This window comes from Arachis ipaensis, chromosome B3, assembly GCF_059453495.1.
Source record: "Arachis ipaensis isolate K30076 ecotype BB chromosome B3, ASM5945349v1, whole genome shotgun sequence".
Classification (NCBI taxonomy): domain Eukaryota; kingdom Viridiplantae; phylum Streptophyta; class Magnoliopsida; order Fabales; family Fabaceae; genus Arachis; species Arachis ipaensis.
The window spans coordinates 95888451-95960539 of record NC_142438.1 but is presented as its reverse complement, the minus strand read 5'-3'; the positions used below and the strand labels follow the sequence as shown (position 1 = coordinate 95960539).

The 72089-nt window shown below is 34.7% G+C and overlaps 5 protein-coding genes and 1 pseudogene across 5 annotated transcripts; 3 read left to right on the top strand and 3 right to left on the bottom strand.

Annotated features, from left to right (window-relative positions):
- Nucleotides 1–19188: 19188 nt before the first annotated feature.
- On the bottom strand, nucleotides 19189–23179 carry LOC148571664 (uncharacterized; annotated as a pseudogene).
- Nucleotides 23180–25880: 2701 nt separating this feature from the next.
- LOC107630668 (short-chain dehydrogenase TIC 32 A, chloroplastic) lies at nucleotides 25881–28399 on the top strand. The gene is made up of 8 exons (XM_016333871.2): nucleotides 25881–26442; nucleotides 26523–26754; nucleotides 26856–26935; nucleotides 27006–27165; nucleotides 27249–27330; nucleotides 27431–27518; nucleotides 27643–27689; nucleotides 27767–28399. Exons 1-8 carry the CDS (start codon nucleotides 26322–26324, stop codon nucleotides 27968–27970), a joined length of 1014 nt encoding a protein of 337 aa, XP_016189357.1. The 5' UTR covers nucleotides 25881–26321; the 3' UTR covers nucleotides 27971–28399.
- Nucleotides 28400–34816: 6417 nt separating this feature from the next.
- Nucleotides 34817–38904, bottom strand: LOC107630667 (uncharacterized). Its single transcript, XM_016333869.3, has 8 exons — nucleotides 38380–38904; nucleotides 36942–38246; nucleotides 36734–36824; nucleotides 36466–36623; nucleotides 36319–36370; nucleotides 36073–36152; nucleotides 35896–35989; nucleotides 34817–35768 (listed from the first exon to the last, which is right to left on the bottom strand). The coding sequence occupies exons 2-8, from the start codon at nucleotides 38112–38114 to the stop codon at nucleotides 35242–35244; spliced, it is 2175 nt and encodes a 724-aa protein (XP_016189355.1). The 5' UTR covers nucleotides 38115–38246; nucleotides 38380–38904; the 3' UTR covers nucleotides 34817–35241.
- Nucleotides 38905–49703: 10799 nt separating this feature from the next.
- On the top strand, nucleotides 49704–50835 carry LOC148571663 (uncharacterized). Its single transcript, XM_088508447.1, has 2 exons — nucleotides 49704–49732; nucleotides 50115–50835. Exons 1-2 carry the CDS (start codon nucleotides 49704–49706, stop codon nucleotides 50833–50835), a joined length of 750 nt encoding a protein of 249 aa, XP_088364573.1.
- A 3628-nt stretch (nucleotides 50836–54463) lies between these two features.
- On the bottom strand, nucleotides 54464–55519 carry LOC107634532 (miraculin-like). The gene has a single exon (XM_016337983.3). It carries the CDS (start codon nucleotides 55312–55314, stop codon nucleotides 54700–54702), a length of 615 nt encoding a protein of 204 aa, XP_016193469.1. The 5' UTR covers nucleotides 55315–55519; the 3' UTR covers nucleotides 54464–54699.
- Nucleotides 55520–67172: 11653 nt separating this feature from the next.
- On the top strand, nucleotides 67173–67421 carry LOC148571662 (DNA-directed RNA polymerases II, IV and V subunit 12-like). The gene is made up of 2 exons (XM_088510022.1): nucleotides 67173–67303; nucleotides 67397–67421. The coding sequence occupies exons 1-2, from the start codon at nucleotides 67173–67175 to the stop codon at nucleotides 67419–67421; spliced, it is 156 nt and encodes a 51-aa protein (XP_088366148.1).
- The last annotated feature ends 4668 nt before the right edge of the window (nucleotides 67422–72089 follow it).

Below are 72089 nucleotides of genomic sequence, written 5' to 3'. Positions count from 1 at the left end.
ATTCAATCATTGAATCCTACTCGGAATACCACAGACAAGGTTTAGACTTTTCGGATTCTCTTGAATGCCGCCATCATTCTAGCTTACACCACGAAGATTCCAATTAAGAGATCTAAGAGATATTCATTCTAGCTTGTTGCATGTAGAACGGAAGTGTTTGTCAGATACGTGTTCATAAGGGATAATGATGATGAGCGTCACATAATCATCACCTTCATCATGTTCTTGGGTACGAATGGATATCTTAGAAGCGAAATAAGATGAATTGAATAGGAAACAGTAGTACTTTGCATTAATCTTTGAGGAACAGCAGAGCTCCACACCTTAATCTATGGAGTGTAGAAACTCTACCGTTAAAAATACATAAGTGAAGGTCCAGGCATGGCCAAATGGCCAGCCCCTCTGATCTAAGAACCAGGCGTCCTAAGATTGTCAAAAAGACGTCTAATACAATAGTGAAAGGTCCTATTTATAATAAACTAGCTACTAGGGTTTACAGAAGTAAGTAATTGATGTATAAATCCACTTCCGGGGCCCACTTGGTGTGTGCTTGGGCTGAGCTTGAGTGTTGCACGTGTAGAGGTCTTTCTTGGAGTTGAACGCCAGCTTTTGTGCCAGTTTGGGCGTTCAACTCTGGTTTTAGCTCCTTTTCTGGCGCTGGACGCCAGATTTGGGCAGAAAGCTGGCGTTGAACGCCCGTTTACGTCATCTATTCTTGGCCAAAGTATGAACTATTATATATTGCTGGAAAGCCTGGATGTCTACTTTCCAACGCAATTGGAAGCGCGTCATTTTGAGTTCTGTAGCTCCAGAAAATTTACTTTGAGTACAGAGAGGTCAGAATCCAACAGCATCAGCAGTCCTTCTTCAACCTCTGAATCTGATTTCTGCTCAAGTCCCTCAATTTCAGCCAGAAAATACCTGAAATCACAGAAAAACACACAAACTCATAGTAAAGTCCGGAAATGTGAATTTAACATAAAAACTAATGAAAACATCCCTAAAAGTAACTAGATCCTACTAAAAGCATACTAAAAACAATGTCAAAAAGCGTATAAATTATCCGCTCATCAATGTCCGAATCACTTGGTCTTTGATTTTGGTGATGAATATATTTAATGTGTAAATATGCTTACGTTATAGCGCAGCTTCTTCTTCTTTGTGACCATTGTCTTCTTTATTTTTGCTGTAAGGACAAAAAAATTTGGTCAATACTTCACTCAATACACCGACAAGCACAAGTATGCATATTTTAATCAAGTGAATCAAAATGACCAAGCTCACTGAACTGAACTCCCTTGATGTTCTGAATAAAACGTGATAAACATGTAAGCATCTAGAAAAATATTTCTGCATGCAAAAGAATCCAACTGAACACATAACAATCAGGTGAATCAAAACGACCAACCCCACTGAACCGAACTCCCTTGATGTTCTGAATAAAATGTGATAAATATTTAAACAGCTAGAAAATTATTTCTGCAGGCAAAAAAACTCAACTGAACACATAACAATTAGATGAATCAAAATGACCAACCCCACTGAACTGAACTCCCTTGATGTTCTGAATAAAATGTGATAAACATGCAAACAGCTAGAAAAATATTTCTGCATGCAAAAAAATCCAACTGAACACATAACAATCAGGTGAATCAAAATGACTAACCCCACTGAACCAAACTCCCTTGATGTTTTGAATAAAATGTGATAAATATTTAAACAGCTAGAAAAATATTTCTGTAGGCAAAAAAACTCAACTGAACACATAACAATTAGGTGAATCAAAATGACCAATCTCACTGAACCGAACTTCCTTAATGTTCTGAATAAAACGTGATAAACATTCAAATAGCTAGAAAAACATTTCTGCATGCAAAAGAACTCAACTGAACACATAACAATCAAGTGAATCAAAATCATCAACTCCACTGAACCGAACCCTATTCATGATTTGAATAAAACGTGATAAACATTCAATCAACAAGATAAATATTTCTACATACAAAAGAACTCTGCTGAGCACACTAACAATCGAGAGAATCAAAATGGCCAACTGCACTGAACTAAACGCCATTCATGTTCTGAATAAAAATGTGATAAACATTCAATTATCAAGAAAAATATTTTTGCATGCAAAAGGACTCAACTGAACACACTAACAATCAAGTGAATGGAAATGGTGTAACACCCCGTTACCCTAAGCCTTACCTCTAGCCGTAAAGCAAAGGATAACAAAATGCCACGATAGTTCTAAAGCTTATAATATATAATATATGTCCAAGAATTTATATAACTAGAAGCCCGAGGAAGGAATAAAGCTCAAAGTCACGTAAAGCAGAATTACGAAACGCAAATCATTCACACACTATAACTAAACGCATAGGCACGGACAAAACAAGACATAATATATATAAAACTTTGTAGATAGCTCCAAGATACACAAGGTAGTACTTAAATTAAACAAGACATATATAAGTATGATATACAAAAAGAGGACTAATCACAGCCTGCGGAGTTTAGGCCTGCTAGTCAAACTGATTACAATAGAATTTTGAAGTTTAAAATAGCAAAAACCTATCTCTCAAAGTTTTTAGAAATAAAGCCTCTAAGACAACAAAGTTATATAAATACAAAGGATGAGAGAGTGACTATAAAACAAAGCAGAATAAAACAAAGATGAAACCATACTCCACTCTGTCACCATCTCGCAATTCACCGAGGTGGGTTACAATCTAAATATGAAAAACAACAACAACATATGGTATAAAAACCAGAGGTTCTTAGTATGGTAACAGTGCCCAGTATATAATATATAAGATTCCGGGACGCCAAATGCAATCCTAGAACTTTACACCGATACAGATATTCAAGCTTAAAACAAATGATTAACTTAAACCGTAAACAGGGTATTCTAACTTAAGGGATTTCTAACTAACATAGCACCGCTGTCTGATGAGCGGATATTTTATACACTTTTTAGTATTGTTTTCCTAGTGCTTTTGGTTATGTTTTGTTAAGTTTTATCAAGTTTTAGTAGGTTTTAGTGCAAAAATCACTTTTTGGATGCTACTTTGAGTTTTTGTATTTTTCCTATGTTTTTAGGTGATTTTTGGGTGATTCTGGCAAGTTTTGGAAAAGTCTGATTCAGAGACAAAGAAAGGACTGCAGGTGCTTTTAGATTCTGACCTCCGTGCATTCGGACGAGTATTTCTGAAGCTACAGAGGTCCAAATGATGCGCTCTCAATGGCGTTGGAAAGCTAACTTTTAGGGATTTCTAGCAATATATAATAATTTATACTTACCTTTGGAAATGATGGCCTAAAACGGGCGTTGAACGCCCTACTGACCCCCTGCCTAATGTTCGGATGCCCCAAGAGGACTAAGATGGCGTTTGGACGCCCAAAAGGGAGCAAGCCTAGCGTCCAACGCCCCAAGAGGAGTCTAAGCATGTGGATTCACCTAAAGTTCAGCCCAAACACTCACCTAGTGGGCCCAAGAAGTGGAATTTTAAGCCAAAAGTCCAGTCTATCTTATTTTTGTAATCTCTAGTTATTAGATTAACATTTAAAGGAGAAGATCACCCATGTTATCATCTTCTTCCACCCTATATTCGAATTCACCATTGTTTTCTGTAAACTATGAGCAACTAAACCTCCTAAGTTAGGGTTAGAAGCTCTGCTAATTCTCATGGATTAATAATATTACTGTTTCTATTTCAATATGTATGATTCTATTCTCTTATGTATTCTCGTTCTTCAATCTTCATGAATTGGGGGTGAACCGTGACATTCATCCTTATTCTACATGGGTTCCGTGTGAGTCTTGACCCGGACAGTATTGAACTAAAGCTAGAGAATGCATTGCGGATTCCAAGGGAGTTCTTGGAAAACTTTGGATATGTGACATGAAATCTCGTTGACTATGGGTTACTGAGGTCTTTGTGGCGCTAAGGCTAGACTCAGAAAAGCAGCACTTTCTGATCTGGAAGATCCAACCTTGTCTGTGCCATTTTGAGTAGGATCACGAAGGGGAGCAGATTGCTTAGAGCTTCATCTTCAGCTACAGTGAGAAGTCATGAGTCAACTTGATGAGAGGACATGAGTTACTCGGATATGGTGGACTGCTGTGGTTTAGAAGAGATTAACTTGATGAGAGGACATGAGTTAGTCACTTACGGCTGCCATTGAATGAATCATTCGTTATTGAAGTAGACAGTAAGAAAAGTTAATCCAGAAAGAAATAGCATTCCGAAGCCTTAAGTGAATCCTTATCACTATTTTTGCCATCAATCTAGTATTTCGTTCTTTACTATGTCGTTTATGCTTTCAAACAAACAACCATCTTTTCTAATTGCCTGACTAAGATTTACAAGATAGCCATTGCTTGCTCAATTCGACAATCTCTGTGGGATTCGACCATCACTCACCTGAGGTATTACTTGGATGACTCGGTGCACTTGCCGGTTCAGTTGTGCGGAGTTCAATTTCGCGCACCACTGTCCTACAGCGTTTGCCAGCTGACGGAGGAAAATGTCGGTAAAGAATTTTCACAAAAATATTGCGTTGCAAGTATAGATCTAAACCGACAATGAATCGTCGATCAACATTTAAATTGTTTGTCACTTAAGTAAACCCAATAAAATTAACCGAAGTATTTAAACCTCGGGTCATCTCTCAAGGAATTACAGGGAAGTGTGTTTATTATTGGTTATGAGATTGTATCTTTTTGGGTTTTGAGTTTAATAAGCAAGGAATGTAAATAACAAGGAAATGACTAAAAACTAAGAAAAGTCCTAGCAAGGGTTGAGAATTGGAATTCCTATCCTCATTATCATTGTCAATTGTGATGGTAATTGTAAATTCCTCTCACTTAGTTAACCTCTAACAATTTAAGGATAGTCAAGTGAGAAAATCAACTTGAGTTCACAAGTCCTAATCAAAGACTAGAGTTAGCGAAGCTCAAGCCAACTAGTAACTTTCAATCACCAACCAACAAGAGACTTTGACAATTCAAAAGTCTCCAAATTACTCAATCCAAGTGAAGAATACAAAAATCTAATTTAAAATCTAACCAAGTATTTTATCAAACACTTGGTAGGCACAAAATAAAAGCATAGTAAAATTGCAACAATAATAAAATCTAACAACTACCAATTGAAAGAAATTAACAATGACAACTGAAGAAAGCAATAATAACATGAACATATAAATTGCATTAACAAAGATCCAAAGTATCAAGAGTGCATAAACATAACGATAACAAAGTGAAGGAAATAACAAGTAGAATTGAAGAACAAAGGTGCGAGAACAATAAATTACAATAAAAACAGAAATTAAATCTAAATCTAAGAAGAAATTGGAGTAGAAACCCTAAAACATAGAGAGAGGAAAGAGCTTCTCTCTCTCTAAAATTCTACATCTAAAACCTAAAATTGTCTGAATAAAAGTGTGTCCCACCATTCTTCTCCACTTCCCAGCCTCTAATATGTATTTTTGGGCCTAAATCTGGGTCAAAAGTAGCCCAGAAATCACCCACAGCGTTTTCTGTTAATTGCAGCACGTGACGCTCGTCAAGCGTATGCGTCAGCCACGCATACGCGTCACTGAACGAATTCCTGGTCACGCATATGCGTCGCTTGCCTGCTGCACTGGTCACACGTACACGTCGCGGCCAGCTTCTCAAAACTTCAATTTCTTGTATTCCTTCCACTTTTGCATGCTTCTTTCCCATCCTCTAAGCCATTCCTGCCCTATAAAACCTGAAAATACTTAACACACATATCACAACATCGAATGGTAATAAGAGAGGATTAAAATTATCAAATTTAAGGCCGAAGAAGCATATTTTCAATCATAGCACAAAATTAGGAAGGAAAATGTAAAATATGCGATTTATATGAATAAGTATATGAATAATTGATAAAATCCACTAAATTCAATACAAAATAAACCGTAAAATAGTGGTTTATCAATCTTCCCACACTTAAACATTAGCATGAAGAGAAGCGATAAAGGAGATGAAGAGGAATGGTAGAATTTATGAAATGCAACCTATCTATATGAATGTAACTAAATGCAAAATGCTTTTACCTACTTGGTTAAAAGTAAATAAATCTGCCAAGAACAAATATGAATTGGATTCCACTAATTCAATTCTCAAAATAAAGTATGGATAGACTTGCAAAAAGAAAGCTCGTAAAAGCTGGGAACAAAGGATCGAGTATCGAACCCTCACCGGAAGTGTATACACTCTAATCGCTCAAGTGTTTAAGGTTCGATTCTCTCAATTCTCTACTAATATTGCTTTCTAAGACTTGCTCTTCTTCTACCAATCAACAAATATTTAATGCACAAATACACATATCAAGAGGTCTTTTCAATGGTTGGAATGGGATTAGGGTCAAGGTAGGAATGTATTTGGTTAAGTGGACTAAAATCTGAATCCTTGATTAACCTAAACTTCCCACCTAACTTAAGACAATCCATGTAATCAGAATATAAAATCCAACTACCCATTAACTATGTTTTGCCACATATTCATGCATCCCAATTTTGAGTGCAGTACATACGCATTGCTATCACGATTTACTTTGGGCATTTTGTCCCCTTTTATTATTTACTCTTTTTCTTTTTTTTTCTCTTTTTCTTCTTTTTTATTTTTCTTTTCTTTTATTTTTTCTCAATGCATATGATTAAGATACTGAATGCAAGAATATGTGCTCAACTATCTTTTTCACATTTTCACAAAAATAAATAACACCCAATTCTCAAACCAAATATTTCCAAATCCGATTTCTCCACACCTAATTCATGCACACAGTCACTAGTCTAAGCTAACCAAGGATTCAAATTAAGGACATTTTTTTTTCGCTTAGAGTTAGTGATGAGCTAAAGTAAAGAATAAATGGGGTAAAATAAGCTCAACATTGGTTTGCAAAGGATAATGAAAGGGTAAGGCCATATGCGTATGTGAGCTATAGTGAAACAAAGGCCTCAATCACATAAGTGCATCATACATCAAACAATAGAAATATAGAATCAAGCAAGACAAAGATCACAATTTTAGAGAGAACAACACACACCAAAATAAAATATTGGTTGATAAGATGCAACCAATCAAATAGGTTCAAAAAGCTCACAAGGCTTGTGTTTCTAGCTCTAAAACCATGTTCCAAATTAAATTTCTTCAAACAAGTTCAACAAAAGTTTTAATTCAAATTAGTGAAATGCTACAAAATAGTTTCTTGGAAAAGAAATTATTACTTCAACCAAGTAGAACCTAAATGCAAGCAACTAACTACAAAGAAGATTAAGAATTGGTGTTGGAAAAGGGGGTAGTTACCCACGAAAGTCGGTATCGACCTCCCCACACTTAAGGATTGTACTGTCCTCGGTGCATGCAAAGATGTGCAAGTGGACGGGTTGCTACAACTAATGCGTTTTCTCCAAAGATTGTGCAGCGGGACTTGTTTGTCGCCCCATTTAGAAGTCTTCTATTTTTCTTCTTAGTGGCCATCCTGAAAGAATAGAAAAAGGAAGAAGAATAACCCACAAACAAAGATATGCACACAAATAAAATATGGGTGGGCTAATGCCAAATAATAATGAGGTTCTCAACTACATGGTACCTACAACATGCAAGTGAGAAAATAATATAGGTAAATGGCATATCAATAGTGCAAGAATTGCAACAATAAGGGAGAGAGTGTGGGTCATGAAAGGCAATATAAGTTCATATCAATGCAAAAGAAATACAGGTGTCATAAAAGATTAGCATTGACCTATAAATAATATCACCCAACAATATAAAATAAGTCACTAAGCACTAAAACAATGCAGGAAATATTCAACATGTGGGTAAGAAAAATTAACACCAATGGAAAAATAGCAGACGTAGAAAAGAAAATAAAAAAAATGCACAAAGTTAAAATGCAATAAATAAAAGTATGTAAATGCAATAAGTAAAAGAAAAGAACGAAAAGAAAAATGAAAAGTGAACTTTTGAAAAGTGAGAGAAGAAGAATGTAAGAAAGGAAGAAGAAAGAAGAAGAAAATAGGGAGAAAGAAAAAGAAAGGAAAAGAAGAAATAGGGCATAAATAAGGCGCGAATGCAACGCGCACGCATGAGTCATGCGTACGCGTGAAAACAGAAACAGGCAAGTGACGCGTGAGCTTCGTCCACGCATGAGCATGGATGCCCCAAAATGAAAAGTGACACGTGAGTGTCGTCCACGCGTACACGTGGGTTCTCGTTGTGCCAGACACACGATTTGAACATAGTATCAGCACAACTCTCGGGTTTTCTGTACTAGAGGTAGCATTCAGGTACGACGCGTATGCATCGTTCACGCTTACGCGTGGGAGACCAAAATTGCAATTGATGCGTACGTGTCAGCGACGCGCACACGTGGGTTGGGTTGTGCGCCTGGCACCCCACCCGCACGGTACCGGCATAACTCTCGGGTTTTTGTACCAAAGACCAACATTCAATATGACGCGTGCGCACCAGCCACGCGCACGCATGAGCTTCTATTTTTTTATATTATATAAGAAACTAACAAGCTATCAAAGTAATACCAAACATTATTAAACAAGTAAAACTACAACTTAAACAAAATAAACCCAACTAAAATTGAAAATTCAACTTATTACCAATATAAATAAAAGATAAAATAGGAAGAATTTACCATGGGGGTGTCTCCCACCTTGCACTTTTAGTTAAAGTCCTTAAGTTGGACATTTGGTGAGCTCCTTGTCATGGTGGCTTGTGCTTGAACTCATCTTGAAACTTCCACCAACGCTTGGACTTCCAATAAGCTCCAACATTTCCAAGTGAATTCATCAAGCCTTGATGAAGTTCTTCACAAGTTTTGAGCTCCCAAAGTTGATCCTTTTGTATGCCGGGATCCCAAATCTTGTTTCTACACCCATCTTTAAGTTGATCATCATTGTTCCAATCGGGTGGCAAGCAATCCGAATTCTTAGTGAAGTATTAAACTCTTCTCTTAAATCCAACCAATTGATCACTAGTCCAACCCTTGCATCTAGCTCTTGAAATCTCAACCTTGATGAGTCTTGATTTGCAACTCCAACCATTAAACATCCTTCTCTTACGCTTAATTCCACAAAGCCTCCTAAGTTGGCCATCTGTTTCAAGCATACCATACTCAAGTGGGACAATAAAGCTAATAGAGATAATTTTTACCCACTCAAATGAGCAAGTAGATGGCAACCTAGGTAGAGAGGTCTCCAACGATCTTGACAAAGTATATTCAACTCCCGTACAACCTTGCCGAAGGACTTCCTCTTTTTGAAAAGATTCTTCACCTTCAAGCTCTTCCTCACCGAATTCATCCAACTCTTCTCCATCACTCAAATCATAAATATAAGGTTGAGAGAAATCTACCTCAACGTTACTTTTAATTTCATCGGGAGAAGGCTCTTCTAACTCAAGGATTTCACTTGTGGATGCAGATTTATGACTAGGTGGGCTTGATTCATGATCATCATTACCAAGGGAACTTACCTCTTGATCTATTCTATCCAATTCTTCATAGGGAACATGTCTTGGAGGTTGTGCACTACCCTCATCAACATTAATTTCAAGCTTCTTGGAAGAATACTCTACAACTCTAGATTCCCATAGAGGTTCAGCATATCCTAAGTCTTCGACCACTTCTTCCTCTTCAACAATTACGGCTTCCTCCAATTGTTCCAATACAAAGCCACATTCCTCATTTTCCACTGGAGTTTCTAATCTCTTCTTCATGCTACACTCCTCATTAGATTCTCCACATGCGGCTATAGGGATACTTTGAGTGTTGAAGCGTAGGGAAGCTAAATTATCTACTACCTCGGTCAAAGTAGCTATGAACTCTAGTGTCGTCCTTTGCATCTCTCTTTGCCCCTGAAGAAGAACACCAAGAGTGTCATCCATTGGAGATTGGAGTGGATATGAGGGTTCATTACTTGGGAGGAAAGGTTCATGATAGGAAGGTGGTTCATCTTGATAAGGATATGGAGATGGTGTATAGTGAGGTGGTTCTTGGGAGTAATTGTATTGGAATTGGGGTGGTTCTATGTATGGTTCATATGGCTCATAAGGTGGTTAGTATGGTGGATATGGGTTAGGGTCATATGGAAGTGTTTGATTGTAGGGGACTTGTGAGTATGGTGGTTCAAAACTATGTTGAAGAGGGGGTTCATAGGCATATAGTGGTGGTTGTTGGTAGTTACAAGGAAGTCCACCATATACATTATCTTGGTATGTATCATGGAATGGCTCTTGCTCGTAGTACATTTGAGAGGGTTGTTACTTTGGAGGTTGTCCATAAGCTTGAAGCTCCTCCCACCTTTGATTGTCCCAACCTTGATGCATGTTCTCATTGTAATCTCCAATTCCTGCAACATAGTTATAACTACACTCATAGCCAAAGGGTTGAGAATCCATAATAACAAGAGAAAATAAAAACAAAAACTAACAAGAAATAATGAAAATAAACTCCTAAAACTAGCAACAACTAACAAAGAAACGAAAAGGCAAATATATTCACAATATTCACAATAACTAATAATAAGGCACACATTTGCAATTCTCCGGCAACGGCGCCAAAAATTTGACCGAGGAAAAAATGTCGGTAAAGAATTTTCACAAAAATATCGCGTTGCAAGTATAGATCTAAACCGACAATGAATCCTCGGTCAATGTTTAAATTGTTTGTCACTTAAGCAAACCCAATAAAATTAACCGAAGTATTTAAATCTCGGGTCGTCTCTCAAGGAAATGCAGGGAAGTATGTTTATTATTGGTTATGAGATTGTATCTTTTTGAATTTTGAGTTTAAAAAGCAAGGAATGTAAATAACAAGGAAATGACTAACAACTAAGAAAAGTCCTAGCAAAGGTTGAGAATTGGAATTCATATCCTCATTATCATTGTCAATTGTGATGGTAATTGTAAATTGCTCTCACTTAGTTAACCTCTAACAATTGAAGGAAAGTTAAGTGAACAAATCAACTTGAGTTCACAAGTACTAATCAAAGACTAGAGTTAGTGAAGCTCAAGCTAACTAACAACTTTCAATCACCAACCAACAAGAGACTTTGACAATTCAAGAGTCTCTAAATTACTCAATCCAAGATAAGAATACAAAAATCTAATTTAAAATCCAACCAAGTATTTTATCAAATACCTGGTAGGCACAAAATAAAATCATGGTAAAATTGTAACAATAATAAAATCTAACAACTACCAATTGAAAGAAATTAACAATGACAATTGAAGAAAGTAATAATAACATGAACATATAAATTGCATTAACAAAGATCCAAAGTATCAAGAATGCATAAACATAACGATAACAAAGTAAAGGAAATAACAAGTAGAATTGAAGAACAAAGGTGCTAGAATAATAAATTGCAAGGAATTGTAAATAAAAACAGAAATTAAGTCTAAATCTAAGAAGAAATTGGAGTAGAAACCCTAAAACCTAGAGAGAGGAGAGAGAGGTAAAATTCTACATCTAAAACCTAAAATTGTGTGAATGAAAGTGTGTCCCCCCATTCTGCTCCACTCTCCAGCCTCTAATCTGTATTTTCGGGCTTGAAACTGGGTCAAAAGCAGCCCAGAAATCGCCCCCATCATTTTCTGTTAATTGCAGCACGTGACGCTCGTCACGCGTACGCGTCAGCCACGCATATGGGTCGCTGAACGAATCCCTGGTCACGCGTACACATCGCTTGCCTACTGCACTGGTCACGCGTACGTGTCGCCCATGCGTGCGGTTGCGGCCAGCTTCCCAAAACTTCAATTTCTTGTATTCCTTCCACTTTTGCATGCTTCTTTCCCATCCTCTAAGCCATTCCTGCCCTATAAAACCTGAAAACACTTAACACACATATCACGGTATCGAATGGTAATAAGAGAGGATTAAAATTAGCAAATTTAAGAACAAAGAAGCATGTTTTCAATTATAGTATAAAATTAGGAAGGAAAATGTAAAACATGCGATTTATATGAATAGGTGTATTAATAATTGATAAAATCCACTCAATTCAATATAAAATAAACCGCAAAATAGTGGTTTATCACCAGCCTAACCTCCATGCGATTCCATCGCCACCGCCTACCAAACCTCCTCTATCCCAGCAGAAAACACAAGTGATGCAGACAAGTAAAGCACAAGTAATATACATATACAGCAAGTAAACAAATATTAAGTAGACATGTGATTCATTTAGGCATAACTGAAGTTAAGCAAAGCAAACAAGCATATAGAAAATGCATATGATGAATGTCTGTCCTATTGGCTCGTGATATCACTTGTCGGTCTATAAATGCCAAGTCGACACATCCTCCCAGATGTAGCCTTCCTGTCACGCCAGGAATATAGGCCCTGCACACTCATAGAGCAGAGAAATCTGCCATGCCAGGGATATAGGCCCTGCACACTCATACAGCAGAGAATCTGCCATGCCAGGGATATAGGCCTTGCACATTCATGCAGCAGAGAAAGTTATGCGAGCGGGATACCACCCCAGCCCTCACATCTCAACGTATGCGGGATTAACCACTGTCCTTATGCTAGCGCTGCAACCTCGACAAACGGGAGACTGCCACAGCCCCTGCCTGAGGCTTATAGCGACTCAATAGTCTCAACATAAAATAATATATCAGTGGTTTTCATAAATTATTTTTAGTACTCAGTAAAGTCATCTTTCAACTCCGAGTCCTAAACTTGTCTCAACCACCATCAATCCGTAATTCCACAACTCATCACATTAATCATCATTACCGTACACCGCTATCTTACTCAACTAATCCATCCTCAGTACTCCAGAAACCTAAGTCTCTGTCTTCTAAATTTTTTACTAGAAAATATGTAGTTAAATTCACTTATAGCATTCTCTAAGTTTCGAAGCCTAAAAACAAGTAAAAACATCCTAGATAGGCGTTATGGAAGTTTACAAGCTTGCCGGGAAGGTAAAACGGTTAAAATAAAGTTTTCATTGGAAAACAGGGCATTGTGCATACGCATAGGATTGTGTGTACGTACACCCAGAAGAGTTTTCTTTAACATGTGCATACACATAGAGGTGTGCATACGCACACAAGGTAAAATTTCTCATTTTTGCGTGCACGCACGAATACATGCGGACGCCCTCAATAGAATGCACTTTCCAGCTTGTGCGTATGCATGATGTTGTGCATATGCACAATTTGTAAATTTTGTAGGCTGTGCGTGCGCACCAGAGTGTGCGAACGCTCTCAGTAGTAGGCATATCCCTATGTGTAGCATGTGCACCAGAGTGTGTTAACAAACTGGATTTTCTGCTAGTAAAGAAATTCACAAATAAATTCTCGTTGCAAGTATAGTTTCTAAACCAGCAAAGAATCCTTTCATACAAAAGTTTAGTTGTCACAAGTAACAAAACCCCTAAAAAGTAATAACCAAAGTATTTAAACCTCGGGTCGTCTCTCAAGGAATTACAGGGAGGTATGATTTATTATTGGTTATGGAAAAGTATCTTTTTGGGTTTTTGAAATAGGGAACAAGGAGATAAATTGGCAAGAAAGTAAATTAATTATCATGAAAACCATTGCAAGGTATAAGAACTGGAAATCCCATCCTAGATATCCTTATCAATTGTGATGAGAATTGTTTATTGCTCCCACTTAGTTAACCCTTCCTAAATAAAGGAAAGTCAAGTGGACTAATCAATAGAATTCCTCAAGTTCTAGTCAACTCCGAAGGAAAGACTAGCTTTAAAGTTATCCAAATCCACCAGCGAATTCCAATTTTCAATCAACAAATGAGTTTGATAACTCAAGTGTCACCAATTACTCAACCAAGGCTAGGAACGTAAAAAGCTAGATTAAAATCATAAATATGAAATACCTCAATTTGCATTAAATAAAGAAATCAAATTAAACATAAAAATTCATAAACCAATTTGGGAAAATAAGTAATTAACAAGTGAAATAGGTACACCAAAGTACTAGAATAAATAAAAGTAGAAGAGAACTAAATAAAAGGAACATTGAACCTGGAATGCAGGAGAAATCCTAAATCCTAAAACCTAAGAGAATGGAGAGAGCCTCCCTCTCTAGAAAACTACATCTAAAACCTAAAATTGTTGTGTTATGAGAAGTTGTCTCTATGAATGAATGGATTTTCCCACTTTATAGCCTCTAATCTGTATTTTCTGGGTCAAGAACTGGGTCAAAAATAGCCCAGAAATCGCTAGGGGCGAATTCAAATACGTACAAGTCGCTGGAATTTCTGCAGAACCACGCGTGCGCATGGATTCACGCGTTCGTGTCACTTATCTTCAGAGAAACTATGACAAAATTATATATCATTTCGAATCTCCGGATGTTAGCTTTCCAACGCAACTGGAACCGCCTCATTTGGACCTCTGTAGCTCAAGTTATGGTCAATTAAGTACGAAGAGGTCAGGCTGGACAGCTTAGCAATTTCTTCAACTTCTTGTATTCCTTCCACTTTTGCATGCTTCCTTTCCATCCTCTAAGCCATTCCTGCCTTATAAATCCTAAAATCAATTAATAAACATATCAAGGCATCGAATGGTAATTAGAGAGGATTAAAATTAGCAATTTAAAGGCCCAGGAAACATGTTTTCAATCATAGCACAAAATCAGGAAGGAAAATGTACAACATTCGATTTCTATGAATAAGTGTGAGAATAGTCGATAAAATCCACTCATTTAAGTACAAGATGTACCACAAAATAGTGGTGCATCAGTGTGCATACGCACGTTTTCTAAAAATTACAGGGTGTGCATGCGCACACAAGTGTGTGTACGCACAAGTGAAAACATAGCCTCTGCTCAGAGCACGTGCACAACTGTGTGTGTGGGCACGAAAACTAGAATTCATAATTTCTACAACATCACAGAATTCAGATTTTTGACACCAACTTCCAACGATCATATCTTTCTCTACAAAATTCTAATTTCTACAAAATCTATACCGTTTTAAAGCTCTTTAAATTGTATGAAGGTTGTAGAAGGCTTAGAGAAGGGAGGTTGAATCTATGCCTTTCTTTTAGATACTGAAATAGCCCCTTTTTCTTAACTTGTAATTCTGATCCTGTTAGAACTCAACAGTGAAAATTTATGAGACAATTTTATTTTATCTCATGAATATCAGAAAACAGAATAGAGCAGAGAAGAGAAAATCTAACACCATCATATATCCTGGTTTGGTTGCCTTGTGCTATGCAACCTACGTCCATTCTCCACCACAACATTGGTGAAATTTTCACTATAGTTAAAGTATTACATACACTAATTCCACAGAACTGACATAATTATTTCACACTCAAGTTCTAACCTAACTTGACATTTGCTATGCTAACACCTAACTCTTCACTCTTAGTACTCACCCAACTAAGAAAGGGGTACCTAACTGGTACAAGATACAAGACACAGACTTACCTAAAGAAATCTGAAAATAACTCTAGGCTTTTCTCTCAAGTGTATCTCTCAGCCTCTTTCCATTCTTTGGCTTTTACTTGAGCTTTCTTAATATGCCTTTTCACTCAAGAAATTACAGAAAGATAAACATTGAAAAGTAAATTACAATCTGTAAAACATGAAGAAGATTGACTCTTCAATAGCCTTTTTGCTATGTGATAAACCAGATTTGCATGTCTCTGATTCAATTCTTCATTTTGGTGGAATGCTTCTTTGAAAGAAAGCACTATCCAAGTAAATGAACTTCTTTAGAGAGCTTCTTCATAGAACAGAACCTCAATACTCTGGGTTATCTCTCCTTGTCTTTTGAATGAACAAAAATCTTCTTTTATCTCCTTGCATGTTGCTGGGTTGTTCTCCCTAGGTCAACTTCTTGAGCCTTGTGCATCACCAACCCACCATCTCACCTTTTTCCCATTAATCCTCAGAATAGAAACTTTGGTTCTGACCTTCTCTTGTTGACCAAAAATCATAAGAAAGTAGAAAACAGATATCCTCAATGGTAAACCCAGATCTTGGCCATTGAAAAACTACTTGGTCCCCAAGACACACTTGTGACCATAGATACATAGCAGTTTAGAATAGAGATCAACTTTCCTTTGTATCCCATTTTCGGACTAGCAGAGAGTTGGGAAGAAGAGAAGAAAATGATATGCATGTAGAAGGAAATAAAATCACCTTTAGCTTCTGACCTCTTCTTGATACAGATTGATGTCGGTGATTAGACTTCTACCATTTGCTTAACCTTCTCTTTCTTGCTTCTTTGGTGAATAGCTTAGGGAAGAATCTCTCTCTTTCTTTTTCTGAGTTTTGACCAAGAGGGAGAAAGTGTACGTTGCTTTTGGTGAAAGTACATGGGAGGGGTTTGCTTTGCAAACAGGTTTGGATTGGATCAATTCATTTGGCAACCCATTTTTATTTTTTAGCTTTGTTTCCTTTTGGGCTTCGCTTGTATTATCAACACACCAGCCTTGTTCTAATTTCATCCAATTGGGCTGCTGAATTGATTTGTGGTCTGCATTACTTAAACCAAAATAATCAAAACTCATTAGTTAATTTGTCCAATTAATTAATGTTTATCATTATTAATTAATTTAGTTAATTTCTTAACTCAATAATCTCTCCCTTGATGACAAACATAATTAAACATTAATCAAAAGGAATTGAATTTGAATAAAGTTTAGAAACTCCCTTTGAATGATGTTGCTTGCTTTTATGTTGCTCCCCCTTTCCTTTTCAAGAGTATCTCCCCCTGGATTTATGCTCTTCCTTTTTGTTCCTGTTTACATTATACTTACAAAGAGAGCTATACATAATGCAACTTGACTAAGGGATGCTACATAACCAGCAGCACAAATTCAGCCCAGTATTTATCATATCATATAAGCACCAAAAACAAAACATCAAGATTAATGAAGGGGAAACCAACAATGTATGAAAGCAAGTTCCAACTGTTATGTCATTACATACCCTGCAGCAGCACAGTTGCAAATCAAAATTCACAATTTAAAATTCAGAAAATTCAGTAGCAGCTAAAAATCAGCAATTCAGCTATTACTCCCCCTTTTGTCATCAAGGGTGGAGCCTAAGCAAGATTAATAAAAACAGCAACTTAATCCCTGCAAGAGAGTGTTAGAGCACACTCCAGAAAACCAAATAAACTAAAATAAGTGCAGCAGTGGTTAAGGTATTACAGTCATCCGAAAATAACAAACATAAGTTCCAAAGTATCAAAAGAGACAGTTTTTATGAGACAAAAAGGGGCAGACAGCAGCATCTTCATGAGACAATTTTAGATATCAGAACCATTCTCCTCCGAATCAGCTTCCTCATCAGCATCAGTGGCAGTGTCTTTATCCTTTTGAAGGTTGTCAATGAATGTCATGAACACAACCATTCTATCCTTTGATTTCCGGAGGAAATTCTCATGCTTGCTTGTTAGTCTCCTTTGTTCCTTGCTCATGGCAATCATGTGATTTGATTGCGAGACAAACTCTTAGACTACATCTTTGACAATATTCAGCAGAGCAGATTTTTGTCCAGTGGAGATGGAAGTACCCTCGGTAGAAAGAGGAGGAGATTCCTCAGGGACAAAGTCATCATCTTCATCATCCAAGACCACCCTCTCTGAACGAGTAGGTCCCTTTTGTGGTTTTACTGAACCACCTTTTTTTAGATATGAATGTCTATTTTCATAATCCTCATTTGACAGGTCAACACCAAAATGCTCAAAAACACAAGTTAGAAACATGCCATAAGGAAGGGCTTTGTCTTTCTCACTTCTAACAGAATCAAACATGTATCTAACCATCAAATAGGCAAAAGAAATTTTTGTTTTAGTGAGCAGGCCATATAAAACAAGAGTGTCAGTGTAAAAAACCCTTTGATATAAACCACTTTAAGGGAGAATGATGTGGTTGACAATACGGTGCAACTGAGCACGTTCATATCCTAGAACTTTGTGAGTGGATGTAATGCCATCAATCAAGGAAACATGTTCACAAATATGAGCCAAGACATCATTATAAGAAATACCAACTCCTTCATCCCACTTTACAGACGTATAAGCACTCGGCCCAACATTCGTATACTTTAAAGAATCACTGATTGTTTCATCATTTAAAACAATGTCTCTGCCCTTAACATAAGAATACACACTTCCTTCATGATATGTCATATTTGCATAAAATTCTTTGACCAACAGAGGATACACAGGCTTTTTTATTTTAAAAAGGTTATTCTAGTCTAAAAATTCCAAATTTTCAACAAAAGAAAAACTTCTCTTTTTCAAAGTTGACAAATCAGCAAAAAAAGAGGGACACAGGGTACGATACTTAATAACTCCTTCATAAAAGTCATTGTTCATGATAGATTTGAATCTATAGGAGTTATAGTTGGAGTGAGATGTCATGAAGTGAGATTTGTAAGCAAAAGGATCAATGTCTGGTTCTCTAACTGATTTAAGGGGTATACGAGGATTACCTCTCTGTGGACGCAAGGGAACAAACCTTGTCCTGGGTTGTGTGGGCTCAGAGGTAGGTTCATGCACTGCTGGTCGTTTCCCCTTTGATGAGCTAGGCTTTGATGAACCAGGCTTTGATTGAGGTTCCTTTGGAGGTGGCATTGGCTTGGCTAAAGACGGAACCCTGGAAGGATTCTTTGTGCGAGCCATAGGATCTGGACGAGAAGGTGAGGTCAGAGGAGAAGGTGAAGGAGTGAAGGTTCGATTTTGGAAGCGTGTTGAGGGTTTAGTAGGAAGCTTGTAAACTTTTTCACGTGGAGGTCTTTTAGCTATGGTTTTCTTCCTCATTTGGTTAGTTTCAAATTTTTTAGGGAAGAGAAGCAGTAAAGATAGTGGGGAGAAACCGAAAGGTTTGAGGAGGAGTTATGGAGGGAAGAGAAGGAGTGTTAGTAACCGTACCCAAAAGAAAGTTTCTCAAACCATGCAACTGCATCACCTTCAGATTTGACTTGAAGAGACTTGATATCACAAAAGAAATATTTGATTTAATTTTAAAATGAAAATCAATTTTAAGATTTAAACCCTTTTGGACTTAAAAGAAAATAACAAAACAACAATAAAGCAAACAGGCCAACAAAAATCAAAACAAAATAAATGTAACATTCATATTGGACCCAGAGGTAGTTTGGATTAAGGAAACACTTGGGACCACTCCTGTTCAGATTTTTTAGATTGGCCCAGATGAATTTGCACCTGCACCAAGTCCAGAATACGCTGATTGAAGGGAATGCTCTTCACTTGCCTGGAATTGTCTCATACCTGTTTATGAGACAAAAACTCTAACAAACACATTAGTAACTTTTAAATAAAGAATCATGGCTTAAAATTCCTAGACTAGTCCTAAGCATGCAGAATCTGTCCTCAGCAAGTAGTTTTGTGAAAATATCTACTAATTGCTCCTCTGATTTAACAAATTGAATGCTAATATCCCCCTTTTGGACATGTTCTCTTAATGAGTGAAATTTCACTTCAATGTGTTTAGTCCTAGAGTGCAAAACTGGGTTTTTAGAAATGTTAATGGCACTCATGTTGTCACACAATAAGGGAATATTTTCAGCATTTAATTTGTAATCAGCAAGTTGTGTTTTTAACCACATAAGCTGAGAACAACAAGAAGAAGCAGCTATATACTCAGCCTCTGCAGTGGATAAAGCCATTGTTGGCTGCTTCTTACTTGACCAAAAAATCAAGAACTTTCCAAGGAAGCAACATAAGCCTGATGTGCTTCTCCTATCAACTCTATCACCGGCAAAATCTGCATCACAATAACCAACTGCAAAAAAATCATCAATCTTAGGATACTAAAGACCAAAATTAGATGTGCCATGGACATATTTAATGATCATCTTAACTGCAGAAAGATGAGACTCTTTTGGTTTAGATTGGAATCTTGAACACATTCCAACACTTTGCACAATATCGGGTCTAGAGGAAGTTAAGTACATAAGAGAACCAATCATTCCTCTATACCTAGTCTCATCAACATCTTTCTTGGAGAACACATCTTTCTTAGTTTCTCCCTTATTTAATTTTGAATTAGGGTGCATGGGAGTTCCCATGGGTTTGGCATTTTCCATACCAAATTTCTTAACTAGTTCCTTGGCATACTTCTCTTGATGAATGAAAATACCTTTTTCAGTTTGTTTAATTTGTAGCCCAAGGAAAAAATTAAGTTCACCCATCATACTCATGTCAAATTCACTTGTCATGTGTTTTCCAAATTCAGTACAAAAGGATTCATTGGCTGATCCAAAAATAATGTCATCAACATATATTTGGACTAGAATGAAAGAATCATTAGAATTCTTGATAAATAGAGTAGTGTCTGTGGTGCCTCTTTGAAAATTATTTTTCAAAAGAAAAGAGCTAAGTCTCTCATACCAAGCTCTAGGAGCTTGTCTTAAACCATAGAGAGCTTTTGATAATTTGAAAAAATGGTTAGAAAGCACTTTATTTTCAAAACCAGGTGACTGCTCTACATACACTTCTCTATCTATCACACCATTCAAAAATACACATTTCACATCCATTTGATATAATTTAAAACCATAAAACGCAGCATAAGCTAAGAGAAGTCTTATGGCTTCAATTCGGGCAACAGGGGCAAAGGATTCATCAAAGTCTATTCCTTCTTCTTGGTCATATCCTTGTGCCACTAGCCTTGCCTTGTTTCTTGCAATGCTACCATCCTCTCCTAGCTTGTTCCAAAAAATCCACTTGGTTCTGGTCACTTTCTTTCTATTTGGCCTAGGAACCAATGTCCAAACTTGGTTTTTCTCAAACTCTTGAAGCTCATCTTCCATTGCCTTCACCCAAGAAGGGTCACCAAGAGCTTCCTTGACATTTTGAGGCTCCATTTGAGAGAGAAGGACAATGTTTGTTCCTTCATTTGCCTTTCTAGTTGAAGACCGAGTTCTAACCTCATGAGAGATGTCCCTAATGACAAATTCCTCAGGATAATTCTTCAAGAATCTCCATTCATGAGGTCTGGTGAACTTGGAGGCAAATTCAGTTGCCAAGGGATTTAGGGAGTTGCTGGCTTCAGGATTTCCTTCAGATTCATGAGACAAAATGGAATTGTCTCTTGAATTTTCAGCAACTGCAGTTTCTGGTTCAGGTTGTCCAGAATTTCTATTTTCATGATTTTGCACAGTTTCATCATCCTTTTGAGCTTGATTCCCTGCATCACAGTCTTTTAAAATGCTTTAAACCAAATTAGTATCACAAAATATAATATGTATGGACTCCTCAATTATTCTAGCATCTTGATGGTAAACCCTATATGCTTTACTAGATGTGGAATATCCTACAAACAAGCACTCATACGCCTTTAGATCAAATTTCCCCAAATTTTCTTCGTTATTAAGAACAAAGCATTTGCATCCAAAGATGTGCAAGTAGTCTAAGTTTGGTGGGTAACCTTTCCAAAGTTCATAAGGAGTTTTATTCAAAAATTTTCTTATGATGGTTCTATTCAAAATGCGGCAAGCCGTGTTAACCGCTTCAGCCCAAAAGAACTTTGGAACATTGTTCTCACAAAGCATAGCTCTTGTCATCTCTTGTATGCTTCTATTTCTTCTTTTCAAAACACCATTTTGTTGTGGTGTTCTTAGACAAGAGAAGTTGTGAGATATTCCAAATTCCTCACAAAAGGATTCAAATAAATTGTTTTCAAATTCGGTTCCATGATCACTTCTTATAGAAGATATCTTTAAATCCTTTTCATTTTGAATTTTCTTGCAAAAAGGTTCAAAGGCCAAAAAGGCTTCATTTTTATGTGCAAGAAATAACACACAACCAAACCTAGTATAGTCATCCACAATCACTAAACCATAATGTTTACCACCTAAGCTTTGAGTTCTTATTGGACCAAATAAATCAATGTGTAGCAACTCAAGTGGCCTTTTAGTAGAGATGTCTTCCTTTGGTTTAAAAGAACTTTTTGTTTGTTTTCCCATTTGGCAAGCATCACAAATGATGTCTTTGTCAAACCTTATCAAAGGAAGACCTCTTACTAACCCTTTCTTTACAAGTTTGTTTATTTGAAACATACTTGCATGGCCCAATCTCTTATGCCATAGCCACTTTTCAGATTCTTTAGAATGAAAACAGGCTACATTTTGATCTTTTAGTTCATCAAGGGTAAGTCCATACACATTATTACAACGCTTGGTAACAAAAAGCACTTCATTAGTTTTTTCATTTACAACACAGCATTCAAGTCTTTTGAAAGTCACTAAATATCCTAAGTCACATAGCTGACTTATACTCAAAACATTGTGCTTCAATCCACATACCAAAAAAACATCATCAATGAAAGTAGAGTGTTCATTACCTACTTTTCCAACAGCAATTATTTTACCTTTACCATCATCTCCAAAGGTCACAAAACCTCCATCATACTTTTTTAATTTGAAGAAGTAAGTTGACCTTCCAATCATGTGCTTTGAGCATCCACTATCCAAGTACCACATATCCTTTTTGTTCTTGGATGCTAGGCAAATCTCATCAAGATTATTGTTTCCAGCCATGAAGCAGTCTTTATCTTCTCCTTCAGAATCTTCTTCCTCATTGGAGTCGTTCTCAAGATCCTCCCAAGCTACCATGAACACTCTCTTTTTTTCTTTCTTTCCTTTATCCTCCTTCTTGAGCTTCGGACAGTTTAGCTTGAAATGTCCTGCCTCTTTGCAATGATGACACGTCACTTTGCTCAAGTCCATCTTTTGTTCCTTTGAGCTTGAACCCTTGTACTTGCCCTTGTTCTTCAGCATCCTTCTAAATTTCCTAGCAAAAAACATAAGCTTATCATCTGAAATACCATCACTAGACTCACTCTCTTTTGATTCTATTTTTGACTTGAGGGCTATTCCCTTTTTCTTTGAGTCCGGGTTTATGTGTGTGGTTTCATAGGCAAGGAGTTTTCCTCTCAGCTCATCATAGGTTATAGGGCTTAGGTTATTGCTCTCGGTTAGGACAGTGGCAGTGGTTTTCCATTCTTTTGTGAGGCTTCTAAGGAGTTTTCTCACTAGGGTTTGTACTGAGTAGTTTTTACCCATAGCATCAAGGTTGTTGATTATGATTGTGAATCTCTCAAACACTTCATCAATGCTTTCTCCATCCTTCATGTTGAACATCTAGTACTCTTTTCGCAGCATATCAATCCTCGTTTCTTTGACCTGTTTAGTGCCTTCGCGTGTAACCTGGAGTTTTTCCCAAATTTCTTTGGCTGTCTTGCATCTAGACACCTTTCGGTACTCTTCAAAGCTGATAACACAGTGAAGAAGGTTGATGGCTTTAGCATTCATCTCTATTTTCTTCTTATCATCTTCATTCCACTCCCTTCTTTCTTCTTAGCAGCACCCCTTTTCTTATCTGTGGATGGAAATGAGCTGAATTGGCTCTTAAGTGAGGTATATATATGTTGGGCTTGAGCCCAACTTGGACCCGGTCCAATCCGTTAGTATTTTAGGTCCATTTGGCACTTTGGGCCAAAACCTTTAAAATTAGTGCCCGGTTTTCAATTCTAAATTATTTTTCTCCTTTCAAAACAACAAATTCTATTTTCAAAATCTTAATTTTCTCAATACGTGGTACCAGTCAGACTAGAACCGATACTACCAGCCTTAAGTGCCGAAATGCATTTTTACAAAAATTTTCCATAAAAGATACATTTTCCCACTAAGAAAAATTCATTGAATTCAAATTTCACCTTTTTATTTTCAAAATATCATTTCTATATTTTCAAACCAATTTCGAATGTTAAAAATTATTATTTTATTAAAGCGATTATTCTGGTTCTTACAAATGGCCAACTACACTGAACTGAACACCATTCATGTTCTGAATAAAATATGATAAATATTCAATCATCAAGAAAAATATTTCTACATGCAAAAGGACTCCACTGAACACATTAACAATCAAGTGAATGAAAATTACCAAGCTCATTGAACATAACACCATTCATGTCTGAATAAAATGTGATACACATCCAATCATCAAGAAAAATATTTCTTCATACAAAAGGACTCAATTGAACACTTAACAATCAAATGAATGAAAATGACCAACTCCACTGAACTGAACACCATTCATATTCTGAATAAAACATGATAAATATTCAATTATTAAGAAAAATATTTCTGCATGTAAAAGGACTCAACTAAACACACTAACAATCAAGTGAATAAAAGTCACCAAGCCCACTGAACAGAACACCATTCATGTTGTGAATAAAATGTGATAAACATTCAATCAACAACAAAAGTATTTCTGCATGAAAAAAGACTCAATTGAACTCACTAACAATCAAGTGAATCAAAATGATCAACTCCACTGAACTGAATGAAAATAAGAACACATTTCCATTCATATGCCCTAGTTATGCAAAAAAAATTGATTCAGAATAAGTCGATCTGCTAAACGAAGCAACTCAATCTAGTAAAACTAAAATGCAACTAGGAGAAACGCGAGATTGCGAGATTTTAAATGAACAGTAGTTTTTATCATAACTTTCGCAGTCTCTATTGTTGTTTTCGTTTATTTTTTCTTCTTTCTTTCGAAATCTTCTCGTGATTCTTGAGTAGATTTTGAGAGATTCGAAATTCTCCCATAGCGGTTTCAAAGTTAAAGAATGAACATTTTTTCATAATGAAGCGCGAATGAATGTTAAACGTTTTCGGGGTTTGAGCGTGTGTAATATATACTCATTTAATGAGATTAGATTTTTTTGGTGTTAGACCACCTCGGATGAACTTGAATGAAAATTTATATAAATGTATAGCATGACTCTATCTAGTAAAATATAGAATGATATATATTAAGAGTAATGCTATAAGACTGATATAATTTAATATTTTTTGTCGATCATTAATTATTAATATTTAAAAATATCAATTAAAAATATAATATTAAATTATTGAATTAAAATATTAGATTATTGATAAAAAATAATTATCAATATAAATTAAAATTATTGATCCTTAAACTTTTCTCATATACTAATATGTGGTAATAGTATAGCCAGGAAAAAGAGCTGTAAAAATTAGGAATGAACAAAAAAGTCGGTCACAAAATACATCTAGATTTAGATTTTTTTTTTTTTAAGGTGTGTTTAGCTTGTAATTTTTTTGTTTTAATTTTTAACTTTTTTTTTTTGTAAAATTTGTGGGAAAAAAAAAAAGCAATAAATTTTTATTATGTTATTTTTTCTTCATAAAATCTTTAAAATAAAAAATATTAAAAATAAAAATAAAAAATAAAAATACAAACTAAATACATCGTAAATTTGTTAATAAATTTATCAGATTTGTCTAAATCATTTAAGATATAAATAAATATATAAACAATTTTTTGTATAATCAAAAGTTTATTATGAAACTTTAGTATTTTAAATTTGTTATATTTTATTATAAATAATTTTTATATTTTAAAAGATTTTGAAAATTTAGATATTATTGAGGATTTTGCATTTGATATATTATTATAAAAAATATTATGTGTATATAAAAAAATAATTATTATATATTTGTGTATAAATATATATATATATATATATATATATTTAATTTATTTTTAATATATATTATATTTTTAATGTGTATTATGTACATGTATATGAATTTTGATAATTAATCTTTTTATAGATGTAATATAGTTGTGTGTGTGTGTATATATATATATATATATAATAATTGCCAAATCTTTTAGCAGACTTTAGGCTAAATTTATTAGTTGCAAAATAAGATTAACAGATTAAAAATCAAACTCATGCAAGGTTGCAAAGTTGGCGTGATGAAGCCTGTCACGCCCCTTAGTACTATCCTATATATGTGTATGTAAGCTTTCATGGGCTTATTTAGTAGGCGTCTGTTGATTCTTTTCTCTATGCACAATATTAATCAATCCACACTCCCCACCCCCACTGATGACAGCACTATTCAGCTAACTCATCCAATTCAAGAGAGGACCATTCATGCTTCTCTCTCTCTCTCTCTCTCTCTCTCTGATCACTTGTCACTTTTATCCTTCTTTCCCTCTTTTATCCTCCTTTCGCTATTCCTCTTTCGCTCTCTCTTCTTATCTGCATGTACGCTAGACAAATAGAGAGAGAGAGATATCAATGCACAGAAGCCTACCTAACTAGCATCTGCAAAATCAATTCAAAAGACATACACCTTTCCGATTCCAACTTTAATTAATCACTCTCTCTCACCACACCACACCACACACCACTACAAGAACAAGGAAGACATTAAACAGTTTCTATCTACCAACCAAACCACAAGAGTTAAAGTTAAGATGCTGGAAACAGTTAAATACCTGATAGGGTCGCCGGGTCCAAGCGGGTTCGGGTCCAAGTCCAACGCCGAACAAGTCACGGAAAACTCCGATCTGCGCTCACTCACGGCCATTATTACCGGTATATATTTCTATGTAATGTAATTCTTATTTAAGCCATGTATGTGTGCTTAGGCTCTCTCTCTCTCTATACATTATTAGGTGCCACGTCAGGAATAGGAGCTGAAACGGCAAGGGTTCTGGCGAAACGAGGAGCGAGGCTGGTTCTGCCAGCGCGGAGCCTGAAAGCCGCGGAAGATACAAAGGCTCGCATAGTATCGGAGTTTCCAGATGCTGACGTCATGGTTATGCCGCTCGACCTCAGTTCTCTCACTTCTGTTAGGAACTTCGTGGCTCACTTCCACTCTCTCCGTTTGCCCCTCAATCTCCTCATGTTTGTAACATGCAGACAAACTTCCCCATTTTATTTTCTCTATATTCCTTATCTCAAAAAAAGGAACGAGTCTTTCTCATCCGTGATTTTAATTTGAATAGAAACAACGCTGGCAAGTTTGCACATGAGCATGCCATCTCGGAGGATGGCCTTGAAATGACCTTCGCCACTAATTATCTAGGTAACTAATGACTAACTAACTAACAGTATAATTAATTGGAATTGGAATTATATTAATTATGGATGGGCAGGTCATTTTTTGTTAACAAAGCTTTTATTGAAGACGATGATCGAGACGGCAGAGAAGACAGGGGTGCAAGGGAGGATAGTGAACGTGTCGTCGAGCATCCACGCTTGGTTTTCCGGTGATGTCATCTCATATTTAGCCTCTATTAGCCGCAACAACAAAAGGTATAATATATACGTGGGTGTTTAATTTGGTTTGAATTGAAGTTGAAGAAGCTTAGCTTGTCCTATATGTGTTCCCCATCCAGCCATTACGACGCCACACGTGCTTATGCTCTTTCCAAGCTCGCCAACGTCTTCCACACCAACCAACTTGCTCGCAAGCTCCAGGTCTTACTCATTTAATTTAATAATGTATCGGATCTATCCATCTCAAACGTCACATTATTTGTTTGTCTTTAATTAATTAGTTTTAGAATCGAATTTGCAGCAAATGGGGGCGAACGTGACAGTGAACTGTGTGCACCCGGGGATCGTGAGAACCAGACTCACTAGAGAGCGTGAGGGATTACTCACAGGTAATTAGTTGGATACAACCAAAACATTAATCATCTCCTTCACTACAGTTTCCCCCTTTTTAATATGATTTTTACTACTCCTCAGTCCTCACTCATCCTTGGGATTCTCTTTTCCCTTTTTTAGATATAGTTTTCTTTTTGGCTTCCAAGCTCTTAAAGACCATTCCACAGGTAAAAAAATTAGTAATAATGCCTTTCTAATTACCTTTGGTATTTTCCACTGTAATTCTTGGTAATTATGAATGTAGGCAGCAGCAACAACATGCTATGTGGCGACCCACCCAAGGTTGCATAACGTGAGTGGCAAGTACTTTGCAGATTGTAACGAGGCTGTAACATCAAAGTTGGGATCCAACTCAACCCAAGCTTCAAGGTTATGGGCCGTTTCTGAATTCATGCTCACCAGGGGTCCTAAAGCTGCCTTTGACCTACTCAATCACCTTCACTTTTGATACTCTTGCTGGGGCCAATGGAAAAAGACACAGCTATAGAATTAGGATTTTATGGTAAACAAAAAGATAAATAGGTGTAGTACAGTGTAGTTGGAGATTGAAGCCACTTTGCAACCTAAAAAAAAGGGAAGGATTTTGTGCTCTCTTGATTTGATTAGACTCTACTGCAAGTCAAGATAACAGGAAAGAATTACCGTTGTGACTTGTAACTATATTTTTGTTCTGATTACTTACGGTAAACGATAGGCATACTTGTTGGTTTTATTTAGTTAAAATTTTAAGATGTATTTGCTATAGGTAGTACTAGTTAGATTGAGTAACTATGATGATTCAATGATTATATAGCTAGCTTGGATTATATATATTAACATGGTGGACCTTAGACTATAAGGGAAAGTACTTGGAAATACATTCGATTTTTTCTGTCAATATGATGTATGTATATGGGGATGTTAGTGAATTAGTTGTGCTTTAATTTGTGTATCTGGGTTTGCATAGTAGTACAAACATATAAACGAGAAAGTTCCTTTGGAGTTGTTATAAATTTATAATTAAATTAAGTGGACAATAAGAACATGGGGTCGGGTATCCCCCATGTGGTGGTGGTGGTTGTTCGTGGAAGAGTATCTTTGATCTTTCTCATTTCTGCATGGGACCTACTAACATGCGCCCCGTGGAGAAGATGACAGCGTGCTTCTAAACAAATAAAATAAAATTTATCAACTTCAAATCAATTGACCAGTGTGGTACTAGTCATACTATTCGACAAATTAAGACAATAACAAATTCATAATTAATCTCTTTGTTAATAATATTTTATGTGAATCACATATGTTGAAAGTTGAAACAAATGATATACCACAGGAGTATAATAATGGCAATAGATAATGTAACAAAATACATAATTGGTTTGTTATTGAGATAGAAAACAAAATCAAGCTTACTGATTGTTTTATTTTTCTCCACTGTCAAGATAGTTTTACTCAATGGAGTGGCAGTTGTTTTTGTTTTTGTTTTTTTTTTAGGTAGTACTAGTTTGTTATTGGTAGTACTAGTTTGATAATCTAACTAGTACTAGTACTCTTCCAATAGATAATGTTTCCCCCCCTTGTAATTACCCAAAAAAAAAAAATGCTTCCCCCCTTTAGTGGCAGTTGTTTAAGCACTTAAAGAAAATTTTCCATAAATTATAAACCGGGCTTTATCCGTGGACTTGTACCAGTTTAGCCTTCCAAGGGAATAGGCCCATATGAATGGTCACAGTCAGGTCCAGTTACCAATGGATATTTTGATAAATGTAACATAAAAAATCCCTGTACCGACCCGAAGAAAAAATAATTGAAAACATGTTAGCACAATTATTTGTACTTAAATAAAAACTTTAACTTATCACCAAAAAAAAAAAAACTTTAATTTAATATTTCTATAGTATTTTGAAAATAAAAAGCAAAATAATAAAATAAATTTATTGTAAGTGTTATTTTGGGCGTTTCCCAAATTTAATTTTTTAATTGTCTAAAGTTTTAAACTCTTAAAAATAGTATACTTCTTAACAAAAATACTTTACCAGCTTTTCTAAGAATACTCATTAATAAGATGGTTGATTTATTTAAAGACGTAGTCAACACAGACGTTTTTATAGACTTAATCATCCAATGATCTTACACTTAGTTGTCTTGGTCTTTGTGCCAAGGTATAGTCGATGATGGAATGATTAGTCGTGAACTATTCATTGTCTTAGAATTTGTTTACATCCCATTAAATTATTCAAAAAAACATATCTTTCTAAGAAAACAATTTTTTTAGTGTATTTAATAAATTTTTAATAAAAAAATAAAAATACTAAAAAAATTTAGAAGTTATAATTTATATATTTTTTTAAAAAAATTATTTAAAAAATATTTTAACATAATAAATAAACAAAAAATTATTTTTATATTGTTATATTTAAATCTAATTGATAAATAAAAAATAGAGTAATACTCCAAATAGTCCTCAAAGAATTTATTGTCGGACAGATTTGTCCCCAACAAAATTTAACTAAAATTTTGTCCCTGACATTTTTAGTTATACACCAGATACGTCCCCATGGCAGTTTGACCCGGTCAGGACGTCTTACGTGGAGGTTAACGGGCTGACGTGTTAGGTTAACTGCCACGTGTCACCTCCAGGACAATTTGGTCCCCCATCCAAACTGGACAAAACGACGTCGTATTGGATCATGAGGCGAACGATGTCGTTTCGTGGAGGACAAATTCGTCCCCACCATAGAAGGCAGAGTTGCGAAACGGTAACGTTTTAAATGGGGGACTTATCTATCTGTTCGAGGGAACTTATCTGCCTGATGATTATGTTTTTATAGGGACTTATTTGTTTGATAACCTAATGTTTGGGACCTATCTGACCTATATTTGGTGACATTACCCTCAAATATATTCATTGTCTTTTTTTGGTTTCATTAAAAACACAAGCTGATATATCTGGACCTGGTAGCTTGCAAAATTCTAATCCTCCCTCTCATGACACTCAAAGTGATCAGTTTCTAAACAAAATTAACCTACCAGAACATCTTTCAAAAACATTATCAACCGAGAGTCACTACATCTGCACCGCACAACGCCCATCCGCGACACAATCAGAGAAAAAGAGTGGCAGAATGGTGCTTTAATAAAAGTATGAGATGGACAGGAAGGATAAATGACATCTATTTGGCACGTAAGGAGAAGTATGGCCGGATCCATCTGTTTGCTTTCATCAGATATACTACAAAAGGAGGGGCATTAAAGGCCATCAAGGAGATGAATGGAATGCGATTAAGGAGCAAAGAGATCTTTGTGGGTGAGGCTAAGTACAGGAGGAGGATTGATGTCCGGGAAAAAATCACTACGCACGATGAAGATGTCAGGCAGTCTCTTGATAGAAAACAAGAAAAAATTAAAGAAAAGGATATTGAGATGAACGAGAAAGAGAGAGTTGTCTTGGAACACCATAGAAGTGAAGAATTAAAAATTCAGAGGGAACCGTTGGAGTTGGGATGGGATGCGGTGGTAATGATGCCACAGGGGCTACGGGAGGCAAAGCATGACAAGGATAAAAAGGTATTTGCTATTGAGGATTTGGATGAGTGGCATGAGGATTTTTTGAAAACGCGAACGGATAATCCTTTGGTGTATCTGGCAGTTACGGTGAATGCGGAATCTATGGATCTCAAACAATCAGTAACGAAGCAATCTTTGTAGTTGTGTTTTGTATGTATATGGTGATTGTTTAGGCAAGTTTTAAACTGTGTTGATTATCAAATTGTTAGATTGAAATGTCTCATTATATTTAGATGGATATGTATGAAATCAATTGTGGTGAAATAGTATAAAAGAAACACATTGCTTTTGGTTTGAACAATCTAGATGCCACTGGTTACAGCTGCCATGGTCTCAGCACTAACACTCTTCTGAGCCTTGGGCCTGATTACTGTTTGCCTTGGATGTCTAAAAGGTTGCTGAGCCTGGAATAAACAAAATTATTATGAGGATGTTTCATACAGATTTCAACATACGCATTAAGTCATTCAAAATTAGCATACTTGGGGATTGCATGAGACATTTTGTTGTGACATGTGAAGGAAAATCTTCAATTTGATTGTCATGAGAGGGAGGATTAGAATTTTGTAAGCTACCAGGTCCAGATACATTAGCTTGTATTTTCAATGAAACCAAAAAAAGACAATGAATGAATTTAGTCCCTACAGAAGTATAATCTTCAGGCAGATAAGTCCTCTCGAATAGGTCAGATAAGTCCCCCATTTAAAACGTTGCTGTTTCACAACTCTGCCTTCCATAGTGGGGATGAATTTGTCCTCCACGAAACGACGTCGTTCGCCTCATGATCCAATATGACGTCGTTTTGTCCATCTTGGATGGGGACCAAATTGTCCTGGGTGACATGTGGCAGTTAACCTGACACGTCAGCGCGTTAACCTCCACGTAGGACGTCCTGACCGGATCAAACTACCATGGGGACGTATCTGATGTATAACTAAAACTGTCAGGGACAAAATTTTAGTTAAATTTTATTGGGATAAATATGTTCGATTGTGAATTTTTTGGGGACCTATTTGGAGTATTATTCTAAAAAATATTTTGTCATGAGATATATATCTAAATATCACGTTACTTTTGTTTTTTTATTTTTTTTTAAAACAACACTAGAAAAAATATTTTTAAAATTCTCCAAACAAACCCTAGAAAATTATTTGATATTACAGCAAATATTAAAAGGGAATTATGTCATATTTTAGAAAATTTAAAGGAATGTTATATAATGAATGTGTTTACTTTTATAGTTTTAAGAATAAAACCTCACTCGTCCCTTAATTATTTGGATAAGTGACAATTTATCTTTCAATAAAATTAAAATGTCATGTCAATTCTTAAAAATTCATTTCATTAAATATAGATCTTCTGTTGACATCTCAGTCAATGCTCAATTTGTTTAGGATAGGTAGTTCTTGCGTAATCAGTTTTCTCCTAAATTAATACAAGTTCTTCAATTTTTGTTCATGAATTAGAAACTCTAACAAAGAATCATGAACTGCACAAATCAATTCTTAGCTTCAAATTACCGTTCATAGAGGTAGAGTGAGAGGACGATGGTCTTTGGAAGAGACACTTAAATCCTTATTTATTTTAATAAGAGATACTTAAACCCCTATTTATTTTAAGAAGAGACACTTAAATTTCTGTTAGCCCAACAAAATAAAATGGATAAAGACCGACTTAATTGGTATTTTGATTTCGTTACAGGACGGATTCACTTGTCAAAATAATTAGAGGACGCGGTGAGATTTTTCTCTAGTTTTAAAGTGTCACATGCGATGTTATCTAATCTAACTACAATAAAATTTAGCCTAAATATTAGAGTTATTAACGGAACCAAATCGATCATCAAGCGTGGAACCTGGAAATCTGGACAATTTGTTGTTGGTAAGTCATGACGCCATGCCTCTCTCAGAGGTGGCAATAACTTGTGACGATGCAGTCTTTGTTTCGAAGAATCCCACCATAGTATTAGTAATGCTCGCTTTATTTAATTCCCTTTAAATTGATGCAGATTCTTCTTTTCTTGTCTTCAGACAAAGGAACAACTACTGTCTTGCAAATGAATAATACAGTACACTTTGGAGTTCTTTACTTAATTATTGTGTCTATCTATTTATTTTATAATAGCTTATATTTTCCCTCACATGTAAGCAACAGTATTTTGATAATACCTCAATTTCATGTCATAATACTTATAATACGATAGCTAGTTTTAGTGTAAAATTAAGCTTTGCATGACATGATAATTATATTTATTTGTAAAAGATTTTATATTATAAGATCTTATATATTCAAATCAATTTTTCATTTGTATATTATGTCATATACTAGGATTTTTTATTTGAATAAATATTTTATCTACTGAAATAAATAATTATAAAAATTATTACGAAAATACATTTTTCAGCCTTATCTCGTTTACAGTGTAAACGAGATATGTGTATTTATAAATATAAAAATATAATTTTTAAAAATAATAAAAAATATTAATAATTTAAATTGAATCAAACTCTTAAAAATAGAATGTTTCAAATAATAAGAAAGATGGACGATTTTAAATAACATAATAGAAAAAATAGATGGTTTTAAAATACTATATGTGATTTGAACGATTAATAATAGTATCACGTAATTTAAATGGACATTTATAACTGAGAATCGTATTTTCGTAATAATTTTTATAATTATTTATTTCAGTAAATAAAATATTTATTTAAATAAAAAATTCCTATATTAGATGTTAATTTTAAAACAAAGTAATTTCACTAATTTGCCCTTTGTGGGCAGTTGGGAGTTGGGAGTTGGGACCACTAAAATGGTATAACGATGAAATCTATGATCATTTGATTATTTAAAAACTACACACGTATCATGGAGTTCATACAGCGTGACAATTGATAATTATTAGGCACTATATCATGTGTAATAATTAGATCTTTCAAATCCATTGTACTCTGCATAATTATTTTACAATAATGTCTACTCAAACATATGTATCATTTAAAAGGATAAATTATTTGTCACCAAAGAAAAAAACGGATAAATTATATTTCTAGCTTTTTATTTTGGAGGGTAGGGGGGACTGGAAAACTATTTTAATAGTTTGATACTGATTAGACAACATTATGTTGTTTCAAAAATTAAATTCTTTTAAGATTTTCTATAATCGTTGTTTTCCTCTTTGGCAAGATTGGTGACAGGGAGATTCAGAACTATAATTTCATGTAAAAGACTTCAATTTCTACAACTAATTTACTCTTAGCATTGTTCACTCTTTTTGTGCTAGTATCACCTCTTTTTAAATGTTTGCCTGCTACATTAGTAATTTTGACAATAGGTCAATAGCCTGGTTCATTTATGTATTCTTTATTTCTAATTTCTTACCTTTGAATTTGAGGGAAAAAAATTTCTCTGTTATATATATCTATATTTCTCATGTTAGGAAGTTTTGTTCAATTAGTTACCTACTTTGGCCTTACATAATAATATAATAGAATATATAATAATTAAAGATGAATAATCTTCGTCACCTTGATAGTTAGGCAGAGCGACCTTCCCTAAGCACGTGGCACGAACGTTCCTTCACATTCGTCATTCATTACACATCGGAATTGGACGGAAAAAAAGCATCTTTTCTTCTAATCAAATCAATTCATGAAAAGATTAGGGTGGCCTTTCTCAAATTAGTTCATAAAAGTTTAGGCAACAAACAAGTACCGAGCATGCCGTGCCCTTTCCCACATTTAGGATGTGCAAACAAAAATTTCTTGTATAATTTAAAACCGAGTGTAATCTTTGTGTTTCTGTATACACTATACACCTCATGATGGTGAATTACATTTGAATTATCGACCAGGACCATCGGCAAAAGAAAAATGAAACTACTTCACATCTTTTCAGTTGAGGGCCCTTAAAAATTAAAAGAATCATATAACCAACACTTATGACTCAGTATAAAGAATATTTTATGTGAGGGCAACAACCATAGTCACACCTATGCATGTGGCATTCATACAGAAGAATTGCCCTGGCAGCTATTATTACACTTGCAAACGATTGAGCTTTGCAATGCACCAAATTCCTTTGAATCCGAGAACCGTTTTGTAGCAAAGCAGAAGCTTACCAACTTTAGAATGCACCATGACCATGAACCAAAGCATTGGTTCTTTTTTGGCTTCAAACACGAATTGGTAGGCCATAGTTCTGGTACACCCTTATGTGTCCATCCCATCCTGCTGTTACAATTACTTGGCCCCACATGTGAGAATTCGACATTCCCTTGCAAGCACTTCTCAAGAACTTGTACTCGGATTTGTACATCTTAGGCGACACTATGGTTTGGCACGGATCCGCGAGTGCCTCCTCGGGCCAAGTTGGAGAAACCTTTGGGACTAACTCTGACAAAAATCCACGGCCCAAGAAGAAGCAATCCGGGGAAGAGAGGAATGACTTGTGATTGAAATCGTCCCTCAATGACGGGGACAAGAGTGTTCCTGGCATTTGTTCCATGCCGCACCAAGGTATGGCAATTGCTGCGTTGTGGGACAGAAAACACTCGGAAGACCAAACCTTCTTCGCCTTGGAAGTATTCCTGTCATGGCCATTGTAATTCCAGACACACACATTTGAATCCTCACTTACTGAAACAATGTGTTTCCCGTCCAATGTGAAGGAAGCATGCATCTGACCAGCACTTTTTAGGCCTGAAAAGTGAAAGAGGAGATTGGTATGAACAATGATGTACTTTTGTCAAACTCTTATCCTACAGAGGGCCTTTTATGGGATGTGCTTGAGGAGATTTTCAGAGAAAGAATGGATACGAGGACCTACCCTTAAATTTGTAGATGACATCAACTCCGGAAAGTATACAGACGTGTGAATCAGCAGAAGCAACCAACAATTGGCTTGTGTCGATTGGCGAAAACTGAAATGATAAGATTATAATCACTATTTGACAAAGGAAGGATGATTACAAATCAGAAAAAGGGAATGGCAGAGACAACTAACCTGAAAGCCAGTAATCCTCTTTCCTGCTGTCTTCTTTTTGCCCCATAAGTTTAATTGAGCATTCAATTGCATATGATCATCTAAACAAGTAAAGCAAAAAGGATAAAAATGAGAGTTAGAAACTAAAAAGTTAAGGGAGCAAATGATGGGTGTTAAGGGAAAAATTAAAAGCAGCAAAACTAATCCATTATTTGAAAAACACATGCATTTCTACTTCCTATTCCTCCCGGCAGAATATATGCATACCTATTATATCATAGAAACGGCAATTGCCTGCCATAGTACCCATAATTGTGCCCTGCAAAAATAAGCAAACAAATTTTAGGTCTTAGGAACAAAGAAAAAAAAAATTCACCAAGCATGTTTTACTGCTAAAATTATAACATAACAGACCTTTCCATCAGGGCGGAAGCACACAGCAGTGACTATCTCTCTGATATCAATGTAATCAATAACCCGGCAACGAAGAACTTCCCAGATACGCACTTTACCATCAATCGAACCACTGATGAAGATGTTGTCATTTATGGGATTGAAATGCACACATGTAACTGCATCAAAGACAACAAGTACAACAGTATTGTTTAGCAAAACAACACACTGTAAGGAAGAATATTATCCAAAATTGTTCATATGTTTACATAAGGCAGAAGAGGCTCACCATAATTATTGTGGGAAAAAACACCGAGGCAGCTGTCTGTTCCAACTTGCCATAGGCGGACTGTCTTATCAACAGAGGATGACAGTAGCAACTGCAGCAAATAAAATACAAGTATAAATAACAGAAAGTTCCAAATCATAAGCAAATATAGGGATAATGCACGGTATATGAGACATATAAGAGTAATTGGATTCTTTAGGAAACTAACCCCTCTCTTCGACCATGCAAGGTCTAAAATGTCACCACTGTGGCCATGGAACTCGTGCAGAGGTTTCCCTGATATTCGGAAGGTCTTTGGTGGGATAATCACACAGGTTGAATCAGATGATCTCCTCAACTTCTCTGTTGTAACTAATTTTTCTTTATCTACATCAAGGGGAGTTACAAATGAATAAGTGTTCATTTTGAAGTATATACTTGAGGGATCATTGTCCAAAATGTGCAGTTCACTCGATCTTTCATCCTCAACCACCTTCCACACACGTACAACGCCATCTTCACCACCGCTAGCCAAATATTTTCCATCAAGGCTGAACTTCATTGTCAAAATAATACCCTTATGTGCTTTAAACTCCTGCTCAGTGTAAACAGAGGAGAGCTCCTTAAATCGCTTCCCGTGTGTATGAACTCGAACTCTTTGGATCCCAGTTACATCTGAGGAATCAAAGTCTTTGTTCTTCATTTCATGAAGCCCGTGATCATGAACAACACAAGCCACAACACCCAACTTCCTTAGCCAACCCCTCTTCGCTCTCTTTTTTCTAGCAGCCAAAAATCTTGAGTTCTCAGCCTCCCTCTGCAAATATCTCCGAACCAAAGGTGACTGCCCAATATTTCTGTGAAACTCTTCCAAGCTAATCAATTGGTTAGACCCGACAACACGCAGTGTATTAGGTGTTCCATCTTGATCCAATTTATCCATAATGTACTGTGTCCCATCATCCAAATTCTTTATCATACATGCCAAATTCTCATCACCCCCGGAATTTTCTAGTGAGCTCAAATTCGCACTGGACAAAGAATCCAATACAATCTGGTTTGAGGTAGAGGCAAGAGCACTCTCTGCAAAACCAGAAGTTCTTAGCACAGCCCCACTGGTGGCCGTGACTCGGTCAACTCCACGAGAGGATGGATCAGCCAAGTCGTCCTTTCCCATGACTGAATTCACATCACAATCAGATTCTAAACCCACCCATCTTAGGAAATTGAGCCGTCTCTGGTGAACACTTTCAAGGTGGTGGTTGTTTGTCCAATCCGGGAACCTAGTAAAATGTCCATCCCAAGAACTAGATTCATCTGATTCTGATAAACTAGAACAACCATCAGAACCAGAACATAAATCCTCACGGGTATCATAGAATTGGTCTTCATCCCCTTCCATAACAACCCCCTCTTTTTCCCTTTCCCCAATTCCAACCGTATAATCCCAATCAGACAGAGATTCCTTTCTTTGAAACCAGAAAACAGAAAATTACACTTCACTTTATTTTGGGGAAAAGGGAATCCAAAACAGCTGCGAGAATGAAAAACCATGAATCAGGAACAAACACACTAACGAGTCCAGAACCCCAAAAAACAGGTGGGGGAAATTGGAACATGAAGAGTGTAAAAGAGAGAAAAGAGAAAAAGAAAGTGTATTGGCTGACCTGTGTGAGCGTCAAGTTTGAAGATTGAAGGAGAAATCGGAGCAAAATCATAGGGATCTTCGCTTCATGTTTCCGTGTTGTGTTGCGAAAGTCTGCACTGTTCATCCACAGGGATACCTAACCACACCCACTTCTGGTACGGCAGAGAGAGAGAGAAGCCTCAAAAATAAGCCACGAAATGAAAAAAAAAAAAAAAAAGAGTTTGTTATTGAGGGAATAATGAATAAAATAATAATATTGCGGAAAACATTGCCTCGTAATGAGGGTGTGTATGATGAAGTGCGAGTTGAACGAAGTTGGTCCAACGCCAACAATAACAACTACAACAGTAAATGTTGGATCTTCTTTTTGTGCATTTAGGACCAAGTCCTCTCTCTCTCTCTCATATATTAAGATGTTGTTACCACTCTGACCAAAAAAAAAAAGGATGTTACCACACAACACTCACTCTTCAACGAATCACATTCCTTGCTTTATTCCACCCTCTCTCTCTCTTCACTTTTATCGGTTCCTAATGCTTCATCTATTTTTCATAAAACAGCCTTATTCTTTTTTATAGTAGTATTGCCTTCAATTTGAATTAATTGATCAAATTTTATTAATTATCCAATTTTAATTGTAGGCAATCTATTTTTTAAGTATTCATAGAAATAAAATCAAGTTGAAGATTTATCTCTAACAAAAAATAAATATCTTTTTAAGCTATTTATGAAATTGTCAATGTTGTTCCAACGTATTTTTGTATCTATATAGTTTCAACTAAATTAATTTCAGTAAAGAGGGACGCGGTTTGCTTTGTAAATAAAGAAAATAATTTTAAAAAAATGTGGGCATAATTGTTTTGAAAGGTAGATCAACTTTGAATACGAATTTAACAAAATTGCAGTTATATTTGGTACTAAAAATGTACACATCGTTACATTTATCAGTGGTTGATAGGAGTGTACATGGTCCCGACCCGATTTGAACACTTTAAGAGCTAATTTAGTGTGATTTTATTGGGTCTAAGAGTCGGATAAGGATTTCAAAAATAGACCCGGTCATTATTTCGGAATGGGTCTGGGTCATAACTCAGGTCACTCGAATTCGGCCCGGTCATCATATACAATTAATATTTTGTGTTATTAGTAATGGATGATGACTATTTTTATGTGAAATTTAAGTATTCTAAACTTTAATACTTTGTATTATTAGTCATTATAAGACTATAAGTTAATGTTTTATGTTTAAAATACATAAGACTTTAGACTAATGGCATAATATTGTGTTATTTGTTTTTTATTTAAAAATTTGGTGTTATTAGACAACATTAGTATTGATTATGGTTATGCTTTAATTTTAGAGAATGGTTAGTTCTTATTATATTTTTCTAAATCAATTTTATCATGTCAAATAATGGTTGGAGTCTTAGAAATTTGGATATTTTCACATGTTAGCTTATAAGAAGGTATCAAGGTAATGTAATGTTAACGACCCGGTTTTCACCCGGTATAATCGTGGCCCGAAGGTGTATAGGTTTAATCGGGTTTAGGGATGAGTTCAGGTCTAATAAATAGATCCGGTATATATATCGGGTTGGATATGGATCACATCGAACCCAGTTTCACCCGGCCCATAAACTACCCTAGTGGATGAGCTGGATCTTCTTTTTCTTTTTTAAATAAAGACTCATATATAGTTATTTAACAAGTGTAATAGCCCATGCCATACACGTGATAAGATTGAAATTATAATTTTAAATTCTTTTGTTAAGATTAATTTGAATTATAATAATTTGATTAATAAAAATATAACATATCATATATTGTTTATTTTTTCTTAATCTAGTATTAAATGTATTAACTCTAAAATAGTTATTAATTAATTTTAGTAATTTACTTTTTTCAATAAGTCAAACGTATATACTCAATGTGACCATAAATAACCTAGTAATATTTAGACCCACCAACAATTTTTTATATGTTGTTTTACTGTCAAGTAAGAACATATCAAAATCAGCTAAAAATAAATAGTAAATTATTAGAGAATTCTAATGCACAAAATTCTCTGATAAACAATAAATAATTTAAACCCACTAAAAAATAACTCAACACTTTTCTTTGATACCTGCAAAACATATACCTGAAATAATATTATATCAATGTTAGTATACAGTTTTACAATCATCGACCGTATTTACTATACGTGACACCTTCTTAAAAGTTATTCTACATACGTGTGCAATTGAAAGATAAATTACTGGACTTTATTTTATTTTTCTAAATTACTATAATTATGCATTATTTATTAAATGCTACTTGTAATATTTTAATATAATTATTAATAAAGATATTTTTCTAAAATAAATTTAGAAGAGAAAATAGTGCTTTCATTTTGGAGGAAAAATGAATTCATGAGGAATTAACACCTCACTTTTATTAGTTGATAATGTATTAAATATTGATTTTATATAATTAAAATAAAGATATTTTCCTAAATTAGTATAATCATGCATTATTCGTTAAATATTAATTGTAATATAATTATAATAAAGATATTTTTCTAAAATAAATTTAGAAGAGAAAATAGTGATTTCATTTTAGAGAAAAAATGAATTCATGAGAAATTGGCACCTCACTTTTATTAGTTGGAGGAAAAATCCAGTTTTAGTATATTTCTCGTTATTATATATTTTTCTCTAATCATATATCCACTGTTTTCTTTCCTTCGTTTCAGCATTTTGAATATGGGTTTAACTTGTCGTAGTTCTCACTTCTCAATCATTCTATTAGATGTAGTATTAGATGTAGTTGATAACTATTGAAATTCTTTTATTAACATAGGAGAAAAATATATTATTATATGATAGAATTAATATGAGTATATTTTGTTATTAAATACACAAAGTTAATGTAAAATAAAATTACACATATAAAAAAGCAAAGAAAATAAAATTAAAATAGCAAAAACGATAAAAGAATTATTTTTATAATTTTATTTTGTCATTTTTATGTATAGAAGATTAGAAAATAATAAAACTTTTGACTAAATTAATTTTGTATTTGTTATATTCAAATTAAATAAGTAATAAGTTATATTATTTTAATTTATTCCTTAAATTTATATATCATAAAAATCAAATCAATATACATAATTTTAAATTGTGTGATACTTAAATATCTAATCAAATCAATTAGTTGATATAATTAATGCATCATAATGAATTGTATTTAATGAGTTAAACAAAATAAATTAAGAAACACTCTCAGAAACATGCTACGTTGACTCTATCATTAAATGTAAAAAATCAATTTTTATATAATAGAATCGATAATATAATAGACTGCGAGAAAGAGAAAGATAAACATTTTAGATCTTAAGTTGTTTCATTTGGATGTTGTAATGTGGGTATCACATTATTTTACTTATTCTACCATATGGACCTTTTTGCAACTTTATTTTAGTATCAATAGAATTTTACTACCTTTTAGTAATAAATTAAAATCCAAAATAAAATTGAAAAAAAAAGTAAAGAATATAAAATTATTGATTGAAATTTTATTTTATTTTTTTATTATAACAGGTATTTTTATTTAATATACCAACACCGTACAAAATTAATCGTAAAAAAAGTATAAAATATAAATAAATATACTGAATTAAGAGATAAAATTATATTTGTTATCTCATTTTTATTTTTAGCAGCATAATAGAATATCATGTACTCAACATAATTTAAGATGCAAATTATAATTAATTATACTTTTTATTTTAAAATATTTAAAATTAATTTTAATATAAATAAAAATAATTTAATATATTAAATAAATTAATAGAATAATATAAGTTAACTATTTTTTATTAATTTTGTTGTTTTTTTCTGACTATCTTTAAAATTACGACTTTTTTTTTTTAAATTTGACCGTGAAATAAAATTAGAGTTGTTGGTCTACACCATTAAAAAAAATAATACTATGCAATTACATTTGTACATATAACATGTTCCTAAATTTTTATATGCTAAACTTAAAATTTTGTATTTTTTTATTTATGCCATAAATAAGTATTATTTACAATGATTCGTATTGATTTAAAAGTTTAAAATTTTTTGTACGTATTAATTTTATATTTAATATTAAAACATAAAAATTTATTATGTTATTTTACTATTAATGTATGTAGTATTACATTATAAAATATAAAAATTAAAATAATTATTATATAATTTAAATGGATTGAACTAAATATAAAAATATAAAACAAAATTGTATTATTAAATTTTAGTAATTTTAATTAGTTAATAATATAAAATAAGATAGAAGTGACTATTTATAATTGAATAGTTTTGGTTGATTAGACTAAAAAAATCAAAAAATACTTTAAATAAAAAGCTAAATTAATTTTAATATTGAATTCATTAATACGATTTTAATTTTATATAATAGTTAGATAATAAATTAGTAAAAGCAAATGGAAGGATGGCTTTAATTAGTATTTGATAAAATATTCATTTAGAATAATTGAAAAAAGTAAAAATATGATATTATTAAAAATAATACATTTTTATGTTTAAAATATATTTAAATAAAATATTTATAAAATATAAAATTTAGAATAACATAGCTTCATGAATATTAATCATTAATCAATTATGAACTAACATAAAATTATAATACAATTTATTGACGAAAAATAATCAACAATTAATATTAATAAATATAAAAATCATCCAAACACTTTGATTAAAAGTATAAGTGGTTAATTATCATTTATTATTAATAATATTTTGTTCATAACTAAAACTAAAAATATAATTATTCAGATTTAGATTTTAGAAGAATAAACGTATAAGTAACAAATGATTTATTTTATCATGCATATTATAAATTAATAAATTAAACTAACTGATATAATGAATTATAATTAATTAATTAATTATTATAAATTATAATAAATTATATGATATTTAAAAAAAATAAAATGAATAAGAAGAAAATAAAAAGAAATAGAAGAGATAAAAGACTACAATAAAATAAATTAAGTGTGAGAGTTGTATTTTTTTTTTACAAATTTTATATCACATCCGTTTCAATAATAATAAATAAAAATACATCAACTTGATATCTAAGAGAAAATGATGAGATAAAATCATAACACAGTTTTAAAACAAAAGCTTAAATTAAACCATAATATCATTGCACAACACAAATTGAAAGTAATTTCACATTATAATATACCACACAAACAGGTAAATGACTTAAGCTTAATTACGAAATTTTTCTTATTTATGCATACATGATAACGCCATGGTCTATAAATGTTTCATGGATAACATATCATATATTGCTCTGAATGATGAGCACGGGAGTTGAAGAGTGTGTGGTGGTTTGTGTCACGATAGTTGACTTCTTGCGATGACGTCTCATAGGAAGAAAAAGAATTGTTGTAAAAGCTACATAATGAAAGAGCAATTGGTAAATGAATGATATTTTCTTCTAGCATATATAGTCTTTTATAGTGGTAAAATAAAAATGGAAGTAATAAAATTTTATATTTTTATATTTAGAATAGAATTTGATATTTATTATAATAAAATTAAATAACTAATCAGTTATAATTCATGTATTTAAATAAATAAAATAAATTAAATAAAAATATTTTTAAGAACTAATCAAATCAGTTAGTTGATACAAATAATTAGTATAATTGATTTTATTTGATTTATTGAATTCAAAAAAATAAATTAGGAAATAATTGATTAAATTAATTAGTTGATATAATTAATTTATTATAATTAATTGGATTTAATAAATTGAAAAAATAAATAGAAAAACATATGAGACAATGATTTTTTAAACTAAATTAATCTGTATTTATTGTATTTAATCATTATAAGTAACAAATCATCTATGCTATTATGTATCTTATAAATTAATGAATTAAAATAATTGATATAATAAATTATAATTATTTGATTGATATGAATTATAATAAATCATGTGATATTTAAATATATAATCAAATCAATTAGTTGATATAATTAATTCACTATAATAAATTGTATTCAATGAATTATAAAAAATAAATTAAGAAACACGCTCAAAAGTAGTGATGGATCCAAAAATTTTAAATAGTGGGGGTAAATATATAGCATATAAAGATAATAAAAAATATTTATAAATATATCAAAATATATAAAAAATAGATAATATAAAAATATTAAATATTAAATAATTTGTATGTAATCATTATCAATATTAATATATTGATAAATAATAATATGGTTATTAATTTATCTTTCTATAAATTAAATTTAATAATAATAATAATAATAATAATAATAATAATAATAATAATAATAATAATAATAATAATAATAATAATAATAATAATAATAATAATAATAATAATAAATGAAATTAGTCAAAATATAAATAGGTTATCTTCTAATCAATAATAAAAGTGAAATATATTTTTTTTATGAATTATATATAATAAATGATATTTTAAATAAATGATATTTTTTATGTTATATTTTTTTTAATAAATGATATCACGGGTAATTATCATTATCATATATTATTATTATTATTATTATTATTATTATTATTATTATTAAAATAATTAAAAGTATTTTTAATTGATAATTGATAAGTAGTTTAATAATGCATTAAATATTGATTTGATATAATTATAATAAAGATATGTTTCTAAATTAGTATATTATGTATTATTCATTAAATATTAATTATAATAGAGATAATTTTTATAAAATAATTTAGAATAGATAATAAGAAAGTTCATTTTGGAGGAAAAATAGAGTCACGAGAGATCGACACCTCACCTTCATTAGTTGGGAGAAAACTCAATTTTAGTATATTAAGTAGATTATTTTTAAATATTAATTTTATATAAAAATAATTATATGTAAATTTTTAAATTTTTTTTTCTTTGTATTTGATTTAGGGAAGCTTTTCCCTTTTCAAATTAAAAAATATTATATATATAAAATGTCAAATATTTTTAATATAAAAATAAAAATAATATTTTAATTAAATATTGATATTTAAAATATATTACAAGTATCATAGATATACAGAAAATACTAATATAACATAGAGATGTGTTATTATAGCTTAACACGTGTATTTTTTGTCTATTAAAATATTGCCATATGTTTATTACGTCTCTATGTTTTAATTAAGATGTTATCACGTGGACAACACACTTTTATTTATTGATTATTAATTTACAAAATTCATCCACATATAATTATACTAAATTATATTTTCAATAAAAACACTAATATTTTTTTTATATAAAAAAAATTAGCCACGCGATGCACTAACAATTTTTTTTTTAGTCCTTCGATCATGTTAACTTTGCAAGAAAACAAGATAGTGGTATGTTTTTGCATTAATCTCAAACGGATTCGTTTTGAAAAAGGAAACAAGTATTTTATACATTTTTTATGGGTCATCGTGAATATAATTTTTTACTCGAGTCTAGAATAATAATAATAATAATAATAATATCGGAAGCTATGGTGGTTAAGTGTGTACAGATAAACTTTTCTTAACTTTATTAACACGTATTATCTTTCCTGAGGTGTTTTTCAGCGCAATTGCAATCTACTTACTTTATAAATTAGTAAGTTACAATTGTATTAGATATGTATTAAAATTGATTATTAAAATATAAAATATATATTAAAAATAAATTAAATTATATATATTTAATATATTTGGTAGTGATATATATTTAATATATAAATATATATAAATTGATTTTAGTGATTAATTTAATATGTAAATAATATCTTTTATGAATGATGAGAGTTGAATTGCAAAATGCAAATTATTAAAGTCAACCTTCAAAGTCTACCCCTGGAAAGATGATAACGCCAGCCATGACCCAACACTGTTTATCCTTTGGGACCGTTGGACTGTTCAACAATATTTTGTTAGTACTGTTTTACCAACACAAAAGGAAAAAATAAAATAAAAATATTGTTAAAACACGGTGTTAGGCAAAAAATTATTATCACTTAAAAAAAAATAATTTATTTTAAGTAAATAAATATAAGATAATATTATTATTAACTTATGAAGTCAGATTCAATATATTAGGAGAAGTTTCTAATTCATTAGTAAAGAAGCAGTTTTTATACAAAATTTGAATTAAGCATGAATTATAGGACGTGCTATATGCAGGAGCAGTTATCAACATGGAGCATTAAAATTGAATAAAACAGCTATTTATTTAACTTTTGAAATTCACAAGAGATGCGGGAACAATTACAAGAAATTCAAAATTTTCGCAAGTGGTGTACAAATGGTAACTGTTAGCTGACATTAGGTTAGTCTATAAAAAGAACTTTAGGAAAATATTGTAATCAGTTCAATTATTCTTGGAAAACACTTGGAGACTCAAAAACGCTCTCAGCCTCCCTGGCATCACAGAGTAAAACTGGAAATCTTAAGTAATTCCTTTGAAGTCTAAACTCAAACTTGTACTTTATTTTCTATTTTTAATCAAAGTTTTTTACTTTTTATTTGTTCTTCTTCATCTTCTTCTTTCTTTCTCTTTTAATTTCTGCAGTTTACTTTGCCACCGGTACTTTGCATTTATATGTTTATTTGTTACTTTTATTCCTTTTAATTTTATTTGACGTTAAAATTGCGACATTGAGATACCCACATTTTTATTTTAAACATTAACAAAAATTTGAGTAAAACAAATTGGCACGCCCGGTAGGACATTGTCAATAGATTGTAGTTTATAAAAAAAAAAGCAAGAGTTTTTGAATTTGCATGTGGTTGCGCAGTGGTAAGTTCGTGTATCCAGAGCCAAGGGAATCAGCGTCAATTGACATGTCAAATACTTCTGCAGCATCTTCTTCTACTTCTAGTGATGAGATTAGAGGAAATGAACCCGGAAATTCTTCTGTGGTTTCAAACGCAGAGCCTACCTTGATGTCAGTGAGGCATGATAGCGTTGGCCATGCCCATACAGGATTAAATGCAACTCACATAAATACCGTGGGGTGGCCGCCATATGGCTTGCCACCGGGGTATGTCCCCTCCATGGTGACACAAGGATTGCCTGTGCTTCTCTACTCAACTTTTCAAAATTCTATTTATCAAAATCCATATGGCATGTCAAATGTACCTGTTTCTGGGGCGTCAGGTTCACACGTATCACAACAAAATTTTTCACATTCTATTAATACAGGAAATAATAGTGCATCTAATTCTACTACATCTACTGTCACTAGGGTAGAAAATTCCAGACCTGTATTTCCTGACATGTCAAGAGCAATGCCTGTTAATCAACCTAGTCAAACTGTGGGATCTTTAACAAATATTAGGCAACAGATGGATGAAAGCCACCATGATCTAGTAAACATGTTAACTCATCAAATGGTGACAGTTTTAAATCCTCTTTTAGAAAACACAAACACTAGAATTGAACAATTAAATAGGTAAGTCAATAGGATTGCTACTGTGGTAAATTTAGAAGAAAATGACAACGTGGGTTTAAGATTTGATAATGTCAATCAGAACGGTGGAGCAATTCCTAATTATGATATTCATATGCCTAGACATGGTCAAAATGCTGACGATATGTTAGAAAGACTGAGGCAAAACAACTTAGGGGGCATTATAATCTAGCAAAAATGTTGAACAAGTTTTAAACCGTATGGGATTTAATGTTGGTTGCTTAAATAGGCTATATTTTGTGTCTGCTTTTCCTGAATGTGTCCAACAAGCAGAGCTCCCAAGGGGTTGGAAAATTCCAAAATCCCTTACAAAATTTTCTGGAGAAGAAAATGAGTCTACAGTAGAGCATATTGCTCGATATACTGTTGAAATTGGGGAAGCAGTTTCTAATGAATATCTCAAGATGAGATACTTTCCTTCTTCTTTAACAAAAAATGCATTTACATGGTTCTCCAACTTGAGACCAAATTCTATTCATTCTTGGGCGCAGTTAGAAAGAAATTTTCATGATTAGTTTTTCCGAGGTGAATTGAAAGTTAGTCTTATGGATTTATTCTTTGTCAAACGTGCAGAAGGAGAATCCATTGATACTTATTTGGCGCGATTTAGAAACATGAGAAATAAGTGTTTTACTCCGATTCCGGAAACTGAAATTGTCAAAATGGCTACTAATGGGTTAGAATTTGGAGTTAGGAAGAAACTTGTCAATCAACATACTTTAGATCTTTCCCAGTTAGCTGAAAGAGTAAGACATATAGAACAAATTAAGAAAGAAAAAGAAAATTTTAAAAAGGGTTCAAAAAAGGTTGCATATGTTGATTGTTTTTCTGATAGTAGTGATTCAGATGAGAAAGAGATTTATATTGCCGAATTACGTGGGGGTCCTCCTTATGTATGCAAATCTTTAAAGCCTGTTAAAGGAAAAGAAAAAGTTTCTTCTTATTCTAAAGTTAAAAATAAGACTTATTCTTTTGATATTTCTAAGGCAGATCAAATATTTGAGGTTTTATTAAAAGATAAGCAGCTTATTTTACCTGAAAGAAAAAAGATGCCTATAGCTGATGAAATAAAGAATAAGAAATTTTGTAAGTTTCATCAGGTATTTTCGCATACCACTAATAATTGCGTTCGTTTCAGGGACTTGATACAAAAAGCAATTAAGGAGGGAATATTGAAGTTTGAGGATAAAATTACTATGAAGGTGGACACTGAACCATTTGTTGCTGACTCAAATTATGTCGAGCCATTCAATTTGTCAGTCAACATGGTAGAAGTTGATGCCACAATAGTTAGTGCTAAATATGAAAATAAGGACTTGAGAACCTTTGAGCAAGATAAGAAGCCAGTTTATCCTCGTCCTGGTGAGGATCTGTTAGATTTTTTGTTGAGAATTAAAGAATCTCACAGCACCATCGCCATGTGCCCAAAGTGCAATGCTGTTTTTGACAAGGAAGCTGCAAAAGAGTTTGAAAGGTACAAAGATGAAGAGAAAGAAAAGGCTGAGTTGAGAAAGAAGATTGCTGAAAAAGAAAATGAAACTAACGAGCTAAAGCAGAAAATAGCCGAGGGAAAACAAAAGTTGGGTGGTCAAACTCCTTTGAACAAGTGCGTCAACAATACTGGGGTACAACCCGTCAACCAGAAGATGAAGACTGTGGTCATGATTGATGGAAAACCTGATGGATTTTCTCAAAAGAAAAGAGTTCCTCCCACCAAAATTTTAAACAATAAATGGGTCCAAAATGTGAGAAATGTGCAGAATCAACCTACCGCTTTTGCAAGAGAAAAAAACAAATGGGTGAAGCCTAGACCTTTCAATCCCAGGTACTATGAGTCTCAGTTATGGAACATGAATCATGCACAAGACGGAGGTAGTATATATATTCCAAAAAATGTGCCTATTCCCTCAAAGCCAATTTATTCTTGTTATAATCCTAACATGCAGCAGGTTCCTAATTATTCTCCTTGGCCAAATTGTCAAAATATTCCAAAATATTCTCCATTTACAACTTTTGAGTAGAAAGAGAATATACCTGAGTATGTTCCTTTGGATCCATACAAGGGACACGGAGTAGATTTTCCTCCTTTGCCAACCATGGCCAAGTCTGCAGAAACAGGCAATTCTTCTAATCACCCAAAATGCAATAAAAATGTCAAGAATAATCTTGCTGGAAAAAGGGTAATGGTTGAAAACAAGGGAGAAAAGGATGAAGATTTAATTACTGATAATTTTGACACTGGTTTTGATGACAGCTTAGAAGCAATATTTGGTGTTAAGCAACCTATAGCTGTGGTGTCAATACTGCCTGAGGAGTATAGTCAAGTCCAGGAAGTAGAGTCATTAGAAGATGATTGTTATGATGTCTTCCCTGGAAGCGAATGCTTATTGCTAGATGACAATATGTGTGGTGGAGGATTATTTGAGAAGCCTACTGAAAATGATAAGGAACACTTGCGTCCACTGCATATCAAGGCTCGTGTTAATGGAAGGATAGTCAATAAGATTTTGGTTGACGGGGGAGCTGCTGTTAATCTCATGCCTGAAAGAATGATGGGAAGGCTTAGAAAGACTGAAAAAGATCTGATTAAAAGTAGCATTGGGGTAACAGATTTTAATGGGAGGACTTCTTCTGTTAGAGGTGTGGTTCTGCTGTCAATTGAGGTTGGTTCTGTCAATAGGCTAACTCTATTTGCTGTTGTTCCTTCTAAAGCTGATTTTAACTTGCTTTTGGGACGTGATTGGATTCATGGAATGGGTGCAATTCCATCCACTCTACATCAAAAGTTAATTTTCTGGAACGAAGATGGAGGAGTGGAAGAAGTTCCTGCTGATAATAGTACATGTTACTATGATGAGATGCATGTGGAGTTCAGGATGTATAATTCTGGAGTCAAGCCACTGACAGTTGACACCAAGGCATTTAATCTTGAAAGTATTGAGATGTGTAAAATAGATATGAATGGTTTTATTTAAAAAAAATGCATCAAGTTTAAAATCTTGGACAAAATAATCTCTCATTGACATTTGGATATGTACTTCATAAATACAAAAACCTAATTGACTTAGAAATTCAGTTGAGTCTCTTAGCGCTTGAAGTCAAAACTATTATAATGTTAGTGTGGAGATTTTATAGGATTAGAAATTTTATCAAATTTAATTGACACCTGGAGTTTAACATATGAAAGAAACGACTTCACGAAGTTAAGATTTTGTTACTTCTGAAATTAGGAAAATTGTGTCAATTAAAACAATGAAAGTGTGTGTCAAAAAACTCTTAATTGAAATATTAAAGGTCAAAACAAAGGTCAATTGATACACATTTAATGTACCGAAATTAGAACAGATATCATTTAACACACTTAAAAATTTCGTACAAAAGAATAGACCTCATTGACAGTTCAACTATTAATGTAAAAAAATTTTATAGACTTAGAAATTCTATTAAGTCTATTTACTAGTAGGCATTTGATCTGTCAAGCGGATGTGTCTAAAATGTCAATTGACTCTCAATATAAAAAATAAGAAAAATGTCAATAAACAACTAAGTTTTCTCACTTTCAATCATTGCATATCTTCAAGTGAGAAATCTTGGGGGCATCTTGTTAGGCAAAAAATTATTATCGATCACTTAGGAAAAAATAATTTGTTTTAAGTAAATAAATATAAGATAATATTATTATTAACTTATGAAGCCAGATTCAATATATTAGGGAAAGCTTCTAATTCATTAGCAAAGAAGCAGTTTTTATTCAAAATTTGAATTAAGCCTGAATTATAGGACGTGCTATATGTAGGAGCAGTTATCAACATGGAGCGTTAAAATTTGAATAAAACAGCTATCTATTTAACTTTTGAAATTCACAAGAGGTGCGGGAACAGTTACAAGAAATTCAAATTTTTCGCAAATGGTGTACAAATGGTAACTGTTAGTAGACATTAGGTTAGTCTATAAATAGAGTTTTAGGAAAATATTGTAATCAGTTCAGTTCTTCTTGGAAAACACTTGGAGACTCAAAAAACGCTCTCAGCCTCCCTGGCATCACAGAGTAAAACTGGAAATCTTAAGTAATTCTTCTGAAGTCTGAACTCAAACTTGTACTTTATTTTCTATTTTTAATCAAAGTTCTTTACTTTTTATTTGTTCTTCTTCATCTTGTTCTTTCTTTTCTCTTTTAATTTCTGCAGTTTACTTTGCCACCGGCACCTTGTATTTATATGTTTATTTGTTACTTTTATTCCTTTTAATTTTATTTGACGTTACAATTGCGACATTGAGATACCCACATTTTTATTTTAAACATTAACAAAAATTTGAGTAAAACACACGAAAAACGGCAAATGAAATTCTTATAAAATATTGAATAAAACTGGAGTATGGAGTTAAAAGGAAATATTTAACATTTCAACTTAGATAAATTTATGTAATTGTTATTTTATTTTATGGGGGAGAATAAATCCTCTCAAATAATTTCTATTTTATGTAGTTATTATTTGTTACGGACTCGATTCTTGGGTCCTGCACCCGGAATGGCTTTTGATCTGGATATCTAGGAGTTGATTCCACTCCTTTTTTAGAAGGCCTAAATCGACTTCCACATCTTTTAACCAATATTCAAATTCAAATACCTCCCTTATTTTAGTTAAATAAGATAAGATGAGATAATTTTTACTAGCTATATAAAGGGGAGACAGAGGCCCCTCAGGTACATCATTCATCCCTCATATCTTATACTTCTCAGATCCATTCTGACTTGATCGTCGGAGTGTCTTTGCAGGTACCACCCCCCATTGCTTCAGTCAGATAATCCTACGACTGTCTCAATCCGCAAGTCTCCAATCCATCTCACAATTTATACCGAAAACATTCAGTACATTGGCACCGTTTGTGGGGATTGCAACGTCGTAGCAGCATGGCGGATAACTCCGAGGAGCAATTCCTAAGCCACCACCACAACCCACACACATGAAGACTAGTTTTTTGGCATGCTTGGTGAAGTCTACGTGCCTTTTGTCTCTACACAGGTTGAGATGGCTTTGGGAAGGTAGAAAAAATTTTAAGATTCTAAATCCATGACTAAAAAGAACATTTAATTGAGCGATTCAAGAAACAAATGATGGGTTGCAGCTTATTGCAGGTTTGAGAGGGGTATGAGGGGGAGGAAGAGGGGTCGATGGCGAGTATGGGGATAGCAAATAGAGGGGATTTGAATAGAGGAAGGCCACAGGAAAAGAAAAGGGGAATGGGAAATGTAATGGTGAACAATGAGAGAGGGGTGTTTGGGCTGCAAGATGTGATGAAAGTGTTGGCGGAGGTGCTGGAAAATAGGGGATTTGGAAAAGAAGTGTGGGAATAGAGGTGAGGTTGAAGATAAAAAGTGGGGTAATTTGAGAATTTTATTAAAAAATCAACAAAAAATTAGAATTTTGGTATTTTTGTTGTACGGAACGTATATTTAATGGTACAACGTTAGTTTCCTTCTTTGATGGGTACTTTTGTTCGCGCTCGTAAAGTTTATCGGTATAAATGGTTGTTTTTCCATAAAAAAAACAACCACACATCTCTTTCCTCTCCCACCTCCAATCGCACCGTACTTCATCTTCTCCAGTTAGCTCCATTGTTGGGAGATATCACTGCCGCACCCAACCGTGGCAATCGATCTTTCGTGGAACGAAGGAGCCACCACGCTTAGCATCGAAATTGATATCCACAACACGCACAACGGAAGTTCCTTGGCGGCGTCATTGCACCGCGCGACCTAACGCCGACCTCAAACGGATGTCTACCGACGCCCACTCTGCAACTGGTGCACATAACGAGCAGTGCTATAACCATTGTTTGCCACCAATTGCAAAGTAACGCCGTTTGTGCCCGTTACTGTTTACTTATTTTTTTTTAAATTTTTTTCAGGTTGGAATATGTAATTGATGATCAAATGTTTTTTTTTCATGATAAATTGATGTTTCTTTTAATGTACTATCACTTTTGTGGATTATTTTAGGGTACAGTGGCAGCACAATGGATAAGGTACCGGCGACGCGATGAGAGGGGATGAGATGAATTTTACGTTGACGAAGTGGTTACAAATTTAAAATTCTATTTTTTAAAAAATTATTTTTTTAAAAAATAGTTACAAATTTAAAATCTTATTTTTAAGATTCAAAATTTTATTTTATAATAATTTTAAAAAATTGTTCAAGTTGATTGATACTCTAGTTGATTAGATAGCGAAATTGATAAAGTTTCTTCTTCGATCATCTTCTTTTACATTTCAGAATATATATGTTGCAGGCGGCCTTATATTTCAGTTTGTGGCTTTGTGCATCCAGTATAACATTTAAGATCAGCATCCAAAAGAAATTAAAAAGTCTGCTTAAGCAAAAGAGAAAAACCTGTGTCCCTTCCAATTTTATAGGCATTACCAAAATTCATGTTGGAAAACTTTTTTTGTTCTTATTATAAGCTTAGAAATAATCAAAATCACTTTATACACAATTCATCAGATATAGCAGTGTTGTAATTGACCGCCTTTCAAGAATAATAAACGCTTCTGAACTTATAAAACTGACGAGCTAATAACAAAAGAGAGAAAATCCAAGCAAATTTGTTATCAAATGATTTTGTGGTAGTACGAAGACTGAAGTTGACCGTTTAGACACCAAAACTATATACTAGAGACCAAACACAAGCGAATAATGTAATCGAGGTCATAAAGATACAACCAGCCACTAAAAATAACAAAGCATTATTTATTGACGAACAATTCGAATTCGAACAACTTTGTAAACATAAATAATCTCCCCATTAATAATTGGAGGAAGCTTCATCCTTGTCAGTTCTCAGGCCTTTCGGAATCTAACTCCAAATGGCATATCACTGAGTGCAAGATGCCTATTCCCATCGCCATCAACATAAATCCCAAGGTCCCTGCACATAACTTTGCAATATTTGCAGACTTTAGGACAGAACAAAAAATTGTAGTTACTTCCATATTTCTGAATTTCGAACCAGTTGCTCACAGTTTCGCGCCCCGGATTGCCTTCAACTCCACCAGTGGTCACGAAATATAAGCCTCTTGATCCATCAAATTGGTCCAGCTTCCACACTGTGGATTGAACGCAAGTTGTTGCAGCGGAGAACTTGATGTTCAAATCGGTGGAGACTCTGATAACACCTTCTTTGGAATCAGAGGGTGCAAATTTCAGTGGCATGGCACGGTAACTGTCGACAACATCAAATGGGCATGTTCTGTTTCTAGCACTGGCAAGGGCAAGTCCCCCACCACCGCCGCCATTGCTATTGTTTTTGATAGATGGAAGAACAAGGTAATCGATACCTGTTCGAAGGTTCTTACCCGTTATGTCTAGGACTGGTTCGGATGCAGAATCACCATCCCATGAAAGGATTAGAGGTGTCAAGAGAATAAGAACCACGCTCATGCAACTAGTCTTCATTGTTTTCTAGGCTTGGAAACATAAACCAAAAAGAAAAAAAAAAGGAAAAAAAAAAGTCTTTGTTGAAGGCGTGAAATGACGATAAGCTTGATTGAAATTTGATAGTGTGTCATGGATTCATGGTTTTTTTTTTATTGTTTTAGTTTTTTACATAATATTATGATTAGACCACTAATAAATCCCTCGGAAGTCAACTACTAGTGCTTCTTTGGGTGGCCAAATTTGCCTATAGTGTCCCATTTTGGTTCAAAGTTGAGAAGCACCAATACTAAAATATTGTACAGCGTATGTTGATAAGGTTCGGTACGGCAATGCTTACCTATGGTCAATTTCAGAGGATTTTCCGTAGAATTTCAAGAAATTACGTACAAGACGGTGAACAGAAACTAGGGGTTGTAACATGCACTTTATCTGCCGGTACCTAACCTGTCTTTACTTAGTCCGAGTAGGATTGCCAACTCGATTTATAACGAGTAGAATAAGGTGCAAGGTAGAATTTTTGTGCAAGTATGGTGTGGGTTGATCCTTAATCCTATCCGACCAACCCGCACTTTATATGTGTATATGTTATATGCTTATATAAAAATATATTTTAAGTGGATGTTGAACCAAAGATCTCTCACTAAATGTAAAAAAATCATTAACCACTAAAAAAAATCATTAATTAATAATTTAATATTATTTTTTTTTACATAAAAGTCAATTCAATTTTAAATTATCATCAAGTTATATAATAATTTAAAATCATTAATTAATAAACTTTATCATTAATTAATAATGTTGCATCTTTTTTTAATATTATTTTTGTGCTTGCATCTTTTAAAAGTTAAGTGTACTTTTGAAAGCACCTACGATGGAGCTTTTTAAAGTTTGCTTGTTCTTATCAAAATTAAAAACTCTAATACAACCTCATATATTAATTAATATTCAAATTTAATTAAAATAACGATAATTTTAAAAAGCTCCATCGTAGATGATGTGTATTTTCGGAAAACGAATTCCAAACACACAAATCTAACCGGCAAGTGCACCGGGTCGCATCAAGTAATAATAACTCACGTGAGTGAGGTCGATCCCACAGGGATTGAAGGATTGAGCAATTTTAGTTTAGTGGTTGATTTAGTCAAGCGAATCAAGAGTTGATTTGAGTGGTTTGTATTCGACAGAAGCTAAATTGCATGAAATTAAAAGGGAGAGGGACAATTGCAGTAAATTAAAGAGCAGAGAAGGTAAATGTGCTGAATCTTAAAGAGCAAGAAATTAAATGGCAGAAACTTAGAACGCAAGAAATGTAAATTGCAGAATCTTAAAGTGCAAGAAATGTAAATGGCTTGAATTGTAAAGGGAATTAGGAAGTGGATTTGCAGAATTTAAACAAGGAAAAGTAAATTGCATTAATCAGACAAGTAGAAGGTGACTTGAATTGAACTGGATCTAAAACGGAAATGTAAATGAACTTGAAAAGCTTTAAATAGAGAATTTAAAAATGCAAACTCCAGATCTCAAGACCCAAGAGACTAGATAACCGAGTCTAGATCTCAATGCCTTCCTAGATCCAAATGTAGAATTCAATTGCAAGAAATTAAAGATCAAAACAGAAGAAAACTTGAATTTAAATCTCAATTCTCCAATGGTGCAGTCAAAGAAACAGAAAGAGATCTCAAGGTGAGATTGAGACAGAATTTCCCCAATTCTCAATACCCAAGACTCAAGACAAGTGTAATTGAAATTGAAAACAAGAAAACTAAGAGGAAGAGAATTCAATTCTCCTCTCCGAAACTCAGAAACTCAAAACAATTCAAAACCAAAAGCTCTCCAAAACTACTCAGCCAAACTCCAAGGAAAGCTCTCTAAAAACTTAAATCCTAAGCTATTTATAAACTTTCTTCAAATGGTCTTCAAGCCTTGAATTGGGCCTTTGCTCTTGATAGAATTGGGTTGATAAAGGCCTTGGTTGATTGCTCTTGGAGTTGGAGAAAGATCCATTGTGAACCGGGTTGTAAATCATAAAAGCTTGAGTAAAAGTTTGAGACTTTTTATACCAGCTGCCCTCCTTTTGCTGATACCAACGTTTGGGCTAAAGTTTGAGGTCAAACTTTTGCTCAAACGTTGGTTCCCTTGTGTATATGTGTGGCGCCAACGTTTGCCAAAAAGCTTGAGGCAAACGTTGGCGCAAGCTTTTCTCCTCCAGGGTGTTGTTTTTGTGATGCCAACGTTTGCCAAAAAGTTTGAGGCAAACGTTGGCTCAAGCTTTTTCCTCCAGGGTGTTTTTAATTCTTCCAAAAGTTTGAGCTAAAGTTTAAGGCAAACTTTGGCTCAAACTTTTTTCCTCTGGGATGTTTTCAACTCTTCCAAAAGTTTGAGCTAAAGTTTGAGGCAAACTTTAGCTCAAACTTTTTATTCTCTCTTGCTCCTAGCCATTCCTTCTTCCTTCAACCTTCTTCAAAACTCTTTTCACCTATCATCAATCAATCAAAACAATCAAAGCTATGCCCCAAATCATAAGATTGTGTTTCTTTCATAATATATGACAATTATAGCACAAAATCTCATGAAAGTGCATTAATTCATCCATGGTTGATTGAATCAAAGGAAACATGGAAATCTACCCAATTGGCTTACTTAAGGCTCAAGAAAGTGCATAAATCAATTGAAAATAAGTAAAAAAGACTAGTGAAACTAGGCTAAGATAACTTGTCATCACAACACCAAACTTAAAGCTTGCTTGTCCCCAAGCAAGAAAAGAATTATTGAGAAGAAAGAATGAAATGGAAGAGGATGTTCATGCTAGCAGAGTATTATTGGTAGTTCATGGGGTTTTATTTGGATAAGTAAACACTCACTTCTTATTGACTTTTAGGCCTAGAAAGTCTCCTTCAAGCATCAAGCAACACACTGCTATGACCTCTCATTATTCCTTTGTCCTTGACTATTATTTTTCTCTCTAAGCTTTAGTTCACTGTCATGTGTAACAAGTTCTTTTCTTTCTTTATACTTGACACATTATTCACTATAGACACTTGGCTCACATTCCTTCTTAAAACATTGATGCCCAGCACCTCTTTGGGTTACTAAATGCCTTGTAGTTAGATTGCTCTTGATAGTGGACTTTCAGCTGATTATCCCGGGTTAGTTAACCCAAGTCACCAAGTGTTGATGCACTCCAAAGAACTTAATAATCCAAGCAGATCCTAGTACAAAGACACCACAGGCATATATTCTAAGGTTCAAGCTATTGGTGTCTAGCTTTGTTTCTTTTTATTTTCTTTTGTTCTGTTGCCACTCTTTGGCTATTTCTTTTCTTTTTTTGTTTTTCTTTTTAACCAAGGACTTTTATTTGATTGAGATTCATAGACAGTAGGCCACTTTCTACTTAGAAGGAGACATCCTAGTTCTCTTATTCACTAAAAGTGAGCTATCATACAATCACACATACATACCACCACTTACTTTTATTGTACTTCTATCTAACAGAGAACTATCTTGCTTCACATTCAGACATTTCTTTTATTGAATTAAAGATGCAGGGGACAAAGTATGCTTTTTGTTAAGTGAAAGTAAACACACAAGCACACACTTAGACTAGCTTACTTATTTTAAGGGAAACAAACATAATGCAAAGACTATTTTAAACAGATAAGATGCATGCTTCTTTTTTTTTTGTTTTGATGAACAAGGAGCAAGTCCACCTTTCATTTGTCATGCTTTTTCTTTCTTCTTTCATACACTTGGTTGTTGGTGTTCTCTGTGTCCATGTCTGTTGTTTGTTGACCCCGCCAGAACCCAGCTCTATTCATCGCCTCCTCTACTCTATCTTCAAGTTTTATAGCATTGCTCACTTCTATCTCACTTCTCCCTTTGAAGAATTCATCGAAAGTTGGAAATGCTGGATCCATGTTGTGCAGATGCTCTCCAATATAGTTCAGTTTGATTTGACTATTTATGTTGTAGTCGGCTTGGACTTCATATCTTGCATCTTGGAGGGTTGTGAACTCTTTGAGAGCCCTCAAATTTTCGGCTTGCATTTGTGCCATCTTTCCAAATGATTCGTGAGATTGAAAGGCATGCTCCTCTTGCATCGCGAAGAATTTTGACTCAAACTCACTTTGTCTGTTCATCATTCTTAACTGCCGTTCCTCTTGCTCTTGTTGGTTTTTCATATACAGTGAATGGTATTCCTCTTGCCTCTCTTGAATTCTCATGTACTGTTGTGATAATCTTCCAATTGCTTCCTGCATCTGAGTCATATCCAGAGTGTTATGTGGTGGAATGTGTTGCTGTTCCTCTTCCTCTTGTGGCTCTTCCCCCTCTTGTAACTCTTCTTCCTCCATTGGTTCTTCTCTTTGCCTTCTTCCGTGTGGTCTTCGGCTCTGCTGCCCTTCAGTAACCATCATCATTCTTTCAATGGTTATAGGCATGCCTGGGTTCAACCATGTTGGGTTATCTTCCTCCATTGGCACTTTAGCTCTTGCGCACAACCTCAAAATGGTGCTTGGGTAGTATAACCAAGACCCAGCCGAGTTCTTCTCTGCCAGTTTTTGAATATCCTTTGCAAGGATTTCATGCACCTTCACCTCTCCTCCCACCATGATGCAATGCAACATAACAACTCTTTTCCTGTTGACTTCTGAGGTGTTTACCGTGCCCAGAATTGATCTTTTCAATAGCTCATACCATCCCTTTGCTTCCGGGGTAAGGTTTCCTCTCCTCAGATACTTGTATTTGTTTTTGGTATCTCCTTCCCATTCTGAGTTCACCATGCAAATATCTCTCGAAATTCTATCATAATCTGGATCTCCATTTACCCTTTGGTGGTATCCCGGTTCACCAAAGCGGACTGATTTTAGTCCCAAGACTTTCTTGATGGCATCTGAACTAAAGTCTACTTCCATCCCCCGTACATAGCTCTTGTACGTTGGGGCTTCACCTGTGTTAAGTCTTGGGATATTGGCATAAAACTCTCTTATGATATTTGCATTGACCCGAGTGATAGGTGAGACGAGTTCTTCCCATTTCCTCTTTCTAATCTTGTCCTTCATTTCTTGGCACCCTTCATCTGGTAGCAAGAGTGGAACCTCTGGATATATCTGCTTCTCATTCATCCATTGAAGTTGTAATTGATGGTACCAAGATCTAAATCTCCATCGGTCATATTCAGGTGTACTCTCCTCCACCATGGGATCTTTTCCTTTTCTTCGTTTGGTTCTTGAGGAAGAGGCCATGATCATTTGGTTGGTTGATCTCCTTGGGGTTAAAGGGAGTGTGAAGAAAGTTGGAGATTTTGACAAGAAAAGTAATTGAGGTTGAGCTTATATGATGAAGAATGATGATGGGAATGGAGTTTGAATGGCTGGAGTGTATGGGGTGTGCAACTCTTCGGTTATATGCATGGCTTGAAGGTGGTGTGTTATTTAAATGAACAATGGAAGGCTGGGATGCAATTGGATACTATGTGAATCAAAGGTGTGCATGTGAGGGTGAATGAAGACAAAACTTGCTTCTTCAATGGTCTTTAACGTGATCATTCCAAGGAGTGGTAGATTCACTTTTTGAGACATGTGATGGGATTTTGTCCTCATGTTATGCTCTCCCTTTGTCTTGTCTCTTTCATTGAGTGTTCTTTGACCACCTAGTCATCACAACAAGACATCAAAGATCAACATTATCAAACCGTGGCAAGAATGCTTCTTTTATTCACAACTATATGAACTCTCATTCCTTATATCCATTCTAACCGTGACTTTTCTTGGAGGACACCAAACTTAATGTTTGGTCATATAGTTTAAAAATGTTTCTTCCTCCAACTAGTGTTCTTGAAATCCCAATGTCACTCTTGGTTAAATGTTTATAAGAAATGTTTTCATCATAATTTTTCTTTTTCTTTTTTTTTTCATGAAGGATCAATTGTGTCCCTTAATCAGTGCATCAAGGTTTGATGAACACCAAACTTGTCTCTTGTTAAGGGGTAAATGTGAGATGCCAGTAGTTAATCACACTTGATGCCTTCATCACAGAATATGATTTCTTTTCAATTGAAAAGTCTCAGAAAGTGACAACGTATGATCATTGGTGCATGATTTTTAATTTTCATGAGAAGAAAAACACCAAACTTAGTGTTTGGTCATATGCTTCATCAGGATAACTAAGCATATAGTATGAAAATGTTTGTAACACTGGTTTGGTGTGCTTGAAGGCACACCAAACTTTAGAAGTCTTAGCATATGTTTCAAAAAAAATTGCATGCATTCATTAAGTACGTTTATGAAAAGAAAAAAAATTCATGCTCAGGTGATCATAGCTTATTGAATTTAAAATGACATAAATCTTAAATCATGGGTTGCCTCCCATGGAGCGCTCTTTTATTGTCACTAGCTTGACACTGGGGCTTTCTTTTATGGTGGTTGATGATTGTAGTGCCTCAACTTGTCTCCCCTAACTGCGATCCTCCTCTTTGTTCCTTGGTGTTCAATTTCAGCATGCTCTAATGAGAGTATATTGCTGACAGTGTAGTAATCATCAGTCTGTTGGCTTGCTCCTAGTTGTTGATAAATCAATTGCACTTTATCACCTTTGGAAAGCCCTTCTGTTGGAATCTTTCTGTTCTTCCAACCTCTTTTTGTTTTGTTTCTGTGTTTCTTCCTTTCTTTTGTTGATCTTTCTTCTCTGGCCATAGGCTTACTTTGGAGATCTCTCTTCTTAGTGGCTAATATTCCAATATCCTCTTGAACTTCTTCATCCTTCTGCACAATCTTTTGCCTTGGGATGTTGCTGTGAATCACCTTGTTGCTTTCTTCCTTTAACTGTGATTCTTCCTTGTCGAGTTCCATATAGTCTTTCTTCTCATCACTGAACTGCGCTTCTGGTAATACTTTCAGAGTGACACTCTTATCATGCATTCTGAGAGTTAATTCTCCTTGCTCTACGTCTATGATAGCCCTGGCAGTGGCCAAGAACGGTCTCCCAAGTATGATGGAGTCACTTTCATCCTCATCTGAATCTAGAACCACAAAATCTGCAGGGTATATGAATTTGTCCACCTTGACTAGAAGATTTTCAATTACACCCCTGGGGTATACCATTGACTTATCTACTAGCTCTAGAGACATCTGTACCGGTTTAACTTCCTCTATACGCAGTTTTTTCACCATAGAGGAGGGAATTAAGTTAATACTTGCTCCTAGATCGCACATTGCCTTAGTGATGGTTAATTCCCCAACGGTGCAAGGTAGCAAGAAGCTCCCAGGGTCTTCAAGCTTAGGAGGAAGCCCTTTTTGAATCAAAGCCCTGCATTCCTCAGTAAGTAGTATGGTCTCTTTCTCATCCCAACTTCTTTTCTTGTTGATAAGCTCCTTCAAAAACTTGGCATACAGAGGCATTTGCTCAAGTGCTTCAGCCAAGGGAATATTGATCTCCAGCTTTTTGAAAGTCTCAAGGAACTTATGAAAATGTTGATCCTTAGTCTCTTTGCTGAATATCTGGGGATATGGCAGTGGAGGTGTGATGCTCTTTCCTACTTGCTGCTGGCCCTGAATCACTTCTTTTGAATTGTGTGGTTGGTTGTTCTTCTCTTTGAGTTTCTCAGTGCTTTTGTTTGGCATCACAACTTGATCCTTGGCTTCATCTGCCTTTATTTGTTTTTCATCTTCTATTGGTCTTTTGCTGCTCTCTGCTTGCTTCTTTGTAGTGTCATTGTTGCTCATCAATGTTCTCCCACTCCTTAATTGTATCGCCTTGCATTCTTCCTTAGGATTTGGGATTGTGTCACTCGGCAGTGAGCTTGAAGGTCTATCAACAGAAATATGCTTGGAGATTTGCCCAATCTGCCTCTCTAGGCTCTTCATGGAGGCTTCATGGTTCTTGGTTGTCATTTCCTGGTGTTTCCACATTTTGTCTATCAAAGTTTCCAAGTTAGTGAGTCTTTGAGATTCAGGTGATGCTTGTGGTGGGTTGTGAGATGTGGATGGTGGATGGTAGGCATTTTGGTTGGTGGGTTGGTTATTGGATTGGTAATGGTTGGGGTTAGGGTAGTTGTTTTGAGGTTTTCTGTAAGGGTTTTGGTTAGTTTGCTGCTGGTTGTGGTTTTGGTTGTTTCTTGAAGTGTTTTGGTTTGAGTTCCTCTGCCATGGTTGTTGGTTCTGGTTATGATTGTCTCCCCATCTGAGGTTTGGGTGGTTCTTCTAGGATGGATTGTATGTGTCACCATAAACTTCATTCTGTCTAGAGTTTTAGTTATGCATGTACTGCACTTGCTCCTGTTGTTGCTCTTCTTGGCTTTCTTCATTCTGCACCCATACAGTTGATGGGTGGCTTGTGTTCACAGCTGCTACTTGAAGGCTATCAATCCTCTTGGCCATTTGCTCAAATTGTTGTTGAATTTGCTGCTGCATTATCTTGTTTTGAGCCAAGATTGAGTCCACTCCTTCTAGCTCCATTACTCCTCTCCTTTGTGATGGTTGGCGTTGCCTTTGATGCACAAAGAAATACTGATTATTAGCCACCATGTAAATAAGATTTTGAGCTTCTTCTGCAGTTTTCATCAGTTGCAATGATCCTCCAGCTGAGTGATCAAGTGCTTCTTGAGCCTTTAGAGTTAGTCCTTCATAGAAGTTCTGTAGCTTGTCCCACTCAGTGAACATTTCTGGTGGACATTTCCTCAGCAGAGCCTTATATCTCTCCCATGCTTCATACAGATTTTCAGCATCCAATTGCGTGAACGTCTGCACCTCAGTCTTCAACCTGATGACTCTTTGGGGTGGATAGAATTTGGCTAGAAATTTAGTCACCAAATCATCCCAACTAGTGATACTTCCTTGGGGAAAAGTTTCAAGCCATTGTGCGGCCTTGTCCCTTAATGAGAACGGGAACAGCAGAAGCTTGTAAGTTTCAGGATTCACGCCATTGGATTTGACAGTGTCACAAATCCTTAAGAAGGTAGATAGATGCTGGTTGGGATCTTCCAATGGGCTGCCTCCATAGGAACAATTGTTCTGGACAAGTGTAATGAGTTGTGGTTTTAGCTCGAAGTTGTTTGCATTGACATTGGGAGTTAAGATGCTGCTTCCACAGTGTCTGGGATTTGCAAAAGTGTAGGAGGCCAACACTCTCCTCTGTGGTGGATTGGGATTAGATGGATCTCCTTCCATCTCGTGATATTCTTCCTCTCCAACAATACCTTTCCCTCTCCCAGCTCTTCTTAATCTCCTGAGAGTTCTCTGGTTAGCTTCGGATAAGATAGGAGTAGCTCTCCCTGTACCTGACATACAAACAAAACAAGAAACACACAACCAGTGATACTTCAATCTATTTCTAGAATGAAGTTTTAGTTAGCTTAAGCAAAAATTCAAACAGTTAGTAGGTTAGTCAAAATTAAAGAAAAAATGCTTGATCTAAACTACCACCTCACTTAATCATTGTTAATCTATTCAATCCCCAGCAACGGCGCCAAAAACTTGATGTGTATTTTCGGAAAACGAATTCCAAACACACAAATCTAACCGGCAAGTGCACCGGGTCGCATCAAGTAATAATAACTCACGTGAGTGAGGTCGATCCCACAGGGATTGAAGGATTGAGCAATTTTAGTTTAGTGGTTGATTTAGTCAAGCGAATCAAGAGTTGATTTGAGTGGTTTGTATTCGACAGAAGCTAAATTACATGAAATTAAAAGGGAGAGGGACAATTGCAGTAAATTAAAGAGCAGAGAAGGTAAATGTGCTGAATCTTAAAGAGCAAGAAATTAAATGGCAGAAACTTAAAACACAAAAAATGTAAATTGCAGAATCTTAAAGTGCAAGAAATGTAAATGGCTTGAATTGTAAAGGGAATTGGGAAGTGGGTTTGCATAATTTAAACAAGGAAAAGTAAATTGCATTAATCAGACAAGTAGAAGGTGACTTGAATTGAACCGGATCTAAAACGGAAATGTAAATGAACTTGAAAAGCTTTAAACAGAGAATTTAAAAATGCAAACTCCAGATCTCAGGACCCAAGAGACTAGATAACCGAGTCTAGATCTCAATGCCTTCCTAGATCCAAATGTAGAATTCAATTGCAAGAAATTAAAGATCAAAACAGAAGAAAACTTGAATTTAAATCTCAATTCTCCAATGGTGCAGTCAAAGAAACAGAAAGAGATCTCAAGGTGAGATTGAGACAGAATTTCCCCAATTCTCAACACCCAAGACTCAAGACAAGTGTAATTGAAATTGAAAACAAGAAAACTAAGAGGAAGAGAATTCAATTCTCCTCTCCGAAACTCAGAAACTCAAAACAATTCAAAACCAAAAGCTCTCCAAAACTACTCAGCAAAACTCCAAGGAAAGCTCTCTAAAATCTTAAATCCTAAGCTATTTATACACTTTCTTCAAATGGTCTTCAAGCCTTGAATTGGGCCTTTGCTCTTGATGAAATTGGGTTGATAAAGGCCTTGGTTGATTGCTCTTGGAGTTGGAGAAAGATCCATTGTGAACCGGGTTGTAAATCATAAAAGCTTGAGTAAAAGTTTGAGGCAAACTTTTACTCAAACTTTTTATACCAGCTGCCCTCCTTTTGCTGATACCAACGTTTGGGCTAAAGTTTGAGGTCAAACTTTTGCTCAAACGTTGGTTCCCTTGTGTATATGTGTGGTGCCAACGTTTGCCAAAAAGCTTGAGGCAAACGTTGGCGCAAGCTTTTCTCCTCCAGGGTGTGCAAGTGTGGCGCCAACGTTTGCCAAAAAGCTTGAGGCAAACGTTGGCGCAAGCTTTTCTCCTCCAGGGTGTTGTTTTTGTGATGCCAACGTTTGCCAAAAAGTTTGAGGCAAACGTTGGCTCAAGTTTTTTCCTCCAGGGTGTTTTCAATTCTTCCAAAAGTTTGAGCTAAAGTTTGAGGCAAACTTTGGCTCAAACTTTTTTCCTCTGGGATGTTTTCAACTCTTCCAAAAGTTTGAGCTAAAGTTTAAGGCAAACTTTGGCTCAAACTTTTTGTTCTCTCTTGCTCCTAGCCATTCCTTCTTCCTTCAACCTTCTTCAAAACTCTTTTCACCTATCATCAATCAATCAAAACAATCAAAGCTATGCCCCAAATCATAAGATTGTGTTTCTTTCATAATATATGACAATTATAGCACAAAATCTCATGAAAGTGCATTAATTTATCCATGGTTGATTGAATCAAAGGAAACATGAAAATCTACCCAATTGGCTTACTTAAGGCTCAAGAAAGTGCATAAATCAATTGAAAATAAGTAAAAAAGACTAGTGAAACTTGGCTAAGATGACTTGTCATCAGTAGATGCTTTCAAAAGTACACTTAACTTTTAAAAGATACAAGCACAAACACATGAACATTTTGATTTACCAAACGCATAATGAGGTGCTTATGCGTTTGAAAAGCACAAGTACTTCTTCAAAAAGTTTTACTAAATTAAGCCTTAGTGTATTACCTGTATTGGCTATATATATAATTTAATTCCGATGCACTGTCAGTGTAAAGTAATTTTACACGTGTATCTAATCACGTAACGCCACATCAGTAAAAATAATTACCTTTCAAATTGATCGCGTGAATGGTTATTCAAAATAACGAATGTGATTGCATGACCGTATAAAATGTTTTACATTGTTAATGCATTTAAATTCAACTCATATATATATTGGTATTACTTATATTTATTTTTGGTCCGACCAAAGTTAGGTCCATAAAGAAAATAGAAGTAAGATCCATTTTGGGCCCATTATAATTATCTGAAAGCCCAAATAAAGATTGTGTATAAAATTGTGCAAATTGAGAAGGGGTAAGGCAGACGCAGTTGCAGCTAAAGCTGAAGTGGAAAACCTGAAACAGAGTGTTTCAAACTTTAATCCCTAGAAAAAGAAAGGATGGATCCTCAGGCTGAGCCGGTGAATTACATTTGCGGTGATTATGGGATAAAGAACACACTGGAACATAGTAATGTCATCCAGTGCCGTGAGTGCGGTTATTGCATCCTTTACAAAAAGTGTACTCGTCGCAGTAAGCACCCCCTTTTTATCACTTGTTGAAGGTTGCTGCTTTCATTTATCGCATTCACTTATACATTTACCTATTTATTTGTTATGATTACAATTGTCCAGTATGAAGCTCGCTGAAGAAACCAAACAAAATTGGACTCCGTTGTTGGCTTGTTCATCTGTTTCATACTTTTATGTATATATAAATTTAAGTGCTGTCTTCATAATGGTATCATGTTTCTTTTGTGTAATATTGTCAACAAAGTCAATAATGTTGCATGAACCTTCATCTTTACTACTTTAAATTAGCGTTATACATATACTTTTCTATTATGAAATTGATTTGAGCAAAGAAAAGTTCTCTTCTTGCGGCTAAATTTATGCAATTAGCCACTGAGTCTAGAAAAGTACACACACCAAAGGTAATGTATGATTGTCAACACACTTAACAAATCAATGAAAATTCATTCATTCTATGGTCATTCTTTATGAGAAAATGAATAGATGATGCAAGTCATCACAACACCAAACTTAAATTTTTGCTTGTCCTCAAGCAAATCAGAGTTAAATGTAAATTGTTTTGTCTTTTTAATACTTGACTTCTAAGAAAATTCAATTGAGAATCAAAGATAAAGATTAAGTATCTAATCATGCATGAACTTTGTTATTCGCTTTCATATCCAATTGAAACCTTGAGACTTTTGAGGGTCCTCATTAGGTGCTTGCTTCTAGAGCCCTCTTTATAGATTGTCACCTTGAAGTAGTAGTGGTACTATATTTTTTTTTGTTGTTCTTCCTTTCTCTTTTATTTCTTGACCACAACTCTAAATGGTTTGTCTCAAGACGGCCTTTTAAGTAAGCTTTCAATTAGCACGCCCAAATCAGTTGATTTTAGGGTACTAGGTGTTGAAACACCCCTACGAATTTACTTGCTCAGACCTCTTTTCTTGACACAGCTTCATCACAAGCATCTACTAGGACATTAACTCTTTGAGCCTTTGTTTCCTTCTTTTCTTCCTAGTAGTCGATGCTCAGAGCTTTGGGTCACCCTTCTTACTTCTTGGTTCTATTGATATTTGAGGGTTATTGGTACGCGGAATCGTGATTACACTTTAATTATGTAAAATTCATTGCTCTTTCTTTCCCTGGAAATGGCGCCAAAAACATGATGCCAAGACCATGGTTCACAACTCCGTGTAACTAACCAGCAAGTGCACTGGGTCGTCCAAGTAATACCTTACGTGAGTAAGGGTCGAATCCCATGGAGATTGTTGGTATGAAGCAAGCTATGGTCACCTTGCAAATCTCAGTTAGGCGGATATAAATTGATAATGGTGTTTTCGAATTTAATATAATAAAATAGGGATAGAAATACTTATGTAATTCATTGGTAGGAATTTCAGATAAGCGAATGGAGATGCTTTCGTTCCTCTGAACCTCTGCTTTCCTGCTATCTTCATCCAATCAGTCTTACTCCTTTCCATGGCTGGCTTTATGTGATACATCACCACTGTCAATGGCTACTTTCGGTCATCTCTCGGGAAAATGATCCAATGCCCTGTCACGGCACGGCTAATCGTCTGGAGACATCACCCTTATCAATGGCTTCAACTTATCCTCTCAGTGAAAATGGTCAACGCACCCTGTCACAGTACGGCTATTCATCTGTCGGTTCTCGATCATGCTGGAATAGGATTTACTATCCTTTTGCGTCTGTCACTAACGCCCTGCAATCGCGAGTTAGGAGCTCGTCACAGTCATTCATTCATTGAATCCTACTCGGAATACCACAGACAAGGTTTAGACTTTCCGGATTCTCTTGAATGCCGCCATCATTCTAGCTTACGCCACGAAGATTCTGATTAAGAGATCTAAGAGATACTCATTCAGTCGAAGGTAGAACGGAAGTGGTTGTCAGGCACGCGTTCATAGGGAATGATGATGATTGTCACGTTCATCACATTCAGATTGAAGTACGAATGAATATCTTAGAAGCGAAATAAGATGAATTGAATAGAAAACAATAGTACTTTGCATTAATCTTTGAGGAACAGCAGAGCTCCACACCTTAATCTATGGAGTGTAGAAACTCTACCGTGAAAATACATAAGTGAAAGGTCCAGGCATGGCCGAGATGGCCAGCCCCCAAAACGTGATCCTTAGATTAAAAGATAATCCAAAGATGTCTAATACAATAGTAAAAGGTCCTATTTATAATAAACTAGTCACTAGGGTTTACATGAGTAAGTAATTGATGCATAAATTCACTTCCGGGGCCTACTTGGTGTGTGCTTGGGCTGAGCTTTAACTTTCCACGTGCAGAGGCCATTTGTGGAGTTGAACGCCAGTATTTGTGCCAGTTTGGGCGTTCAACTCTGGTTTTGGATCCTTTTCTGGCGCTGGACGCCAGATTTGGGCAGAAAGCTGGCGTTGAACGCCAGTTTACGTCGTCTATTCTTGGCCAAAGTATGGACTATTATATATTTCTGGAAAGCCCTGGATGTCTATTTTCCAACGCAATTGGAAGTGCGCCATTTCGAGTTCTTTAGCTCTAGAAAATCCACTTTGAGTGCAGGGAGGTCAGAATCCAACAGCATCAGCAGTCCTTCTTCAACCTATGAATCTGATTTTTGCTCAAGTCCCTCAATTTCAGCCAGAAAATACCTGAAATCACAGAAAAATACACAAGCTCATAGTAAAGTCCAGAAATGTGAATTTAACATAAAAACTAATGAAAACATCCCTAAAAGTAACTAGATCCTACTAAAAACATACTAAAAACAATGCCAAAAGCGTATAAATTATCCGCTCATCACAACACCAAACTTAAATTGTTGCTTGTCCCCAAGCAATGGAAAATCAAATAGGATAAAAAGAAGATAATATACTATAAATTCCAAACTATCAATGAAAACATAGCTCCAATCAAATGAGCGGGACTTATAGCTTTTTGCCTCTTGAATAGTTTTGGCATCTCACTTTATCCATTGAGGTTCAGAATGATTGGCATCTATAGGAACACAGAGTTTAGATAGTGTTTTTGATTCTCCTAGTTCAGTATGATGATTCTTGAACACATCTGTTTTATGAGTCTTGGCCGTGGCCCTAAGCACTTTGTTTTCCAGTATTACCACCGGATACATAAATGCCACAGACACATAATTGGGTGAACCTTTTCAGATTGTGACTCAGCTTTGCTAAAGTCCCCAATTAGAGGTGTCCAGGGTTCTTAAGCACACTCTTTTTTTTTTCTTTGGACCTTGACTTTGACCGCTCAGTCTCAAGTTTTCACTTGACACCTTCACGCCACAAGCACATGGTTAGGGACAGCTTGGTTTAGCTGCTTAGACCAGGATTTTATTCCTTTAGGCCCTCCTATCCACTGATGCTCAAAGCCTTGGGATCCTTTTTATTTGCCCTTGCCTTTTGGTTTTAAGGGTTATTGGCTTTTTGCTCTTGCCTCTTGGTTTTAAGAGCTTTTGGCTTTTTCTGCTTGCTTTTTCTTTCTATTTTTTTTCGCCTATTTTTTTTCTGCAAGCTTTGTTCTTTGCTGCTTTTTCTTGCTTCAAGAATCATTTTTATGATTTTTCAGATTATCAAATAACATGTCTCCTAGTCATCATTCTTTCAAGAGCCAACATATTTAACATTCTTAAAACAACAACTTCAAAAGACATATGCGCTGTTCAAGCATTCATTCAGGAAACAAGAAGCATTGTCACCACATCAATATAATTAAACTAAGTTCAAGGATAAATTCGAAACTCATGTACTTCTTGTTCTTTTGAATTAAAATATTTTTCATTTAAGAGAGGTGATGGATTCATAGGACATTCATAACTTTAAGACAAAGTTACTAACTACTAATGATCATTTAATGAAGACACAAACATAGATAAGCACATAACATAGAAAACGAAAAACAGAAGAAATAAGAACAAGGAATGAATCCACCTTAGTGATGGTGGCGTTTCCTTCTTGAGGAACAAATGATGTCCTTGAGCTCTTCTATGTCTCTTCCTTGCCTTTGTTGCTCCTCCTTCATTGCTTTTAGATCTTCTCTGATTTCATGAAGGATGATGGAGTGCTCTTGATGTTCCACTCTTAGTTGCTTCCAATAATTGTGTGGAAGAAAATGTATCCCCTGAGGTATCTCAGGGATCTCTTGATTTGCAGTCAAATGTTCTACCACTGAGCTATAGACCCTTGATGGAAGCTTTTGTCTTCCCTTTCCTCTTTCTAGAGGTTTCTCTGGCCTTAGGTGCCATCAATGGTTATGGAAAAAACAAAAAAGCTATGCTTTTACCACACCAATCTTAGAATGTTGCTCGCCCTCGAGCAAAAGGAGAAGGAATAGAAGAAGAAGAAGAAGAAGATACGGGGGAGATGGAGGGATGTGTGTATTCGGCCATATGGGTGGGATTGGGTGGGGAAGAGATGTTGAATTTTGAAGGTAAGTGAGTGTATGGATGTGAGTGGTAGAGGGTTAATAGGGAAGAGTGTTTATTGGGAATAGAGGATGATTGAGAAGAGAGAAGAGAGTGAGTGGAGGTATGTGGGGATCCTGTGGGATTCACAGATCCTGAGATGATCCTGTGGGGTCCACAGATCCTAAGATGATCCTGTGGGGTCCACAGATCCTGAGGTGTCAAGGCATTTACATCCCTGCACCAATTTAGGCATGTAAAATGCCCTTGCACACAACTTTGGGCGTTCAGTGCCAGGTTGGTGCCCATTTTAGGCGTTCAACGCCGATTTGTTGCCATTTCTGGCGTTGAACGCTAGAACCATGCTTGTTCTGGGCGT

Coding starts and splice junctions, on each gene's coding strand:
- LOC107634532 (XM_016337983.3), bottom strand. CDS start 55,314: ATGAAGACTAGTTGCATGAGCGTGGTTCTTATTCTCTTGACACCTCTA.
- LOC148571663 (XM_088508447.1), top strand. CDS start 49,704: ATGGAACATGAATCATGCACAAGACGGAG. Junction 49,733..50,114: donor GAATCATGCACAAGACGGAG/GTAGTATATATA, acceptor TTTTGATGACAG/CTTAGAAGCAATATTTGGTG.
- LOC107630668 (XM_016333871.2), top strand. CDS start 26,322: ATGCTGGAAACAGTTAAATACCTGATAGGGTCGCCGGGTCCAAGCGGG. Junction 27,519..27,642: donor GCGTGAGGGATTACTCACAG/GTAATTAGTTGG, acceptor TCCCTTTTTTAG/ATATAGTTTTCTTTTTGGCT. Junction 27,690..27,766: donor TCTTAAAGACCATTCCACAG/GTAAAAAAATTA, acceptor TTATGAATGTAG/GCAGCAGCAACAACATGCTA.
- LOC148571662 (XM_088510022.1), top strand. CDS start 67,173: ATGGATCCTCAGGCTGAGCCGGTGAATTACATTTGCGGTGATTATGGG. Junction 67,304..67,396: donor TACAAAAAGTGTACTCGTCG/CAGTAAGCACCC, acceptor TGTTATGATTAC/AATTGTCCAGTATGAAGCTC.
- LOC107630667 (XM_016333869.3), bottom strand. CDS start 38,114: ATGGAAGGGGATGAAGACCAATTCTATGATACCCGTGAGGATTTATGT. Junction 36,624..36,733: donor TTTTTCCCACAATAATTATG/GTGAGCCTCTTC, acceptor TCTTTGATGCAG/TTACATGTGTGCATTTCAAT. Junction 35,990..36,072: donor AGAGGATTACTGGCTTTCAG/GTTAGTTGTCTC, acceptor TTATCATTTCAG/TTTTCGCCAATCGACACAAG.